The sequence below is a fragment of the Prionailurus bengalensis genome, chromosome B2 (assembly GCF_016509475.1).
Source record: "Prionailurus bengalensis isolate Pbe53 chromosome B2, Fcat_Pben_1.1_paternal_pri, whole genome shotgun sequence".
NCBI classification, from domain to species: Eukaryota; Metazoa; Chordata; class Mammalia; order Carnivora; family Felidae; genus Prionailurus; species Prionailurus bengalensis.
The window spans coordinates 46,714,653-46,786,741 of record NC_057349.1 but is presented as its reverse complement, the minus strand read 5'-3'; the positions used below and the strand labels follow the sequence as shown (position 1 = coordinate 46,786,741).

At 38.9% G+C, this 72,089-nt stretch overlaps 2 protein-coding genes across 2 annotated transcripts; both read right to left on the bottom strand.

Moving 5' to 3' along the window:
- Positions 1-36,930: 36,930 nt before the first annotated feature.
- Positions 36,931-38,643, bottom strand: CB2H6orf141 (chromosome B2 C6orf141 homolog). Its single transcript, XM_043591629.1, has one exon. The coding sequence runs from the start codon at positions 38,584-38,586 to the stop codon at positions 37,987-37,989; it is 600 nt and encodes a 199-aa protein (XP_043447564.1). The 5' UTR covers positions 38,587-38,643; the 3' UTR covers positions 36,931-37,986.
- A 16,850-nt stretch (positions 38,644-55,493) lies between these two features.
- On the bottom strand, positions 55,494-69,917 carry GLYATL3 (glycine-N-acyltransferase like 3). The gene is made up of 5 exons (XM_043591628.1): positions 69,820-69,917; positions 65,550-65,657; positions 64,687-64,813; positions 60,143-60,269; positions 55,494-55,920 (listed from the first exon to the last, which is right to left on the bottom strand). The coding sequence occupies exons 1-5, from the start codon at positions 69,895-69,897 to the stop codon at positions 55,494-55,496; spliced, it is 867 nt and encodes a 288-aa protein (XP_043447563.1). The 5' UTR covers positions 69,898-69,917.
- Positions 69,918-72,089: the final 2,172 nt, after the last annotated feature.

The window sequence follows — 72,089 nt, the reverse complement described above, 5'->3', positions numbered from 1 at the left end:
TGTCTATCTATCTATCTATCCATCCATCCATCTATATCAACCAGGAATATAGCTAGTGGATCAGTGATAGACTAAAGTGTGAAGAGAGCTAGAATGGTAGCATACACAGAGTGTCATAAATAAGAGAGAGGAACCTAAATAAAATTCAAGGAAAACTTGCCAGAAAAAAAATGCATTAAAAAAGCATACAATTAGGCAAAGAGTGATTTAAGACTCAACTCTATTGAAATAAAGCCAAAACTCTTTCCCCTGGAGAGTACTTTGTTTATGAAATGAAAGATTAGAAGTCTGCTCAATCAATTCTTCTTCTTTTTGAAGATAGAAGTTATTTGTGTGTGGGGGGGTGGTGTTTACATGTATGTGAGTTGGTGGGATAGGTCAGCTGGAGAGAGTAGCAAATGAGGGGAGTTCACAAACTCACGAACTGTCAGATCTCTCTAACCTGTACCTTATTTCCTAAATCACCCACCTCTATCTTGTCTACTCCTAAACCTATGTTCTGTCCATTTGGGGGTCACAGAATCCAGTCTTTTCTAAATAATAACCTTAGCTCTTATCGTGGTCTTATTTCAATGTGTATTCACCAGAAATCTCTCAGAATAATATCTACCCCAGTGTTGTCCAACCAAAATGAGAGCAGCTATGGGAGCCTCCAACCAGTACATCTTGTCCTTGTTAACCAGACATTGACACTTCCTGTAGGAGACCTCATTTGACAATAAGTACTGATCTTCCAGGCCCACTTTTGGACAAAGTCCTTTTTGGGGGAGTGCCCATGGGTAATCCAGGTCTTGAATTTAATTCGTACTTAGTCTTTCACTATTTCAGTATCTTTGGAAAAGTATTTTAGTTTTCTGCATCTCTTTACTCACCTACTAAAAGATATAATACCAACTCTGTGGAGTTATTTTGAGGATGACATTTTGAGGTGACATTTTGACACTTAGGGGCACTTAAGAAAAATTAGAAGAAAGTTAAATCTTCTTAATATTCTTTAAAATTGTTAAGGAATTTACATTAACAGGGGCTTTTCCATAAATTATCCAATTTTGCTTTTGCAATGGCCCTCTGGGTTAGGTATTATCACTGAGGAAGCTGAAATTTTGGCCAAGGGAGCTGAGGTTCAAACATAGATCTTGTAACTTCAAATACTGATTTTTTACAAACAACTCCAAATGCTTCCTCTGAAAATTAAGTCATAAAAGCACAGAGAAATGAATGTTTCATGGTGGAATTTCAAGCATTAGTAAAAAGATTGTGGGAGAGATTTTGGCACCACATCGCCAGCAGCTTACCCCAGCATTGAGTGAATTCCATCAGACGTAGGGAAGAGAGTCTTAGACATGAGCATTCTGCCACAGCTGCCTGAATCATGAAGACTGTGGGAATATTTTAACCTCCAGCATCTAGAATTTGTATATAATCCTCCTAAGAACCCATTTATAGCAATAAAAAAAATCAGAATTTATTATCCTTCAAATTTTGTCCATTTCCTGATTTCCATATATGCATTAGATTAAATGATGTATGATGTGGAAGACACTTTTCTGGTCACGAGGGAAATCAGTACTTACCTTGAAAAGGAGCCATTCTTGCATTCTCTTTTCTACACATGGTATAATTTCGAGAACCAGAGCAATATTGGTCAGTAAAAATAAATAAAACCCAAACAAATGCCTGATCTGTTCCCCTGGTCAAGTTTACATATCTCTGCTCCAAAGCATTGAACTAGGCTGAGACTTGCATCTTGCTTAATCGATTTTTTATGAAAACCCATTGAGTGCCTGCAGGTCATAATCTCACTGTTCGTGAGTTTGAGCCCCGAGTTGGACCAGAGCTGACAGAGTGGAGCCTGCTTGGGATTCTTTCTCTCCATCTCTCTCTGCTTCTTCCCTGTGCTCGCGCTCTCTCTCTCTCTCTCTCTCTCTCTCTCAAAATAAAAAAATAAAGAAAGAAAAAATAATGTAAATTACACACACACACACACACACACACACACACACACACGGGAGCACCTGGCATGATATCCAGCACTCAGGCAGTTAGTTCTGGAGACAAAAGTTTCAAGTCCCATCTTATTTCTGTCTTTCAGTAATTAAAGCTCCCATCTACTCCAAAGAGTTTGTTTGGATATGAAAGTCAATACGTTTTAAAAAAAAAATTTATTCTTGGGGCACCTGGGTTGCTCAGTTGGTTAAGTATCTCACTTTAGCTCAGGTCATGATCTCACAGCTGGTGGGTCCGAGCTCCATGTTGGGCTCTTTGCTGACAATTCAGAGCCTGGAGCCTGCTTAGGATTCTGTGTCTCTGCCTTGCTCTGCCTTGCTCTGCCCCTCCCTGGTGCTCTCTCTCTCTCAAAAATAAATAAACATTTAAAAAATTAAAAATTAAAAAAAAAGATTTATTCTAAAAAGCCTAGCTGATATTTTTGTCAATTTTTCATCAACATAACTCTGAATGTCCGCTTTCTGCACATTTTATTTTATTATCCTCCTGAAATGAAATCTATTAAAGTAGGACCAAATGTCCTCAGAAAATATTTGGATATTTTGCTCTCTACCTCCTTGAAATAAAGAGACTTCTGTAAGTTTTTGAAATATTTTTATTTTGAAACAATCTGAAGCTTTCAGAAAAAGAAGTACAGTACAAAAAACTGTCTTTTCTGGAACCATCTAAATTTCTGACTTCGTTGTCCCTGTATAGTTCCTATAAACAAATATTCTCTAAACCAAACCACAACCATCAAAACTAGGGAAATAGCTTTGCTAAATTATGACCATTGTCAGCTTGAGCTCCTGTACCAAAATACACCAGGCAGCTTAAACAACAGAAGTTTATTTTCTCACAGTTCTGGAAGCAGGAAAGTCCAAGATCGAAGTGTCAGCCTATCTGGTTCCTGGTGAACATTCTCTTCCTGTATTATAGATGTCTGCCTTCTCTCTGTGTCCTCACATGGCTTTTCCTAGGTGTGGGGAGAGAGAGAGAGAGAGAGAGAGAGAGAGAGAGAGAGAGAGATCCCTTTCTCTTCTTTTAGGGTCACCATTCCTATCAGATTAGGACCCTGACTTTTGACCTCATGTAACCTTAACCATCTGCTAAAAGCCCTATCTCCAAATACAGTCACATTGGGGGTTAGGGCTTCAACATATAAATTTGGTGTCAGGGTTCGGGGGATACACATAGCAACTATCAAATCCTGAACCCTCCCCATTCAAGTTTCACCAAATGTCCTAATGATATCCTTTGTAGCAAAAGAATGCAGCTCAGAATCACATTTTGCATTTACTTGTTATTTCTGTCTAATCCCTCTATCTGTAAGAGTTCCTCAGTCTGACTTTCATGACCTTGCCGCTTTTGAAAATTATAGGCCATTTTTTTTTTGTAGAATGCCCCCAATTCGGGTCTGCCTGAGGTTTCCTAATGGCTAGATTCAAGTTATACAACTTTTACAGCAGTATCACAAAAGTGAACTTACATACACTCATTTCATCCCATCAGGTAGAACTTGTTTTTGAGCTTGCTCTATTGCCAATGATCATTTGATCACTGATGAAGGTGGTACCTCTTTCTCCATTTTAAAGTTTCTTGTTCTTACTTCTGTCATTAATATTGTTTTGTAGGAAAACAATGTGATATGCCCCATTCCTCCTCAGTCTTTTAATTTTTATTTATTTATGTCAATAGAGACTCATGAATTCTTATTTTATTCAACTGTTTACATTATAGTTATTACTTGTTGTAATGGTAAAATTGTCCCAGATTTGGCAGGTGGAAGACTACTCAGGCTGGTTCCTATGTCCTTCTGATGTGGTGCTTATCTTGTACTTGTCTGGTTCCAGCTTTTCAACCAGTCTTTTCTCCAAATCCTGGTTCCTTTTAGTGGTACAGAGAGTCCCCAGCTTATGATGGTTTGACTTATGATTTTTCAATTTTATTTTATTTATTAAAAAAATTTTTTTACATTTATTTATTTTTGATAGGCAGAGAGAGACAGATCACAAGTCGGGGAGGGGCATAGAGAGAAGGAGACACAGAATCCGAAGCAGGCTTCGGGCTCTGAGCTGATAGCACAGAGCCCGACATGGGGTTCAAACTCACAAACCGCGAGATCACGACCTGAGCCGAAGCCAGGCGCTCAACCAACTGAGCCACCCAGGCGCCCCTGATTTTTCAATTTTAAATGGTGTGAAAACAATACACAGTCAGTAGAAACCATACTTTGACTTTGGAAATATGATCTTTCTGGAGCTAGTGATACACAGTCTGATCACCTCTCCGCATGCTGGGTAGCTACAGCACAGCTCCCAGTCAGGTGTGGGATCCTGACGGTGAACAACCAGTTATAACCACTCTCCAATTCTGTCCCCATGCAACTATTCTGTTTTTCACTTTCGATACAGAATTCCACAAGTTACAATGAGATATCGAACATTCTATTATAAAATAGGTTTTGTGTTAGATGATTGTGCCCAACAATAAGGCTACTGTATTTTGAGGACATTTTTGTTTGTTTTGGACAGAGAAAAAGCGCAAGGGAGAAAGGGACAGAGAGAAGAGAGAGAGAGACGTGGGGCTCACCTGGGCCTTGTGTTTTTACCTGAAGTGGGGCTGGAGCTCACCAGAAGCAGGGCTCATGCCCACCCGAAGTGGGGCTTATGCTCACCTTGATGTGGGACTCGAACTCACCAATTGTGAGATCACAACCTGAGCCAAAGTCAGATGCTTAACAACTGAGCCACCCAGGTGCTCTTGAGCACATTTAAGGCAGGTTAGGCTAAACTGTGATGTTCAGTAGGTTAAGTGTATTAAGTGCCTTTTTTACCCACAATATTTTCAATTTACAGTGGGTTTATTGGAATGTGATCCCAGTGTAACTGAGGAAGATTTGTAGATTCTGAGATCTGAGAACTAAGTGTGCTCTTTGGTATTGGGGTGTTGCCTCTCCAATGTTCTCTCAGTGGTTGGAGATAGAGAATATCTATGTAAGCGTGTGTATGAATGTGTGCATTTGCACTATAAATGTTTCAATATGTATCTGTATCTATATGCAATAAGTTCTGCTTTAACATTTGTTTCATAATGTGATTTTGTTCCAGTACAACTGAAATATTAAGGAACAATTTGAGCATAGCATAAATTTTGTTTGTTTAGACATGATTTCCTTTGCAGGAAATACAAAATGAACACAGAAAACGGCACCCAGTTGAACCAACTGGGTTGTCCATAAAACACATGCATGTACACACAAACACACACACACAAACACACACACACACACACACACACACACACACACACACACCCCTAACATCTACCATCTGCTTCAACCTACTTCATGTGCTACAGGCCATACTGGTTGCATCTGGTGTTACAACTTTCTGTCTGATTTCAAATGATTCTCCTTTCACTGCTTCACAATAACTCAGAAGCTGTAATCTTTTCACACCCACTTCCACAAGCAAATTTCTGGTCCTTTTTAAGGACCACATATTCAGTATAGTGTTTCTGTATTTCTTAGCCATTTAACATGTGCAACTGTGCTATCATTTTTACTATGTTCCAGTCTCTTCTTTTTTTTGAGAGAGAGAGAGAGTGAGAACGAGAGAGAGAGAGAGAGCACAAGCATGGGAGGGGAAGAGAGAAAGGTGAGAAAGAATCCCAAGCAGGCTCCCACTGTCAGCCAGAGCCCAACATGGGGCTCTATCCCATGATCAGAAAGATCATGACCTGAGCCGAGATCAACAGTTGGACACTTAACCGACTGAGTCAACCAGGTGCCCCTCCAATCTATTTTTTTTAAATATATCACTGATGAAGTATTTGCTCCAACCTTATTGTCCCATAAACTCTGTCTTTTTGTTGTCTGATTTTGTATGACATGAAAATTTTTAGGTATATGCATGTCATACTATAGCAGGATTGACTCTATTCAAGACTGTAAATTCACACAAACATCTCCCATTCCAATCCAACACTCCAGTTTATTCTAACTTTCTTGTCTTCTATTTTGGGAGCCCCTTTCTCTATCAGTGACAAACCTCGTGCCTCTTATCCTTAATATGGGTATTTAATTAATCAGGCCCCAGTATGTAACCAATCTCCCCTCACTAACATTGCCTCACTAACTGTGCAGATGGCCTTATACCCACACTTCATCATCAGGGTTCTCCTTGCATAGATGCCAACTCACCCTTCGTTAGGTTATGACAACCCGCCCTAGACCACTTGTCCATGTGGACAAAATCACTCTCTTCACTTTTCTTGGCTCTTATTCTTCCCCATGAGCAGCCCTCTTACATGGACACCTTTCTTATGTTGTACAGGCTCTCCAGCAATATGTGTTTGTCTGAACTGTTGAGTCACTCTCACAACCAGGTCTGGACATCTACCTTGTTCAGTCCCACCTATAGCTATAGAACTGAATTGTCCATTAAAAGAAGAAATGGAAAGGGGAAGAGGAAGAAAAAGAGTTGAGATTTTTGTCAAAATAAAAAAAAAATAGTGACCTATCACCCTGCAATAATGTCTTCTGGACTTGCATTATGGAATTAGCGCTATTCCATTTTATTAAAGCCTTTTAATCTTACAGAAGGATCCAGGTATTATATCTGTATCAAGCCAGGACAAATTACTGTCATTCTTCTCCCAAAGTTCTAAAATGGAGCAAAATGGAGGAGGAAGTGATTGCAAAATATCACTGTATAATCTGCTGCTTCAATACGTGGTGGATGTTTAGTTTGCTATGCATTAAGGACATTTTATTTTATCCTTGATTCCAAATGTGAAGTGACTTTTTAGTTCAGAGTGAGTTTTACATGCCCATGATGATGACATGGAACACAGTCTTACAGAGAAAATGTAGAAAATGTTCCAGTTGTAGGGCCAAATGTTGTCTGTAGAGAAAATGCCCAGACCACACAGCAGTGAGCTGTACTATGGTGCTATTGCTTCCAACCTCCACCAAGAAAACGTGTAACCAGCACTCAGTCAATAACAGGGAAGTAAAAATATATATAAATGAATTGATGGAAAGCTCTCCACTTATTCTTTGAATAAATTCATGGAGAAAATTAAAAATATCAGGGCAAGGTATCTTAAAACAACATACAATTATGTGTAAGATGAGACACTTAGGAGCGAGCCACAGAAGTATCTCTAGGATCTGATCTAAGAAGAATCTAGTCCAGCTCAAAACTATTCTGTTAGAAGCACTTTTTAATAATTATAATCACTTCTTTATTAAGCAACAAATGAGAATTTACATCGGATCTCACAATACACCCTTTTGAGTTTATTGGCCATAAGTATGTAAATTATAAATGTTTTACATTATGATTTGTAGATTCAGTCATTCTCAGCAAGTCTTTTAGATATCTTCAAAATGTCCTGAGTAGATCCTTTTCAGATATCATTATATCACACATAATGTTCAGCTAAAACTGCATGTCTCTGGAGTGGGCAAAATCAGGTGCAATGGCCTTCTCATTGTTCTTAATCAATATACAGAAGTTCTCTTTATTGACATTTATTGTACTCAACTCATGGAATTAAGCAAGCTGTCTAGTCTATTACGGTAATCATATTATTCAAATAATTATATGTTACCAGCTTACTTTATAATTGTTTGAATGATCCAATTTTAGCAATTTACCAATATGAAGCCTTTCTAAAACAACCCAGTTCAACATTCACTCATGTTTAAGTGTACTTAAAGTGAGTGGTAATTTCTATGTTGAATTTATTAAAAGGTACAAAGTTTGAGAGTCCTCAAGAATACCCTCAGATTCAATAATTTGTTAAAAAGACTCACAGAATTTCAGAAAAAGCACTTATGCTCACAGTTGCTGTTTATTACAGCAAAAGGATACAGATTGCAATCAGGCTAGAAAAGAATCATATAGAACAGGTCCAGAAAAATTCCAGACATAAGCTTCCAGTTGCCCTCTCCCAGTGGAGACAACTGAACAGAATGGCAATATGAAGTTCTGCCAACCAGGAAGATATCCAAGCCTTCGTCTCCAGAGTTTTTATTTGGGCTTAGTCACATAGACATGATTGGCCACCCATATGGCTGACCTTATTCTCTACCTTTCCAGAGACTGAGCTGTTACCACATGGCCCAAGGCCACACTGTTAGTTAGCATAGACTGCTTAGGTGGCCCAAAGTCCCTAGGTAAACAAATCAAGCAGGACATTCCAAGAGCTTAGAGGTTACCTCCCAGAAGCTGAGAGCAAAGGCCAGATCTTCAGCAATTATATGTTATCAATTTACTTAATACTTCTTTGAATGATGCAATTTTAGTAATTTGTTTATAGGGAAGCTTTCTGAAATTCGTTGCTCATATTATGCACTTATTCATATAAATGTAATCAGTGACAGTGTTAATTTCTATGTTGGATATATTAGGAAGACTATAAAAACAAGTTGTTAAAACAACAACAGAACAAATTGCTTTTGCATTAGGCATAACTAAGACCATAGAGAGTGGCAAGCAAACAACACAAAAATCTAGAAAGACTCTTATTTAGATTCCTTGTCAAGTTCCTTTATGTTAAAGAGCCTGAAGCTGAACATCTTAGACTGTGAATTTTTTGGTTAGTTTATGCCAGGAAATAGATAGGAAGTTTTAATCTGCAGACCCCCCAAAAAGCTCTTGGCCTTACCACAAAAGGTTGGGAAATAAATGTATATGTGTGGATCTTTATTGACTAATTGCTTTTTCTGGTTTCAAAGTTTTTCGATAACATGCCAAACATTAGATAACAGGGATTTGATAGTGTGGAATTTAATCTGAGCCCTGTGCTCCTGTAAAAAGCAAATGTTAAAGGATCCTTACCCTTTTATGTTCCAGAAAACAAGAGCTTACTCAAAACAAAACAAAACAAAACAAAGCAAAAACTACCATCCTCGTAAGACTAGATAAGACTCACAAAGTCCCCTTGTTTACCTATGACAAAACCAGACACAGACCCTCCAAATTCTTTTTTTTTTTTTTGGCCTCATTAAATTATAACCTGAACTACTTACCCACTGATCAATCAGAACAAAATGCTTGTTAGCCAAACTTGGTTAAACTTCTCTTTTACCTGCAGGTTCCTGAACATTGGTCTGCCTCCAGCTTGAGCCAGCATGCCAACCCTCCTGAGAACAGGCTGGCCTCAGAATATTCTGTGAGCTACTATCCCACCATGCCCTCCTCTCATTCCACATGAAAATATTTTCTTTCTCTCCTTCCTTTATTTCTTTCAAACTTTCTTTCTTATTTTTCTTCCTTTTCCTCTTTTATTCATTAAGAGGAATCTCTTCTGAGTCACTTCCCAGTTGTCAGCAAAATGCTGCCTCTCCCTGACCCCATCTCACCCTTTCACACTCTGGGAGTCTCTGGGAGACTCTTCTTGAGGAAGCACCCTTAGGCCTAGCCCAACTCTGAGGCACTGAAACAATGTTTTTGGTATGCTTATGCCTTATCCATTCCCAAATCATTTAAAGTGGTAAATAATACTATTTAGATTGACAGATTTGATTAAAAACCTTAAGCTCTACTCAGACAGCCTATTTCTGAAAGTTTTTGTATTTTGGTTCACATTTTAAACTGAAAGAGTCATTTATTGACTGTAATTACAGGCAGTTTTGTGAAAATGTATCTGTTTTTAGGCTTCACCAGCATTTGTTTCCACCAAAAACATTTAAGCTGTTTATTGTACATCTTGAGATGTTTTCCCTAGACAGGGGAGGATATGATACTGTATTTTAATTTATTTTTTAATTTTTTTTTACATTTATTTATTTTCGAGAGACAGAGAGAGACAGAGCACAAGTGGGGGAGGGACAGAGAGAGAGGGAGACACAGAATCTGAAGCAGGCTCCGGTTCCGAGCTGTCAGCACAGAGCCCGATGTGGAGCTCGAACTCACTAACTGTGAGATCATGACCTAAGCCGAAGTCGGATGCTCAACCGACTGAGCTACCCAGGTGCCCCTGATACTGTACTTTATACTAATCCTTAGATGTAAGGATTTTATCAGAACTAAACAAATACATTCAAGGGCCCTAATTCATTAATCAGGTGGCCATCTTCATGAATAACTGGTTACATTTTTCTATATTTACAGATTGTTGGATAGCCCAAACTCCAATTTTAGTTGATCTCCAAGAAATAATCTTGGAGACATTTGATATTCTGGTGTCCAAAAAATGGTCCACAGAAGTGACTTCCTAAGTGAAATAGTAAGAGAATCATGCTTACAGTTTTGAATGTAGTGAGAGAGGTGGGTGTGTGAATTAATAATAGTACATTTTATAAAGAATCAACCATTTACATAATAACTTTTCATCTATGACTCACCAGAATGGAACAAATTTTGGGGGGTGAAATTGCTCTTATCTTTTAAGTAGGAATTCTGGTAATCTAATGCCCTTTGAATATAGAAAGCATGCCCAATCATTAACAAAGGTAGATAACTGGTCAATAAATCAGATTGTTTTCATATATTTATTTTAATTTTGATAAATCCTCTAGATGAATCAGAGAGTTTAAGTAGCTTGCCACAGAAGACAAAATTAAAAGCAGGATCTGAAATCAGATTTACATCTGCTTGGTGCCAAGGGCCATGCTTGTTTTTTCTCAGTATGCCGTATGTTATGCATCAAGGGCTGTATAATGTGTTCTGACCCTCCTTAGGCCCAGAAATTAAATACCATAGTATAATATTGGGGTACATGGTAAACTCTCAGTAATAATAATAATAAACAATGATATTTCAAGTTATCAAAAGTATCTTCCTTGAGGGATGACCCTCCATTCCCCATCAATTTAAAAGCATGGTAATAACCTATACACTCTTTCTCCTAAAATAAGGGCTTTGGAATCGGGAAAACTTGAATTCTCTCACTTACCAACTATGTGACCTTGGGCTAATCACTTAAATTCTTAAAGCTTCAGTTTCCTCATTTGTAATATTGGAATAATATTAACATCACTGGGATCTATTATTATATACTGTATTGCCTATCATTGTATCAAAATTTGAAAAAATCAGCTACAAGTTATTTTAATTCCAGACACACCCACTTTGATCTGATTGGACTGTCTCTCTTTGTCTCTCCCTCTACTCTTTGTTTTAGAAAAAGAGCCTATTTGACAGTAAAACTGTTAAGTGTGGATGCCATTGAAAAAATGGCTCTGAAACTAATGGTCACTTTCCATGCCCTTTGTTTTGTGCCTGTAGCTGCCCCTTTTAGACTATTCAAAAGTTCAAGACTTGGTTCAAGAAAGTTTTCATTACTGCCTGCCCAGACAGGACTATTTGGAATTGTGTTCCAGGCATCCAAAGCCACACCAAGCAGAGGAGTCAAGTAACTGTGTACAAAACACTTAGTATCATGGCATTAAGCCATCTGGCATAAAGAGTATTGTGAAGCAGCAGCCGTAAGTCCTGATTGCAGCTCTGTTAGGAAAAAGCTGCATGACCCTGACTCAATCTGAACCCTCTGGGTCTCAATTTACTTATTTACAAAATGACAGAATTTGGTACATATAGTCGCTCAGTTCCCCAAATTCTAAGTTACTAGGAATGACTCTCCAAAAATAAAATGTTCAGAAGATTTTTCAATCATTTATTTGCTTATTTATTTATTTATTTATTTTTATTTAAGTTTATTTATTTTGAGAAAGAGAACCTGCATGTGAGCAGGGGAGGGGCAGAGAGAGAGAGAGAGAGAGAGAGAGAGAGAATCCCAAGCAGGCTCCATCCTGTCAGCACTGAGCCCAACACAGGACTCCATCCCAGAAACCATGAGATCATGACCTGAGCCAAAACCAAGAGTCAGACATTTAACTGACTGAGCCACCAGTTGCCCTATTCACAAATTTAAATTTTTTTAGTTCCAGGCACTGTTCTAAACATTGTCGATTCCACCGTAGGGGAGGGGGATAAAAATAGAGTCCTCACTTTCAAGAAATTTAAATTCCTTGAAGACAATGAATGATAAACTAAAAAGTAAATATAGAATACGATGGCAACTTGTAGGACACTTGAGGAAATATTGTTATCAAGAAGGCAATATATAAAAAATTGTTCAGTTTAATCTATTAAACTAGTTCCTTACTCACAGTCATTCCAACACAAAAAGGAAAGAGAAATATTTCTTTCTTGAGCAAATCCACTAGAATGGGCTATATCCCAGATGCATGGTTAAAAGTCAATAGCACATGAGGCACCTGGGTGGCTCAGACAGTTGAGCATCCAACTCTTGATTTTGGCTCAGATCATGATGCTCAGATCATTTGGCTCAGGTCATGAGATTGAGCCCTGCATTGGGCTGTGTGTTAAGTGTGGAGCCTGCTTAAGATTCTCTCTCCCCCTCTCTCTAGCTCCCTCTGCCTCTCTCACATGCTCACATGCTCTCTCTCTTTAAAATTAAAAAAAAAAAAAATGAAAGTGAGAAAAAATGAGGAATGCCAGCCAGGCAGTGAATTTTAAGTGTATGTTAGGAGCTGTATATCTGTTCATTTTTAACTCAGCACAATTGAACAATTTATGTATTTCTCTTGGTTTAAAAAGATTAAACTAAGGCCCGAAGAGGTGAGTCACTTACTCGGATCTGTACACAGCATTCAAGTTAAAAACCAATTCTCTTTTCATGGCACTGAGACTCCAGTGAAACTTTTTTAGGAGAGTGAAAGAATAAGAACTTAGCATTGTATAAGCACTTTGAAATTCTTGGCATGACACTTATTTGAACAACCACACAGAGATAATGGGGTAACTTAGCAAACAATACAATTCTTTTTCTTGTGAAAGTGTAGATTTCACACTGAGGATTAAACATGTTGTATTTCCCTGAAATTTCAAGAATAATCATTGGTTTACATGAGGAGAAAATCCCTCTCCCAGGCTTTATTGGATAAAACGGATTGACCCGAGAAGTGAAAAGAGAGAAGCGGGAAGGGGCTCAAGTAAAGCAAGCACACCATGTAGGACTAAATTCATTTTAATTATAAAATAGATGGTTGACTATAAGACAGGGCAAATATTATAAGCAATGCCTTCATGTTTTTGATCTGCATTGGAAGTTGCTGATTCTGCCTGGTTGCAATCACAAAGATTTCTATGATTTTGATAATTACCGCTACTTAAAGATAATGAGTCAGTTTGACTCTTCGGTCATACTTCCAATTCTGAGTGTGATTCTTATTTTTATTTTAAATATGAAAATCTTCATGACTAAAGCTTCCAAGCAACATTTTCCTCCAGGACCTGGACCTTTGCCATTTATTGGAAATCTATATATTCTCAATCTGAAGAGGCCATATCAAACCATGCTGGAGGTGAAAAATAAATGTTCATTTCATACCTATTTATAATTTTCTACATCATTCTTACCCTGATAGGTTTATTAGCATGCACATATTTATAACTGGCTCATATATGTGTAATGGAGTAATTAGGATTCAAAGTTAGTCAAGCTACTTTAAATTTAATTTTTAGTTTGTTTTAAATTTGGATATATAAAAATATCCAATATCCAAATATCCAATAGAATAATATTTCTATTATTTCTAATAGTATTTTATCCTGAAATATTTATGATCTGTGTCCTTTATTGCAACCACTTTGACCTACATTTTTCATACTCTATATACATATTCCATATCCTACATATTTCATTATAAAGGAACTGAATCATGATCATAGTCTTACTCTACAAAATTTTAATTTTTATTCAAAACAGAGTGTACAAAAGACACAATCAAGAGTATGGTCTCAACAGTTGAGACCCAGAACTATCTGTCATTAGCTGTGTGGATTTATATAAGAATTTAGTCTCTATTTCTTTGTCTGTAAAATTACAGAGCTAGACCAAGTATTGGATCATATTTCTCTAATTTCCACTTCAAAGATTTTACAGTTCTTGATTGTGGAATAAGATAGATAGGTAGATAGATAGACAGATAGATAGATAGATGATAATAGATAGTAGAAAGGGAGGATGAAGGGATGGAGGGAGGGAGAAAAGAGAGAAGGTAGGAAGAAAGGAAGGAAGGAAGGAGATATAATATTCGTAGTTTTCATTAGTCCATAAATTCCAATTTTTAAGTTCTAAAGGGCAGATGATTGAAATTGAGTTTTGCTATATTATGTAAATTCTAAGTTTGAAAACCAAACTGGGAGATATAATGAAGAGAAAATCATTGCTTTGCCTCCATGTGCAACATCATCATCATCATCATCATCATCATCATATCATCTTTTATTTGTATTGTACTTTGTATTTTACAAAGGACTGCAAGGATATCACTTATTCCTTATAACCACCCTCAGAGGAAAGTAGGGATGATATTTTTATCTCAATTTTACAGATATGTGACTCAGAGCAACTGACATATTATTAACTAAAACAATAGGACTTACTTCTCTGATCTTTTGATGTTATTTTATGGCCCTTTCTCTGATACTCAAAGGTCACATGACAGGTTAATTTCCCAGAAGAATGAGATCTTCTTTCTTTTCTTTTTTTCATGTTTATTTACTTTTGAGAGAGGGACAGAGAGAAAGGGAGACACAGAATCCGAAGCAGGCTCCAGGCTCTGTGCTGCCAGCACAGAGCCCAACGCAGGGCTCAACCCACCAACCATGAGATCATGACCTGAGCTGAAGTTGGATGCTTAACCAACTGAGCCACCCAGGCATCCCAAGATCTTCTTTAAATAAATCCTTCATCTAATTCCATATCCCCAACTCCATTTGTTTCTTAACATTCCTATTTTTGCTTATGTATTAACCAACCTCGTCCCTTTACTATTTATACCTTCATTTTTTCACACTTTGACCTCTGTACTATTGTTCTGTGTTAATTTCATCTATGAAATGTCTTTTCCACACTTCTCCCTAGCCTATGTCTACATTTTTTTCTTAAAATTTACCTTTCTAATTTTTGTTCTTTGCTTGAAACATACCATATCCACTTTATCCACTTTATATATAGTGGTTCACACCTGAGGAACTCTGTCCTCCCAGCCTCAAATTCCTATTTTAATTTTTATTTTCCTATAATAATAATTTTAACTATATCATCTTCCTAAATTATTGAACCCTTCTGAAATTCCTGTTACAATCCTAATGTTATTTTTTAAATCCAGGTGGTTTTTTTTTTTTTGTAGACATCATCTGTCACCAAACAACATTATTACAATATTATAGACTATATCCCCTATGCTGTACTTTTCATCTCTGTGATTTATTTATGACTAGAAGTTTGTATCTCTTAATCCCCTTTATCTATTTCATCCATCCCCCAGCTACTTCCCTTCTGGTAATACAAGTTTGTTCTCTATATTTAAGAGTCTGTTTCTTGGTTTGCCTCTCTCTCTCTCTCTCTCTCTCTTTCTCTCTCTCTCTCTCTCTTTCTCCCCTTTACTCATTTGTTTTGTTTCTTAAATTCCAGATATAAATGAAATCATGTGGTATTTGTTTTTCTTTAATTTATTTCACTTAACATAATAACATCTAGGTCCTTCCATGTTATTGCAAATGGCAAGATCTCATTCTTTTTTATGGCTGAGTAATATTCCATTGTATAGATATACCACATCTTCCTTATCCTTTGTCTATTGATGGACACTTGGGTTGCTGCCATTTCTTGGCCATTGTAAATAATGCTGCAATAAACATAGGGGTGCATATACCTTTAAATTAGTGTTTCATTTTCTCTGGGTAAATACCCAAATCATAATATATTTCTATTTTTAATTTTTTGAGGAACTGACTTACTGTTTTCCATAGTGACTGCAGCAGTTTACATTCCCACAAACAGTGCACAAAAGTTGCAATTCTAATGTTATTTTCCAAAGTCAAGTTTCTTTAAAAAGCTAGTATTAGAAGCCCTCATCTCATTCTTTGCTTAAACCTTCTTTGGGTTAAGACCACAAGTTCTGTAGCCAACAATCCTGAATGTATATCCTCGAGCATGGGGCCTGCTTGAGATTCTCTGTCTTCCTCTCTCTGCCACTCCCTGCTCTCAAAAATAGATAATCATTTTCTTAAAAAGAATGTAAACAGGGGCGCCTGGGTGGCGCAGTCGGTTGAGCGTCCGACTTCAGCCAGGTCACGATCTCGCGGTCCGTGAGTTCGAGCCCCGTGTCAGGCTCTGGGCTGATGGCTCGGAGCCTGGAGCCTGTTTCCGATTCCGTGTCTCCCTCTCTCTCTGCCCCTCCCCGGTTCATGCTCTGTCTCTCTCTGTCCCAAAAATAAAATAAAAATGTTGAAAAAAAAAATTAAAAAAAAAAAGAATGTAAACAATAACACTAGTGTTATAAATATACTGAACCATATTTTCACCTAGATAAAGTTGTTGTATCTTGCTCACATGTGCCTTGGCTAAATGCCTTGATGAAATCCAAATATTGTACTTGTATGTCATTCCACTAATTTAATAACCCTTTAGGAGTGCTTGAGTGGCTCAGTCAGTTAAGCGTCCAACTTTCGCTCAGGTTGTAATATCACCATTCGTACATTCCAGCCCTGCATCGGGCTCTATGCTGAAAGCTCAGACTGGAGCCTGCTTCAGATTATGTGTTTCCCTCTCTCTCTTCCCCTCCCCCACTCACTTTCTGTCTCTCTTTCTCTCAAAAATAAACATTTAAAACATTTTTAAAATAACCCTTTAAATCATTAGATTAAATTTTTTAATGGTACTTTAATAACTCTAAAAATGGGAATGGTTTCATCTTTAATTATTTTTAGTAGACTAATATTGGCATCTAGTAAATACTACTAAGCTATTTTAATGTTACAACAACTTTTTGAAAAGGCATTTCTCACACTATTGTTCTCCAAAATCTTGTTCTTTGAGACATTAGTAGATGTTCTATGCAAAAAAAGCAGTGTCAGTGAAGTGAATTTGAGAAATGCTCATATTACAGGCCTCTCTTTTGGTTCATGGTGTGCCTATTAGGATATCAAAGCCTCTGAGAAAAACACCAAAAACCTGTTTAATTTTATTTAATTCAGTTTTCACACTTACTAATCCTTGGAACATTTTTTTCTTGGAATTCCCACTAACATCTCTTAAAATCAACATTGAGTAACAACAGTTCATTCAAGATCCCTGATCTTCAGCTTCCAGGGTCTACCTTCTTTTATTCCTTCTAGAAATTTGGGACACTTTTTGTCTCTGGCTTGTGTCAATCTTTTAATCAAATTCTGGACATTTTTAAAGGTCCATTCAAGTGTCACTTCTTCTTAGAAGGCATGATCACCAATAATTTTGTTCCTCTATAAAATCTTTTCTTGACAGTTTGTCGCAATCAGCCCAGAACTGGTTTAATACTGTGTATGTGTTTTCCTACTCTGATTAATGAATTCCCTTGTAGGCAAAACAGTAATGAATGCTTCTGTTGTTAATGGCATTGTGTCAGTGTTGCTTGGAAAATGGTTTGATTAACAAGGAACTCAATTCCTGAGACTTAACCTTGATTGATGAAAATGTGAAGCTCTTTGGAGGTCCTAGGATTGTGGTAACCATATCTTCCCTCTTCAACTTCATGTCTTCTTAGATACACTAGATTGTTCAAGAGACCATGAAACAGTATTTGTTAGAGAATTGCCATTTCAAAAATGTACACTTTATAGAACATTCTGAGTACAGAGATGTCACAAGCCTGCTTGGTTAACACATTTGATAATTCTCCAATCACACATTACTGTGTCAAATATCTTACTTATAATGCACAGATTGTGAATCACACCAATAAATAGTTCAGTATATGACTTCAATACATTTTTACAATTTTGGCCATTCATGTTTTACCTATACCACTACTTATACATGGACTATGGGATAAGCCATGAATGAATAAGGAACACTCAGTAGAATTCACTTACAAGAGTGAATTTAAACAAAGGGGAACTATCAAGTACTAAACAAAGTACTAACTAAAACTTTAATATTTACTCTGAGCCATGTAAGTTCACAATAATGCTACAATCCAATTTGTTATACTTGTGAGAGATGAAGTTGCTGTCTTCTAGAATGTAAGGAAAAGAGCCTTGTCAAATAGTTCCCATTTCCAATAGCACAACTGACAACTGTTAATATTATTTCACTTTGTAATAATTTAGGTTCTGTTACTATAAGTACGTATTTACTCTAAGTACTGATTCAGGGGAACACTGGATCAGGCAACTATATGTATTTTAGGGATGCCTTTTATCTTCAGTATTTATTAGGTCATTTGGGTGGTTAGGGGCCCTATAGAGAATTTGATGAAATATATGATAGAGCTTCTCTCAAGCACATGAATATACTGACAAACCCACCAAATTTAGCAAACAGTGAAGTCCTCCCTAAAGTTTTTAAGGATTACGGAATATTAGAATTACATGGTACTGCTCTATGGGACAGTAAGCCTATTATAAATTACAAAAACAATTATTCTGATCCTGCAAAAAAACAGTGGTAAAGTGAGTGTGCTATGCTCTATGGGACAGTAAGCCTATTATAAATTACAAAAACAATTATTCTGATCCTGCAAAAAAACAGTGGTAAAGTGAGTGTGCTATGCACAACTAGAATAGTTTGACCTGGAATCACCTAGGAGTTTGCAAGAAAACCTTTGGATTTATAGCTCTGACCATAAAGCCCATATTGTTTTCATGTCTCATCTAACCTCTAAGTAGATGTATGACCACCAGCATTATATACAAAATACTCTGGGTACACAAACTTACTATAAACCATACCAATATTCATCATAAGTTACTTAATTCCAATGAGGAATTTGCATTGTCCAATTCAGTCTGCCAGTTAGTTGAGATAAACTTGAAGTCTAAATGAGGTGCTATTTCTATAATGCTTTCAGAAATGATGGGGCCTTCCCATTATTGCAAGTATTATATATGTATATTTATCTTACTTTGTTGTTTTTTATTCTTTCAGCTTTTCAGTGTGTTTCCACTTTTGGGGTTTCTCCTGAAAAGTCATAAGACAGTACTCAGGAACTGAGATGAATTATTTGCTTTTATAATGATTATAAAAGTGTTATTTCCTAGATTGTCAGCATAAATTTGACAAAAATGACCCAAGAAGTTTCACTGATGGCTCTTTGGTCAGACAGCAGGAGATCATGGTGTTTTGCTCAGGGGTTACCTAGGCCTATTGTGTATTATTTGGTTTAATTAATAGCATCTGGAGGAAAAATATTTCTTTCCAAGAAGAAGGATAGCTGGACTCAATTAAGTTAATCATGGTAGATTTGTACACTCCAAGACATGCTATTTAGTACATTCTGCATTCTCAAATATTTTCCACTGCTTTTTGCATCACTCTCTGAAAAAAAAAGGACATATACAAGATCCCAAATGTTAGCTTTTAGAATTAGTATAGTATTCCTTTTATTGCAATCTTGAAAATGTGTTTCAGTTGATTAACACAAGAAACAGTATTTAATGCAGTTTTTTTAAAAAAAGAAAGTGTTGGGCATATTCTAATCACTCAAGTAAAAACTAATTTCCAAGTGGCAAACAGCCTCTCCCATTGTTAGAACTATTTATCATTATTAAATTGGGGACATCGGGGACAGGCTTTATTCAAACACTCTGCACAGCACCCTCATAATAAAAAAATTCCACTGTATCGAGGAAAGAATGCAATTCAATGCATTCCTTTTTTAAGTTCATGTTAGGTTATTCACTATGATCATCCAGTATAAAATTATTTCATCACTAATGATTCCTTTTGCCTTTCAGGAGAAAAGACACATCCATTGCCCATTTCAGTGATGAAAATTTGGCGGCACTTGTTAGTAATCCATTTGTGGCTAGTACAGAGACCACGGCCTCCACGCTGCACTGGGAGCTTCTGCTCATGATGCGATATACTGAGGTCCAGAGTAAGTCTCCTAAGATTCAGAGCATTGCCTGAAGGAAGGACTCAGAAATCTCTTGGACTGGAAAAGGCAGAATTCTATGGCCACACTGGATACCTTTAATTTATGTCCTTGAGGACAGTGTATACCTTTAGTTTCTTTTTGAAGTAAGAAATTAGATTTCACTTCCTAAGCTTCCTGAGACGGTCTGCAGGTGTCACTCCAGGCCGGTCCCCAGAGGAACCTCGGGAATAGAGCCCTCGAGTGGAAGCAGTGCAGAGAAAAGATGAGTCAGGTAGAACTCGAAGAGCACCTGGGTTTGATTTTCACAAGGAAAGAAACGTGAGAAGATGGTTCCAATATCCCCTCCCACGCCAGACTCAAATCACTCTGCGTTTTATCCAGAAAAGGTCTGTGATGAGATCACCAAGCTTGTGGGGTCAGCCTGGCCTCAAATTACACATCGAACTCAAATGCCATACACAGAGGTGATTGTTCAGAAGTGCAGAGATTTGCTAATACCCTGTCCACAAGCTTACCTCATGCAACCACCACAAATGTTCTATTTAAAAATTACTACAGTCCCGAGGTAAGGGTTTAAGAAGGGGAAATGAGGGGAGAGGGAAAGGATGTCAAATGCTCAAAATCACAGAAGCACTGAAATGAACTGTCAAAGACAATCTTGGCCTACCTTTCTTCCTTCCCACCCTCCTTTCCCTTTTTCCTCTCTCCCTCCCTCCCTCCCGTCCAACAAAAGGTAACTGAGTGTGTCAGTGTGTAAGTACACAGAATAGGGGGTAATTACTCTGTGCAACTTTATAAGGTATAGTTATTTTTATGTGGTAACTGAAGAAATCGGGGATCAGAAGGCTTAAGCGAGGTGTGTGGGTAAAAAGGGCCAGATCCCAGGAAAGGCGTGCCTCCACTTAGAGCACTGTTTTCACCTCACAGGGCCCCTCCAGCGTCACTTCCCCCCTCACACAGAAACACCCCCCAGACCCTCTGCTTCCCAATCTTACTACTTCCAGATGCATTCTTGTGCTTTCCACTGGCAACCTGAAGAAGTACGCACAGATCTTTGCTAAAAGTACACTGAAGGCAGGGATTGGCATAGGGTCATGGTATGCCCATGGCACTAATTCTTTTCCTTAAAACTAAATCTGCTTGCTGCTTCTGGGCCCATCCCTGCATGAATCCACGGGGGCCACAATGGCTGACATGAGAAAACAAATATAACCAACGTCAAAAAGGAGAAAAAGAGACCACCAAGGAAGCTATAATAATGGCAGGATTTCAGGGTGTCTAACACTCCTACCCATACTACTGGCTGTTAGTCCCTTGGTTTCACTGAGCCCCAGTGGAAATAATTTAGCATAGTTGTTACGAGGAGGAAAAAAATCCACAATGTCCAGGTACATGTAACTATAAATAAAAAACAAAGCAAGAATGTTTTAAAACAAAACACTTTATTTTTAAAAAGTTTTTTAATGTTTATTTATTTTTGAGAGAGAGGGAGAGCATGATCAGGAGAGGTGGAGAGGGAGAAGAAGAGGGAGAGGGAGAGGGAGAGGGAGAGGGAGAGGGAGAGGGAGAGGGAGAGGGAGAGGGAGAGGGAGAGGGAGAGAGACAGAGAGAGAGAGAATCCAAAGCGGGCTCTGAGCTGACAGCAGAGAGCCCGATGTGGGGCTGGAACTCACAAACTGTGAGATTATGACCTGAGCCAAAGTAGGATGCTTAACCAACTGAGCCACCCAGGCGCCCCCAAATAAAACACTTTAAAGCAGTTGTTTGCTTTTTGTGACTCAAAAACTATACAGATTCATGTGATAAAACAGCTAACCACAATGATAGTATTCCAAAACTTTCTTAAAGAGGAGGCTATGATTAAGGTGAAGCAGTAAACATTGTCCTTAATTTAGGGACAGGCTTTTCCCCTTATTCCTGTTTTATTTTTAGTTTTCAGAATACCCTTTCCTGTATCACAATTAAACTTCCTTTCTTTGATGGCCCTATGTTGTTTCATAGCCTGTGGCAAGATGTGGAGGGGGGTAGCTGACTTTTAAGAGTTTGTTTTGAGGGGCCTGTTAAGTTTGTTCACTATCACAGTCCCTCGGGGTAATAGAGCAAAACTTCACTGAGCCTCAAACCTGCCAGGAACTGCACCCAGTTTTAAGGCTCACAGTCACCACATGAGGACTATTTAACTCCCTTCCTATAAATTTAGAAACTGGGACATATCAAAAGTTAAATAACATGCCGTTATCACATAGCAAACACAGGACTACATAAGAATTTGTTTCCAGTTCTGAGTCCAAGACTCGTGTCTTGGAGGTACAGAACAAAAACTTGGTTGAGTCAATGAATGTTCCACGCTCCATCTTAAACTCCGCCCACTGCCCCTCCACTTTCCCTCCTCTCCTATCCTTCTAGAACACACTGTTTCTGAAAAATTGCCAGCTGAGACCTTCACGCATCTTTAAAGAGCCACCATTTTAGGAAGGTATTTAATCTCTGTCATTAATAACCCTTCTCTTTCTAGGGCACTGAGGTCATCACTTTGCTGACCTCTGTACTTTGTGATCAAACACAGTGGGAAAAACCCAACACATTTAATCCTGAGCATTTCCTCAGTTCTACTGGAAAGTTTATCAAGAAAGAAGCTTTCATGCACTTCTCAGTGGGTAAGGTCTCCTACTTTGAAACAGGTGGTTTAAAAAAATGTGGAGAGATTTTGCCTTGTCTGAGGATTGTGCTTAGGTTTTGCATTTTTTTTCCATGTGGCACTAAACATAAGAAAAACGGGAAAGTGGAAAGAGACTTTCCTCCCCAGGCTTTAAATTGGCTGTTAAGACATTAGGCATTGGAATAGTATTTTCTTAAGGAATCCTTGAAGATTCCATGAGGCTGAGGCTAGCATAGAGCCTTGGGAATCTCATGAGAAAGTGTAGCAAGGTGACAATGTGCAACTCACTTCACTCCAACCAGAAAAGCTTTGCTTCAGTATGTGTAAATACCTATGTCTCTCTTAGGATTTCTTGAGTAGGAGAGGGAGGGAGGGGGCTTAGGAAAGGGAAGAGAGAAGAGCTTTCCACAAGAGTACATTTTGGAATACAAGGAACTAAATGACTTTACTCTATATTTGTCTGGATCCCTAAGAACCTGAAATGAATTCTTCATTCCTGGACAAGAATCTTAGAAAAACTATAAACCATAAGCAGTTTGTCACCGTGTGCCTTTCTACTTAAACAACAGCTTAGCATTCACTCCAGATACCCATTCAGTGATAGGTAAACAGCAGTCACCCAAAGGATAGACTTTCCTTACCTACTGATGACTCAGGGATACAGAGAGAGATAGAGTACAATGCATGCTCCAATTTTTTACACACACACACACACACACACACACACACACACACACACAGGATGATATACAAGAAAATGTAGTAATGACTCCTGACTTAAATAAAAACATAATATCACATTTGGAAACAGAGTAAACAGAAATGAAAAATAATCTACGTGTTATTCACAGTGTTGTGAGCTCAATTTTTCTTAACGCTTCCCTGCATTATATTTTGGGGGGAAACAAAAGCCATGGAAACAAACAATAATCTCTGGAGGGTTCTTCAGCTACGTACTTCTAATTCTGAACCCTCATTTTATAAGTGGAGAGATGGAGCAATTAGTTTCTCAAACATAAAGGTTTTTTTCCTAGTCTCCTTTATCAGACCTTGGATTTACTGATGTTTATGTTTAGAGAGAAGAAACTGATGTTCAAGTTTAAACAGAAGTTTTACTCCCCTTAAAACCCCCTTTTCTCCATAAACAACAATTACTTTTACACTGACCAACACTGTCTCCAGGTCCTCTGTGGTTTCTCACACACCTGGACCTGGAAGCTTCTTTGGACTATGAGACAAACAGTAATAGTCCAGAATTTGGCAGAGAGGCCCATCTTCAAACAATTTTGCCTCAGGAATTCTAAACATCTCCAGATATACTGTGTGTGTGTGTGTGTGTGTGTGTGTGTGTGTGTGTGTGTGTTTTCCTGCTTTAGGACAATCTAGTATGGATACTCTTTTTTTATCCTAGACAAACAAATGGAAATATCTGTAGAGTATAATAATCACAAAACTATCACAATAAGAAAACATATCATAAAACCAGTTTTGAGTGCTAAGTACTCATGTTCCTTTAAGTTGTGGTGAAGTCACTCTTCCCCAGTTCTTTTCTTATCACTTCTTCCTTACTTTATTGAGATAGAGATGTTGCTCTCTGGAGGCCTCATTTGATCTTTGATCACCATCACTCTTAACTAATTTTGCATACAGCATTTCTTTTTAAGATAAACAAGATCATTTGCTATGTTTTCATCGATCTATCCTTAAAAGCAAACGAAAATGATCCACACTTTGTCTTGTTGGGCAGCTAGACTCTTAACCTTGAAACTGAATAAGCCTAAATATAGGGTAGATAATTCACACCCTAAGTTGCATTGCATACCCATTTAGATGACACAACTCAATCATACTTTTCATTGTGGGCAGGTGCAAAAATCTGATCCCAAAAGCTAGATTAGGTGTTCCTTCCATGGGCTCCCTCAACACCCTATCATAGCTTGTGACACTGTATTAGATTTACCTGTTTCCTTGTTAGGCTCACCTACTGGGCAGGAAGCCTCTTGGGAACAATAGTCTCACAGCCAAGTTTAATTAAATACCTGTATCTTGTTGACATTGCACATGCATTGGTGGATTGAACTGTTAGCTTTTATTCAATAAACATTTTTAGACAGAAGTAGTGTGTATGGCCTTTCACCCCTAAAAATCCTGCCTTGCTACTAGGCACAGTGAAAAAAATACCCCCCACCACCCCATTTGTGGAGTTAATCTGTTTCCTGGAAGTCCTATATAAACCAAAGTACTACTTTACCCTGTGTTGTAAATTATCTACATTTAAATATTTCTCTGAACTTCGAAGTCTTTTGTGACTCAGTATACTTATGAGTTATTTTCCAAATTAAATAAATAAACAACAACAAAAGAAATCTACCTGGCATGTGCGTGGCTCAGTAGGTTAAGCGTCGGATCAGCTCAGGTCATGATCTCACGGTTCATGAGTTCGAGCCCCACGCCGGGCTCTGTGCTGACAGCTCAGAGCCTGGAGCCTGCTTCAGATTCTGTGTCTCCCTCTCTCTCTGTCCCTTCCCCTGCTTATACTCTGTCTCTCTCTCTCAAAAATAAATAAATATTTTTTTTAAAAAAGAGAAATCTAGCTGGACTGTCTACAACATTTTACTGGCAGGAAAGCAAAGCATCAGGCTTAGGATTTATAGACTCTGGAAGCAGGAACGAAAAGACTTGGTTGGGCCTTCTGAAGGACTAGAAGCAAAAACTTGTAATAATGCTACATCTCAATCAAATATGTCATCTTTGTTCTATAATATAACCACAAACTCATTAAATTTGAGCCAGAAAAAAAGGCACCATTCTCAACACAATACATCTTAAGAAATATATATAAATATTAAGTCTCCTGGTTTTTTTTTCTTTAATAAAAAACTTACCCAGAAGACTTCCTTCTTCAATTTTAACTGACTCCACTTTTCAGATAACTTGACATTTTCCCAAATAAGTCATGTTCCAAAAGCAACCAAGTCTCTGTTCTTAAAATGCTTCAGCATGACCTACTGTCTACTTATCCTTTGGCCTCAGGCCTTATATTCCCTAACTCATGCTCTATGTTCTGGTCAGAGTCAAAGTTTTTTCAGCCCTGAAATATATCAAAACCCCTTCCACATCTCACCCCATCTTTTCCTGGCTGACTTCTTCTCACCCTTTGCATAGGAGCTGAGATACAAAGCTCTCACACAAAGGAGTCGTCCTCCCTGGCCTTTCAAATCACATTGGGTACCTTTATTATCTGTTCTCATGACACACTTGGCTTTACCTGCTGTAGCATTTTTCACATTGAAATGTTAATGTTTATTTAGCTGCCCGTCTCCCTCTTGGGAGCTCATAAGGTAGGTAGCATATGTAGTTAATTTTGTATTTCCAGGGCTTAGGCAGAGTCCATGAGGCTCAGAAGAGGTTAAGCAACTAATTCACACATTCTAAAGTAGAAGAAATCACACATGGACAGCTTTTGTCTTTGTCCAGATTATTTCAGATTTTTGTGCTCATATATCTTATAACCTTCCACCATGTCCATCTCTCCAGGTGTCCGGATGTGCGTTGGTGAGTCACTGGCCAAGATGGAGCTTTTCCTGTTCTTCACCAGCCTCATGCAGAAGTTCGCCGTCCATCCATCCCCTAAGGTCTCCCATCTAGACCTGGACCTAACCCCGGACATTGGCTTTACCACTCAACTCATGCCTCACAAGATATATGTTCTGCTCTGAGCCTAGGCTCTTCAATACAAGACGCAGCCCTAGTTCTTGATGTACCAGCTTCCCTTTTCTGCATTTTGCCAGCCATGATATTCTGCCAAGCACTTCAGCTTTATTTAAATCATCAGCCACATTATCACAGAAGGTTCTGAGTTCCTGTGCTAATCAATGTAGTGGAAACCACCTTACTGCCATTCTCTAAGACAGAACATTGGCACCTAGAACCTTCACTTCCTGCTCTAAGGTCTTTCAAGTCAAATCTGTCCTTTTCTTCCAGGGCATAGGACACATCTAAGTATCACCAATCAACCGTTTTAATTGGTTTGCATAGGAAAACAACATAATGCTTTGTTCTAGAATGCCCAAGAACACCTTCAAAATTGCAAGGAAGGAAATTAAACTTAAATTTTTTTTTTTTAATATTTATTTATTTTTGAGAGAGACAGAGCATGAGCAGTGCACGGGCAGAGAGAGAGGGAGACACAGAATCTGAAACAGGCTCTAGGCTCTGAGCTGTCAGGCACAGAGCCTGACGCAGGGCTTGAATTCACAAGCTGTGAGATCATGGCCTGAGCCGAAGTCAGACATTTAACCAACTGAGCCACCCAGGGGCCCTAAGAAAATTCAACTTTTGAGTGAGGAGCACACTAACCATAAGACATTGGCTTCATTCTGTGAATAACCAAAAAGGGAGGATTAACAGCAGATAATTGCTTATGAGTACTGCCAGTTTGCTGAGCTCAGAAAGCGAATTCTCCTGCTCTGACATAACTGGAACTTGCAGACCCCACTCCCCTGTGTTCAGTGCTCTGAAGTCCCAGTGAAGGCACATGCAAGCAACACGGCTGCAGAATAACAAAATCATCGTCAGTTCCCGAGACACAAAAAGCATCTTCAGTTTTTATGAAGTCAAATGTATGTCCCCATCATCAACATAAATGGTTCTCCCCTGCTCTTACCTGATCCCTGTCAGAGCAAAACTGGCACTGGATAAAGTTATGCCATGAAGCAAGACTTTAAGGCTACTGCAATAGAGAAAAGATGCCAGAACTTAGTCTGAACTCAACTCTGCTGAAACAAGGCGGGGAAGAGTTTTGAAGTGTCCTGGTGAGCTAGTAGAAGAGCACAGGTGAGGGGCGCCTGGGTGGCGCAGTCAGTTAAGCGTCCGACTTCAGCCAGGTCATGATCTCGCGGTCCGTGAGTTCGAGCCCCGCGTCAGGCTCTGGGCTGATGGCTCAGAGCCTGGAGCCTGTTTCCGATTGTGTCTCCCTCTCTCTCTGCCCCTCCCCCGTTCATGCTCTGTCTCTCTCTGTCCCAAAAATAAATAAACGTTGAAAAAAAAAATTAAAAAAAAAAAAAAAAAGAAGAGCACAGGTGATGTTTAGTGTGGAGGCTGATCAACGGCATGTGTCCCCTACTCTGATTTACTTTATAACTTGCACATTTTTTCTCTAGGATTAGGCCATGAGTGTTTGCTAACTAACAGCATCCGTTGAAGCCAGGCTTCTACCCTCCCAGGGGGACTGGAGACAGGGGTGCTGTCTTCCTTGATAACTGCATTTCAAAGAGATGGGTTCCAGGTCCTTGAGAAAGACATCCTTGGGTTGTAAATGTGGCAGGAGGCTCTTTTTTTTTTTTTTTTTTTTTAATAATTACAACTCAAAGAGAGCAGAGAAAGAATTGATAAGTGAAAGTTTTCTAAAGTAAATGCCCTAAGAAAATGGAAGGCAGGACCTAAAGTCAGGAAAAAGCTGGTCTAAAGCTTAGTCAAACTGAGAGGAATGTTACGTCCTTCTTGGTCATCCCCCAAGCAGCACTGTACACAGAGTCCTTTTAGAAAGAGTCAGATGGGGAATATTCAGGTTCCCCGACTTTGTTGAACTAAATAAAGCCATCAATGCCAAAAGAAATAGGACCTGTTAATTTTAACTTATTGTTTGAACACATTCAAGAAGTAGCAGCATTTTCTGAGTTACACTTAGTACCTAACTGGTGTGCAATAATAGATGTTAAATCTCCATCCAAAGTCAAAATTAATTTGTGGACTGCTTTCACTCATAGAGGGAAAAGACACAATTTTGATTAGAGATCAGGAAATATGAGCTTTAATTCCAACCCTTTAGTCCCCCATGTTTGTGACTTTATGACCACATGTTGGCAGTGGCATACTTAGTGAATCTGGCACCAAAAAGAAGTTAATTTTTAAAACCAGCATGAGTTGGGAGAACTGGACAGCAACATGCAGAAGAATGAAACTAGACCACTTTCTTACACCATTCACAAAAATAAACTAAAAAATGGATAAAGGACCTGAATGTGAGACAGGAAACCATCAAAACCCTAGAGGAGAAAGCAGGAGAAAACCTCTCTGACATCAGCTGCAGAAATTTCTTACTTGACACTTCTCCAAAGGCAAGGGAATTAAAAGCAAAAACAAACTATTAGGACCTCATCAAGATAAAAAGCTTCTGCACTGCAAAGGAAACAATCAACAAAACTAAAAGGCAACCAACAGGATGGGAAAAGATATCTGCAAATGACAAATCAGACAAAGGGCTAGTATCCAAAATCTATAAAGAACTCACCAAACTCCACATCTGAAAAACAAATAATCCAGTGAAGAAATGGGCAGAAGACATGAATAGACTTTTCTCTAAAGAAGACCTCCAGATGGCCAACAGGCACATGAAAAGATGCTCACCGTCACTCCTCATCAGGGAAATACAAATCAAAATTACCCTGAGATATCACCTCATGCCAGTCAGAGTGGCCAAAATGAACAAATCAGGAGACTATAGATGCTGGAGAGGATGTGGAGAAATGGGAACCCTCTTGCACTGTTGGTGGGAATGCAAACTGGTGCAGCCACTCTTGAAACAGTGTGGAGGTTCCTCAAAAAATTAAAAATAGACCTACCCTATGACCCAGCAATAGCACCGCAGGGAATTGAACCAAGGGATATAGGAGTGCTGACGCATAGGGGCACTTGTACCCCAATGTTTACAGCAGCACTTTCAACAATAGCCAAATTATGGAAAGAGCCTAAATGTCTATCAACTGATAGATGGATGAAGAAGTTGTGGTTTATGTATACAATGGAATACTACTTGGCAATGCGAAATAATGAAATATGGCCTTTTGTAGCAACGAGGATGGAACTGGAGAGTGTGATGCTAAGTGAAATAAGTCATACAGAGAAAGACACCATATGTTTTTACTCATATGTGGATCCTGAGAAACTTAACAGAAGACCATGGGGGAGGGGAAAGGGAAAAAAAAAAGTTACCCAGAAGGAAGGAGGCAAACCATAATAGACTCTTAAAAACTGAGAATAAACTGGGGCGCCTGGGTGGCTCAGTCGGTTGCGTGACTGACTTCGGCTCAGGTCATGATCTCACAGTTTGTGGGTTCAAGCTCTGCGTTGGGCTCTGTGCTGACAGCTAGGAGCCTGGAGCCTGCTTCAGATTCTGTGTCTCCCTCTCTCTCTGCCCCTTCCCCACTCATGCTCTGTCTCTCTCTGTCTCAGAAATAAACATTAAAAAATTTTAAAAAAAAACCTGAAAATAAACTGAGGGTTGATGAGGGGTGGGAGGGAGGGGAAAGTGGGTGATGGGCATTGAGGAGGGCACCTTGTTGGGATGAGCACTGGGTATTGTATGGAAACCAATTTGACAATAAATTTCATATTAAAAAAATAAACAAATAAAAAAGTTAAAAAAAAAACAGCATGAGAAAAGAATGTTCAGCAATAGTCATAAAGTAAAACAAAGAACTTTGATCCTTTGGTTAGTCTAATATTTTGTGTAAATAATTGTCAAGTAACTAATAAGTAAACTTTAATAAAATTGAAGTATCTGCAAAAGAAACAGAACTACTAAATTACACCACTCATGCAATGTTTTATTTTCTTGATTCCTTCTTTAGTTTTAAAATAATGAATAAAAAATAAATTTAATGTTAAATACATTATCCGAGTCCAGTAAAATAGTTTGTGTATGAACTAAATTTGCAGTTATCAAACAAAAACTATTATATTTTACTGTTTTCTTATTTTAAATTTTACACATAATATCACATGAAGTGTCAGAACTGAAGTAACTCACGTTCATTTTCTTAATCACTATAATTGCTCTGTCAATGTTTATACTGAATCTTGAGATGCAGGAATATATAAGAGTTGGAGACAAAACGTGCACTCCTAGTGAGTTGAAAGTATTCAGAACCCTTAGGAATTTACTCTCAAAATGAATACATGTAGTTGATTCCACATGCATGTGTGAGAGAGATATTAGGGGGGACAACACTGAAGAGTTCTTTAAATGATCTTCCTCACAGAAAAAAGAAAACTTTTAATGTGTTCATTTCAAGCTTACACTTGTATTATTCAAATTCAAGCAGTAATCAGGAATTTTTTAGAAGTTAGATCAACAATAGAATTTTTTTAGAGAGGGGTATTCTATCACTAAACACTTGGTGACGATAAAAAGCAGATAAACTTTTAGTTCAGGTTTATCCCTGTTTTAACAGTTCTAAAGATGACACACAGCTTTTGTTTTGCTCCTCAGGCCAAGTCCTTGGCATGTCATTAATTACACGTCACAGAATCTCCTTTCTTCCACTCAAACATGTTTTTAAGTTCACTTATTTATTTTGAGAGTGAGAGAGAGAGCAGGGGAGGGCAGAGAGAGGATCCCACCAGGCTCCACACTGTCAGCAGAGCCCAATGTGGGGCTCAAACTCACAAATTGTGATATCATGACCTGAGCTGATATCAAGATTTGTACGTTTAACCAACTGAGCCATCCAGGTGCCCCCTTCCATTCCAACATTTTGATTATAGAATTATTTCACTTGTACATTTGCACATTTTCCCACTCAGTTATGTTGGGATGGAAAGACTGCATAACCTAGTGTAATACTGTATGCTAATTATACTACAATTAAAAAAAAAGAAAGAAAGAAAGAAAAGAAGGACTGCAGAGCCTGAACCATATAACCTCAGGGATCTGCATTAATACTGAGGCTGGCTTGGAAAGTCCACAGGTACTCTCATGGCTTCTCTGAGACACGGAGACCAGCTGTCAGAGAACCAATCTTTACAGAAATTGTGTACAGAAGCCCTTGCTGAGAGCTGTCTTGGTTTCGTAAAAAGTATCTGGTGTCCATTATACTCCCCCACCCTTCTCCCAAGTAAGCTGAATTTGGGAATTCAATTATATCCACTTTTCCAAAAAGCTAGTAAACTTTCGAAACAACTTCAAAGTCGTAAGATTTTTTTTTTTTTGAAGTTGGACGTGTGCCTAAGGATAATAGAGTGGGTATAGAATCAGCTTTAAGATTCAGGGTTTTGGGCCTCGGGCAGGTTGTCTAACAAACCAGGCTTAAGATCAGGTTTATGCACCCAGCAATCTCAGTGACCACTGGGAAATCCACATGCCCAGGTAGACTTTACACAGCCCTTACCTCAGTAAGGAGGCACTAATCCATTATACAGCATTTTGGGTCCCAACAGTCAGGGCTGAACTATGCCAAAGCATATTTCACCCCCATAAAGAAACTACTTGCAATGCTGTACTCTGGATGTTTCTAAGAAATAAATATAATGTGATTATCTCCAAAAAAGAATTCTGTGACTGGACCTTCCAGAATTCTGTGACTAGGTCTTCTGGTGTCTAATTCTGTCTTCAAGATTGTCCTAAAATTAATGAGAGACTGAATATAAAAGTGGACAATGACCAGGCCATGTATGATAATATATGAAAAAAGACTGAAAAGCATCTTAGTAAAAGCCACTGGTTTGGTTTTGATATGATTTCTTGTGTTGTATGTGTTCTCTCCTGTTATAAAAGACTGAAGCCTGGGTTAGGATAAAAAGTGAACTAAACGGTAATAATAACACAGATAATAGTGATATCATTATAATAGCTAATATTAAGCATTATTGTTGTTCCAAGTATTTTTAACTTACTCCTGGGGAAAAAAAACAAACCTTATGATGTTGATATTATTTATCTGGTTGTAGAACTATGACCACAATTTGTAAAGCAAATAGCTTGGGAACCACAGCCTCAGCAGCAATCAGCCCAGAAAGATCAGAACTTGGTCAGTGACTGCCAGCTTCCCTTTTTTTTTTTTTTTTTTTTTTTTTGGTACCCTTCTAGCGCAGGATACACCAGAGAAAGCCCCAAGCCAAACATACAAGAAGTCTCTCTAAAAATAATTTTTTAATGTTTACTTATTTATTTTGAAAGAGAGAGAGAATAAGCAGGGGAGGAGTAGAGAGAGAAGAGAAAAAATTCCAAGGGGCTCCAGGCTCAGAGTGGGGGCCAGACTCAGAGCTCATTCTCACAACTGTGAATCACAACCTGAGCAGATATCGAGGGTCAGTGGCCAACTGAGCCATCCAGGCGTCCCAAAGAAGTTTTTTTAGATAGCCCACCTCCAGCTTCTCTATGTTAATAGTTTCCAGTCAGAGCATATATGAAGCCTTCCTTTTTTCACTACTGTCAAAGAAAAATTGTACCAGACAGAATGGAACAGGCAAGGAAGAATTTATTTAACACTTATAAATAACTTTAAGAATTTATTGCAATAGGAGAGAGAAGATGAACTGAATTAAACTCAACTCCTTTGAAATAAAAGGTGAGAGAGTTTTTAAGCACTGGGGTAGGTTAGTGGAAAAGTACTGGGGGGGCACTGAGAGGAGGGTGGTCAATTCAGTTAGGCCCTCTTGTTTGCTAATTGATACTTATTAAGGTAGGCTCTTACCTTCTCCCAGACACTGGAAGTTAGGAGCCCTATCTTTTTTTTTATTACATTTCCAAGAGATGGCTCCCAGATCCTTGAGAAAGATGTTCCCCAGATGTAAAAACAGACACGAAGTTGAGATTTTACATGCCAAAGAGGCAAAGAAAGAATTGACAATTTCAAGTTTTCTAAAGAAAATGCTCCAAGGAAAGGGAGGTCAAAAGCTTACACTCAGAAAGCAAGCTGTCTGGTTTAGTCAAGCTGGGGGTAACATTAAGGTCATCGTGGTTACTGTAAAGCATTCCCACTGCCCTGCCTGCCTTTGCTTCCCTGCCCAGTGCCAAGTGAGGCGGGCTAATTCCTTTCCTACACCGAACTCTAAATAAAGAACCTCTGCCTGTCCAGTTTTGCAAAGGCTGCAGTCTCCCCAAAAGTATTCATTCTATCGTAACACTTTGAAATCTGAGTTTGAATTTAAAGTTAATTCCAAGCCTCAAAGCAAGCAAGTCTAATGTTTTGTTCGTCACTATTGGCAGAACAGTGCCTAAGAACGGATTATAACTTCTTACTCTTTCCAAAGTAAACAGTACTGTGTCAGCTCTTATCTTCATCTGGAGAAGTTACTAAGATTTGCCCTCCTTAATTAAAGAGCAAAGTACCCACTAGAGTTCTAAACAAATCAGGGTGTTCAAGAGTCAAGGCCTTTGTTTTCTTATCTGAATCACTGATTTGTGGATTCAAATTCAGGCTCCACCTTCCTCCCCAACCCCTTGCAATTCATTAACAGGAGACCTGACTCAGCCTGTAGAAGTGTTGAAATTGTGTTTTCCTTAATGACTTCCTGCCCTTCCTCCCTTAAGGGGTTTTTTAAGTACTGTCTCACATTCTTAGGTAATAAAAGAACCGCATTTCTGAACTCTAATAATCAATGTTTCATTATGAAAACCTCTAGACTAATGACTCTTTAAAAAAAACCACAGATTTTTAGAGATCTCCTTGCCAATTCACGAATCAATATATACCTCACTCTTTTGCAATCTCTAAATGCCTCTGTAATTCTACAAAGTGTTATCTCCATGGCATTGTTAACAATTGTTAATGGGGAATAGAGAAAATGAAAACGTTTTGGTTTTTGTGACAAAGTAGGACACAGAACTACATACAGCATATACATCAGTACTTCTCAAACTTTAATGTGAGCCACCCAGTGGTCTTGTGGGAATACAAATTGTGATTAAATATCTAGACTGGGGCCCGAGATTCTCCAAGTCTAAAAAAAAATATTCTTAGAGATGCCCATGCTTCTGGTTCACCCCGAATAGCATCACTATGTCTTAGTTTATGTAATTGACAATACTCAGATTTTATAATTGCCTATGCCAAGAAAAGTATAGGTCTATAGGTATGGATATACACATAAAAAATAAAGTAAATAAGACTGGAAATGTATCAGATATGAACAGATTCGGGGTCATGGGTGAATTTTTGTTTCCTTTTACTCCAGTTTTCTTTTTCCTTGCAAGCTATTTCCTCAAACTTTTCTGCAATGAATATAACTTCTTTTAACAGGAAGATTTGTCTTTCTTTCTCCTTTTTATAAGCAAAAAGGCACATAAAGTATTGGTGATAAGCAACAAGAATAAGAACAGCAAGTCAAATGTAATGCATCTCAAAGTTGGTGAAGGATGTAGACAAAGGTTTTAAGAGAGGACAACACTTGCCTAATGGGGACAAAGGTTTTAAGACAGGCCAACACTTGCCTGATGGAACTTATGTGATATTTGCCTTATGGTCACTTGAGTGGCCACGGGGCTTCTGGAAGTCCTTGCTATGATTCATCCACCTGAGACAATTATAGATGATCATATTTTCCAGCAAGGTGGTGGTAAGACCAAACAGTCAACACCCAGCCATTCGCAGAGATTTCTTAGTATTGAGAATGCTCAAATTTCACTTTGGATTCACTCCCAGGACACTGTGAATGGGAAAAGACTCCTCAGTCTCCTCACTCAAAAGGGTTCTGTTTGGATATTGAAAACCTGTGCAGCTAATTCAACAGTGCTTCAACTTACTACTTCGTATCAGGGAGACCTCGGTTTAATCAGGAAATCTGTAAGCGCATTGTAGGCCGTCAACAAGAAGGCTGGCAAGTGCTTTAAAAATAACCTTTATTTTAGGGGCAGCTGGGTGGCTCAGTTGGTTAAGCGGCTGACTTTGGCTCAGGTCATGATCTCACAGTTCACAAGTTCAAGTTCCGCACTGGGATCTGTGATGACAGCTCAGAGCCTGCAGCCTGCTTCCGGTCTGTCTCCCTCACTCACTGCCCCTCCCCTGCTCACACTCTGCCTCTGTTTCTAAAAAAAATAAAAATAATTTTTACTTGAGATAAATTAACCTAAACATACTTGGACTAAAAGAGTTAAGCTGACTTGAATAAATACATTTGTGTCAGAAAGGAGGTAAGATGAAAATGGGTATCTATTCTGCTTCTCTGGGACAACAGGGCATCAGATTTAAAACTCTAAGGGGAAACTAACCTGACACCTAAAGAAAGCATTCAAAACTCCTACCAAGGGGAACTAAGCACACTTGAAACCTCTTCAAAGACTCTGTCAAGCATGATGCACCTTAGGCCTTTGAATCAAGATGTGGAGGTCATTTCTAAGAAATTTAAGGTTGTACCTGAGATAAGTTTAAGCAAAAACCAGAGATAAGTTTTTTCTTTCCAGAATGCCTAAGAGTCAATAAAAATCACTGGTTTGGATCACAGGATTCCTGGTGTTGTATGCCTTCAGCTGTTTTTCTTATTAAATAAAAGAATGCTTGGGATGAAAGTGAACTAAACAATCACAACACTAATAATAACAGCTAACTCAGCATTTTTACTGTACCAAGCATTATTCTAAGGTTTCTTCATTTAACTTAATCCCAGGAAAAAACACTTTATTATGAGGTTGATGCTATTTATTATTCGTACTTAATAAATAAGGACACAGAGGCACATAGAGATTAAGCACTTGTCCAAAGTCACAGTAAGAAATGGGACAGTTTTGAACCCAAAAGCTGAACTTCAGAGTTTGCCTCCATACAGAAGGCAACAAAATGACATTTTGGTCAATGTTGAGGAGGCTTTCCTTGCTGACTATAAATTCAATGTTCAGTCATCTGGGGCATATAATGACTCACAACCAAATTCATTAAATTAATTTTCAGTCCTGAAAACTGTCTACCAAAGAAATTTAACCTCACATAGGGGCCAGACAAGTTTGTTGGAGTAAAGGATAATTCACTTTACAGGGCTTATATTACCCTTTCTATCTACCAAGCAGCTTTGAACCGAGATGAGGTCAGGTGCTGAATTCTTCTCTCCAGTGTGGGTCTCATGGTCCTAACAACTGCCAGTGGTGATCCTCCAGGCAAAAGACCTTGTAGGACTCTGGGGCATCAAAGTGATTCTAGCACCTTCCATAAACATGAGTCAGAAAACCCAGGATGCTCTGTCATGTTTTGACTCCCTACAAGTAAGTCCCTCTGAAGGCCATTCTCAAACCTTTAGAAGGGAGATTGTATTCTTACCTACTTAGTAAGCGGACGCAATTACTAGCTGTGTGACCTACCCAAGCCACGTGGTCTCTATACCTAGGTTAGGTCATCTGTAAAACAGGGATGTATCTTACCTATCTTGTCTGCCAGGAGGCAAGAGGATCAGATGATATCTGAGGACATTTCAAGCTCTAAATTGAAAATAAAGGGCAAAGAGGGAGGAATGAGGTAGGGGGCACTGTTCAACAGTTGACTCCTCAAAAGCCAGGAGTCCCATTTGTTTTGTTCATTCTTGAAGTAACCAAAGACTCCTTCAGCACAGCTGAAGTCCAGCAGTACATCTTTGCTTCTCACTGATCTCACCAGGCCACACTACTAAAGAGTTCATGACAACAGTATTTAATAAAAAAAGAGGAACAAATAAAATGAGTTATTTCAATAGCACCAGAAAAAATTTCTTTCTTTTCCAACACATCAAGAGAGACGTATTTTCAATCCAGTCTTGCATACAAATGTTATTAATAAGGAGCTAAGGACATGAGTAAGATACACAAATCATGTAAAGCAAACTATACATTATCTATCTTGAGATCCGATTTATCTACCGTATTTAAAACTTTAAAATAAATAACAACCAGATAAAAGTATTTTTACTAGACTAAATACTTTGGAGTATAAAGCCCATTTAAATGGCATCTCACCTTCAAAGCTGGGTCTTCTGTTCTCCCTCTTCTTTTCCTAGTTTTGTTTTTTTTCCCTAACACTTGATGAAATAAAAAAGAAAAATGTGCACATCAGAAGTAAAAACAAAATATTTTGTTTACTTGCTACTTTAATTTTCCCATTTCTTTTTACTTTCTTTTTCAGCTTTAAAAGAAGCCGCTCTCCTCATCTACTCCCATCCCCTTTAGAGAGCAGACCTCAAACTGCACTTCTGATTTTAGTTATTAGATCACGGAGGCAGCAAAGAGATCAATTGAGATGTATTACAAAATGAGACTTAACAAAAGCATTTTCTTATTTCAAAAGGCTCACATTTTACCAATCTGAAAATACCTTTCCTGCCCCTCTTCTCAATGACTTAGGTCCCCAGCCCGTCACAGTATTTAATACACAAAGGAGGTATTATGTTGCTCACTGTTCTTCATTCTGTATGGAGTGACATCCGCCTCCCAGAAGCGCTGCCTCAGTCTTTTAAAAAGTCCTCCCGTTGGATAACTACCGGCTGGCGTTCCCAGGAGAGAATTTTTCTTTTAAGGATTATTGCTCAACCACCTGCTCGCAACATTCCTCAGGCTCTCCTTTCCTGTTTCATATCCACGGGCAATCAAGTCCTCGGGGACCGCGAAGTGACCTCTCCGTAGCGTGGACGCGGGGTGCCTCCCCCCAAGGGGAGAGAGCCCGGGGTTCTCGGGGGGCCTGGAGCCCCACAGCCGGCTTCATTCCCTGTTGGTGCGAAACGTGATCGCGGTCATGGAGTGCTCCTCCGTGCGCCTGGTCATGCGGCCCTGCGTCCAGGCGGTCCACAGGACTTCCTCTGTTACCTGATAGTCCACGATCCGCACGAGCACGGACTTGGGCGGGGCTGCGGGGTCCTGCGGCGGGGCTCCGAACGGAGCGTCTACACGGCTGCCAGAAATTCCCTTTTTTCCCGCAAAGAGGGAAGGGCAGTTGGGTTCCCGGTCGTCTCCGGCCGCCTGGAAGAAGTCCTCCTCACCGGCCGCTTCTTCCCGCGCAGGGTCCCCTGGAGTCCCCAACCATCTTTCTGGGTGCAGAAGAAAGAGCACTTTCTCTCTGACCCAGGGCTCACAGTCCAGGTTCTCCGCCACCGGGCGGTTCTCGGGAGCGCCGCCCCGGCTTCCGCTCGCCCCCGCAGTCGCCGCGGGACTCCGGGAGCCAGGAGCCAGGGTAGCCCCGCGCCCCACGTCTCGCGGAAAGGACCCGGCGCGCCCCAGGCTGCGGGGAGCGTCCGCGAGATTCTCAGGCCCGCGGGGCCCCGGAGCCCCGGGGCCCCCCAGCCCGGTGGGAGGCTCATTCATCCGTCGGCCCTTTCAGCGGTTCACGCGGCAAACTCCCGCTGAGCTGGGGAAAGCGCGGGCAGCGCGGGCGCTGGGTGTGGTCCCAGGGCCGCCCGCCTCGCCCCGCCCCCGCCCACGGCCAGCTGGGTGCAGACCCCGCCTCCTGCCGCTCGGCGCGTCCACCTGGGGCCGCCTAGCTTGACCTCCCCGCAGGCGCTTCTCTTTCTTCTTCTTACCCTCGGCCCTAGCCGTGCTGCTTTTTTCGTACTTCTCTACCCCTTCTTACATCCCAGTTGTATTCTGGTTCCCACCTTCTGCTTTTCTACAGGGCAGAGGCGCAAAAGACACCCTCGCACAGCGCCCCCCCTGAAGTGCCCGCGACGGGGTGCCCTCTTCTTTCCAACGACACGCCTCCAGGTGAAGGAATAGGGAAGGTTGTTTTGGTTTTGCTTTAATTATCTGAGTTAACCAAATGCTGTGAAAACGGTTTCGTGTCCACTCCAAATCCATCCCCATCATGCTGCCAACATTATTGAATGTGGATCTAGGGATCAGGCTAGAAAAGTTGAAGCCTTTGAGAACGCCGCTTCTGGTGAGGTTGTTCTTTTGGGATGCCAGGATCTGCAGGACAATGGTCGCTTCTATCTTCATTTTGGCTATAATCGATGCTTATCCTGCGAAGGGGGTTAGTGCTTTGCATGGAACAAAAACAAAACAAAAACATCACTAAATGAACGTCTTCAGGATTTAAAATTTGGTGTTTGCGTCATTTTTGTATTTTTTATTTTTGTAGAACAAAAATCAAGTGTCTTTTTTTTTAAGTTTATTTGTTTTGAGAGAGAGAGAGAGTATAAATGGGGAGGGGTAGAGAGAGCAAGACAGGGAATCTGCATTGTCTGTGCAGAGCAGGATACAGGCTCGAACTCACAAACCGTGAGATCATGACCTGAGCTGAAATCAAGAGCCTGAGGTTTAGCCAACCAAGCCACCCAGGCTCTCCTCATCATTTTTTAAATCTATACCTTCACTCCTCCACTCCCTTTCTCTTTTACCCCAGCGGTTAAAAAACAGTATGTGTCTGAAGTTCTGAAGGAAAAAAAAAAAGTGTGTATTTCTGGGTAGACTTTTGGAATCTTCTCATTGGCCACCTGCTGACACCCTCATCCTTGACTAGGGTTAATGGGGGAAACTAGCTGATGGAGAAAGGGGAGGTCAGTTTGTGATTGCCAGTCCATCCTTAGTAACAGGTGCTTGTTTTATTAGAAAGTGTTTGCTGTTTTCCTGTCTACTTAAGTAAAAATGACTGGGATGGTGGAAATTTCTACCCATATCTGAAGGACCAAGTGGTGTGCTTAAAGAGATATTTTGGAAAGAGAGGACCTTCTGCTGTTTATGAAGTCGTTCATATGTATATGAGTGTTGGAGGAGTGAGAAAACCTGGGTCAGATCTGGCTGAAAAGATGCCTGACCTTGGACTGGTTACTGCTAAATGACAAAGTTTTTAAATGTTTTAGACAAGAATTGTTCTAAGCACTCTATATATTTAAATTCATTTATTCTTCACGATAGACTAAGCAAGTAGTACTATAACTCTAGTCTCCTTGAGAACTTTGAAGAACAAGGTTAAATTTTTGTCCAAGGTCAAGCACCAATAAACAGTGGAGCCAGGATTCTAGCATGTTTTAATGCTTCCTCCTATTTCCAGTTACTCCTGTTTTAAACCTCCAACTTCATGTTCTTTTCTGTTCATTTACTTAACCACTAATTACTGAGTGTGTGGGAAATGTCAGCCAATATTCTAGGTGATGGGGACATCTGGGGGAACAAGCCAAATTGCTTGTCCTCTTGAAGCTTTCATTCTTCAAACCCTATGTCCAAAAGTAGGATATAATACCTTAACTTTAATGTACATGAAAATCTCCTGATGATTAATGTCTTACCCTACTCTCAGCAATTCTGTTCTTATAGAGTTGGATAGCACTCAGAATATGGATTTTGAGCAAGCCCACCAGTAAATCTGATGCTAGTAGTCCATGGACAGCATTAGGAGAAACATTACCAAAAATTGATATAGATAAGCTCTAGGCCTTTTTTGCTGCTTTCAAGTGGCAATAACACTGAATTTCCCTTCCCTGCAGGAAATTGAGAGAATTTCAATGAAAGTGTCTGTATTCTTTTTTTCTTTTTCTTTGTAGTTTATTTTTATTTGTTTTGAAAGAGAGAGAGAGAGAGAGAGAGAGAGAGCAAGAACTTGGGGTGGGGGGGGGGACAGAGAGAGAGAGGGAGAGGGAGAGTATCCCAAGCAGGCTCTGCACTGCCAGTTCAGATTCCTCCCCGCCCCGTTGATGTAGGATGTAGGTAGGGCTCCATCTCACGTCCTTGAGATCATAACCTGAGCCAAAATCAAGAGTCAGAAGTTCAATAGATTGAGCCAACCAGGTGTCCCGGTGTCGGTATTCTGAGGGAAGTGTAATGGAAACCACAAATTTTATGACTTTTTATTTTATTTTATTTTATTTTTTGCCTTTGGAGATTGGGTGAGGGATTAGAATGGGAATGTGAAAGGGAGAAAACTTAATTGCTGAGAACTGAGGCAGATTCACCCAACATGTGGCACCTGAATTTCTAGATGTCAAGAAATATGTATTAATGCATAAAAGAATATTCACAGGAAATGCAGAATAAATTAAACTTCAAGGAGATAAAGTCTAAAAAGAATATAAAACAGAGAAATAGGTAGTGTGCCTCCAGAGTAGTGGTGTCTGCTCTGTTTTAATATCTCATAGTGCCTAAAAGACTGATAAGGGGTGCTAAAGTGAACCCATTTACTTCCTCTCTGAAGTGCCTACAACACTTGCAAATATACAGCCATGGAGGGGTAGTAAAACAATTTATACCCTGGGGTCTGAAAAGTGGTGGCATACTCTATACCGTGGTAAGGTCAAAAGAAGCCTGTCATTACTAACCCAATCTCCCAGGCACCAGCCCCTCTCATTTTGCCTGTTAGATTCAGAAGTTATTTTCAATACTAATGATATAGTATCACTCTCAGTTATTGTACTACTTCTGCTGTTAGGAGGTTTACCCTCCACTTGCAGGCTTAACCCCTAATGTGTCTGTCTCAAGAAATAGGGTCTTTAGGATGTAATTAAGGTTAAGTGAAGTCATAAGGGTGGGGTCTAATAGGACTTAAGAAGAAAGATCTGCCCACCTCCCCACCTTCCCTGTGAGGACACAGCAAGACAGTGGCCATCAGCAAGTCAGGAAGAGAGCTCTGGCCAGAACCTGACGGTGCTGGCACTCCAGTCTTGGACTTTCAGCCTCCAGGACTGTGAGAAAATACATTTCTATAGTTAAGCCACTCAGTCTATGGTATTTTGTTAAGGTAATATAAATTGACTAGTATATCTACTTCAAATGATTTAAGGAAAATAGGCTTTATTGTAAGGATACCGTTGTGTTTTTTTTATATGAAATTTATTGTCAAACTGGTTTCCATACAACACCTAGTACTCATCCCAACAGGTGCCCTCCTCAATACACACACCCACCCTCTCCTCCCTACCACCCCCATCAACCCTTAGTTTGTTCTCAGTTTTTAAGAGTCTTTTATGTTTTGGCTCCCTCCCTCTCTAACCTTTTTTTTTTTTTCCTTCCCCTCCCCCATGGTTTTCTGTTAAGTTTCTCAGGATCCATATAAGAGTGAAAACATATGGTATCTGTCTTTCTCTGTATGACTTATTTCACTTAGCATAACACTCTCCAGTTCCATCCAGGTTGCTGCAAAGGGCCATATTTCATTCTTTCTCATTGCCACGTAGCACTCCATTGTGTATATAAACCACAATTTCTTTATCCATTCATCAGTTGATGGACATTTAGGCTCTTTCCATAATTTGGTTATTGTTGGAAGTGCGGCTATAAACATTGGGGTACATGTGCCACTATGCATCAGCACCCCTGTAGCCTTTGGGTAAATTCCTAGCAGTGCTATTGCTGGGTCATAGGGTAGTTCTATTTTTAATTTTTTGAGGAACCTCTACACTATTTCCAGAGTGGCTGTACCAGTTTGCATTCCCACCAACAGTGCAAGAGGGTTCCCGTTTTTCCACATCCTTGCCAGCAAGGGATACTGTTGTTAAGAAGAGCTCACAGATTTGTTGGGAAAGCGGGAATACCAGACTTTAAAATGGGTAGGGATCCAAGCTGTTGTGGAGGGATAGGAAGTTGGTACTGTAGGAACAGTTTCCATTACTGGGTTGAATGTACAGCTCTGTCACTTGGCCTTGTGGCATTCACTCAGGAGTCAAAATCTCACTCAGAAGTAGCCAACTAGGTGAGTTTATGCAAAGTACTTACCCCTTGACAATACAGGACAGTAAAAGGAAGGATATAATCAAAGAAGCCTTTGGGCACCACCTCACCTTCTACAATGGAAAAGCAAACAGCTGGTCTTACCACCTACCCAAACTGCGCAGTTGGGAGAGGTAACACTCCAATAGAGACGTCAGTGTGTTCTTAAGAAGAGGTAAAAGAGTGCCTGGGTGGCTCAGTCGGTTAAGTGTCTGACTTTGGCTCAGGTCACGATCTCATAGGTCTGTGAGTTTGAGCCCTGCGTCAGGCTCTGTGCTGACGGTGTGGAGTCTGCTTCAGATTCTCTCTCTCTCTCTCTCTCTCTCTCTCTCTCTCTCTCTGCCCCACACTCCCTCCCTTTCTCTCTCTCAAATATAAATAAGTAAACATTGTTTAAAAAGAAGGGGTAAAAAAATTGCACTAATGTGTACCATACTATTATGAACAAAATTTGGATATGAGAGTGACAAATAGGGCGCTCTGGATAAGGGAACATTATGAGCAATGGTGCAATGGTATATACGGAGGCATATGTAGAGAATAGTTTTATTCTTGGCAGTTTTCTTCTCACAAGTCTAAAATACTCTCTGTGACTTTATTCTCATGGCTTCAACTGCAGCCTGGCTGCTAATGATTCTCAAACTTATATCTTTTTTATAGACCATGACCCACTTCCAAACTTGTGGTAGAGTGAATTATTGTCTCAAATTATTTACTTCCTCTTCCTGAAAGAGGATTGTTATTTCCTGGCTTGTTTACCTTATGACTTGCAGTGCTTCCTCTATGGGGGTATACTTCCCTACCCCACTGATGTTGGCTTTGGCCATGTGACTTTTTTCAGCTTATAGGATGTAAACTCCTGTGACATCAGATGCGTCTGAGCAAAAACTTGAAGAGTCACTGTAAGGTTGGCTCTAGGCATGCCCCAGATGAGGGCTGCTGTCTCCACCATCGTCAGAGAATGAAGACAACAAATAGGACAGAGCTGCAGCTAATACATATTCTCAGTAAGAAGCAAACTTTTGTTGTTAAAAAAAAAAACTGCAAATGTGGGGTTTCTTACCACAGTGTAATCTGGTGAAATATATTTCTCTTCAGTTTTCTATTGGACTCATCTTCTGAATGTTCCATGATTCCAAAGTACCTAAAATTAGACTCCTCATGTATTCTCTTAAATCTGCCCACTTTTTCTGTGTTCCTTGTTTCAAAGATCAGTAAGACTGGCAATTCTGTTATCTTCCTTTTCGCTCAGAAGCTAACCCTGCCTCACATATCTAATATTAAACCAAGTTTTGCAGAATCCACGTTTTTTTTCCTTTCTGACTCTTCCTCTCCAATTCCCCAAGCTACAAAAATAAAGTCAGACTCTTATGCATGGCATAAAAGAGCTTCATAATCCTACCTATCACTGTACACAGTTGAGTGAATTAAAAAAGAAGGAACAAACATGCTGCTTAAATGAACACAAAGCACAGGTTTGAGAACAATGTGAGGTTGGTTATTCTAATTAAGTAAAATCCAGCCTGGATCTTGAAAACTATCAGCCTTTTAAAAGAGACTTCTATCATATTTTGTTTGAAAACTGAGATTCTCATGACCCAGAGAACTTAGACTATGCAGACATCACCACTGGACTGAGTCAGCAGACTTTGGTGGGTCATGTTATCTTTGTCGAGTCTCCCAGTGTCTCCAATCCTATGTTCTCATCTGAAGATATGAATAATGTCTGTCTCACTTGTTTCCCACGGCTGTTGTGGAGATCAAATGAAAGGATTCCTCTGATAACATTTTGAAAATTATGAAGCCTGAAAAATATATTTTTAAAAATTTAATTCCAGCATAGTTAACATACAATGTTGTATTAGCTTCAGGTGTACAATATAGTGATTCAACAATGCTGCACATTACTCAGTGCACATCAAGATAAGTGAACTCTTTAATCCTCATCACCTATTTCCAGTGTCCCCTCCCCCCCCTCTGGTAACCATCAGTTTGTTCTCTATAGTTAAGAGTCTGTTTTTTGGTTTATCTTTTTTTTTCTTTGTTTGTTGTGTTTCTTAAATTCTGCATATGAGTGAAATCATATGGTATTTGTCTTTCCCTGACTTATTTCACTATGCATTATACTCTCTAGATCCATCCATGTTGTTGCAAATGAGATTTCATTCTTTTTATGGCTGAGTGATATTCCACCATCTATACATACAACATCTTCTTCATCCATTCATCTATGGATGGACACTTGAGCTGCTTCCGTAGCGTGGCTATTATAAATGATGTGACAATAAACACAGGGGTGCATGTATATTTTTAAATTAGTGTTTTCATATTCTTTGGGTAAATACCCAGTAGTGGAATTACTGAATCATATGTTAATTCTATTTTTAATTTTTTGAGGAATCTCTATACTGTCTTTCACAGTGGCTGCACCAGTTTGCATTCCCACCAACAGTGCATGAGGGTTCCTTTTTCTCCACATCCTTGCCAACACCTGTTACCTCTTGTGTTGTTGATTTTAGCCATTCAGACAGGTATGAGGTGATATCTGATTGTGGTTTTGATTTGAATTTCCCTGATGATGATTGATATTAAGCATCTTTTCATGTGCCTTTTGGCCATCTGCATGTCTTCTTTGGAGAAATGTCTGTTCGTGTCTCCTTCCCATTTTGCAGTTGGGTTATTTGTTTTTTTCTGGTACTGAGTTCTATAATTTCTTTATATATTTTGGATACTGAACCTTTATCAGGACATGTCATTTGCAAATACCTCCCCCCATTCAGCAGGTTGTCCTTTAGTTTTGTTGATTGTTTCCTATGCTGTGCAGAAGCCTTTTTATTTTGATATAGTCCCAATAGTTTATTTTTACTTTTGATTCCCTTGCCTCAAGAGACATATCTAGAAAAATGTTGCTATGACCAATGTCAGAGAAATTATTGCCTGTGTTCTCTTCTAGGATTTTATCGTTTCAGATCTCATGTTTAGGCCTGCAAAATATTCTTTTTTTTTTTTTATTTTTTTTTAACGTTTATTTATTTTTGAGGCAGAGAGAGACAGAGCATGAACAGGGGAGGGGCAGAGAGAGAGGGAGACACAGAATCTGAAACAGGCTCCAGGCTCTGAGCTGTCAGCACAGAGCCTGACGCGGGGCTCGAACTCACGGAGCGTGAGATCATGACCTGAGCCGAAGTTGGACGCTTAACCGACCAAGCCACCCAGGCGCCCCTAGGCCTGCAAAATATTCTTAAATTAGTTTTTTAAAGTTCAGTTTTGTTCTTTAGTACTGGGTACCTAAAGCAAAGTTTTTAATGAGGTCCTCAGAGAAAGATGCAAAAGTCAAGGGCTAGAGGTAGGAAATGAGAACCAGGCTCATCGTCCTGGGATAGAGGAGCAAATGTTGGTAGTGATGAATTAGTGGGGGGAAAGAGGAAGAGTGGGAAGGTGGCAATTCTGTGGATATCAAACAGCTTAGCCCAGTGGTCTGAGGCAAATTTTTAAAAGAAATCTTTGTCTTAAATTTTGAGTGACCAATATTTGTGTTCCTGGGAGAAGAAAAAAGAGCCTTAAGTTTACCTAATTTGTAGCTTAGAGACTAACTCGCTATATATATGTGTGTGTATATATACATATATATATATATGTATATATACACATATATATATGTGTGTGTGTGTGTGTGTATATATATAAATATATATATTTTAATTTTATATTGTATATATATACTTAAATGAAATATTTATGCATGTTCCTTTTTCACTCCATAGAGAGCTGGTGACCCCTAAATGCTATTGGCCAGGTACTTTGAGATTTGAAGTTAAAAGACAAAGCATGCTAGGTTTGCCAGTTATCTGCAGGGGCTGACTCATGTAGCTCTGAGTAGTAGCTGCTTAGAAGAGATATAAATATTGCAATTCACTGTCAGCTGCCTGCATCATCCACAGTTTTAAAGTATATTCATCATCATTCTGTCCTGTCAGAGATCAAGATATAAGACTGAGCCCTCTCATTGAGTATGAGTAAACAACTTATTAAACAGGAAATTGAATCATTAGTGGTTGAGTCAGCATCTGATGATGATAATAAAGAACTCATGTTCTTTACCTTATATCCATCTTGAGCATAAACAAATTTGACCTGTTCAGCAGCAACACGTGGTGTTACTCCAGAGATAATTTAATCTTTGACTCAACAGGGGTGAATTAATGTTTATGAATTATTTCAAATAAAATAATCACTTTGATTAGTAAAGGTTATGATCTTAACACCTAATCTTGATTAGGTTATAATAAAAACTTTTAAGGGGGCAAGGCAATTTTTCTTCCCATTATGTGTAAGTCATGTATGTGCTATCTGGTTAGGGATATAACAGCTGTGGAAATCCTCAATATTGTGCATCCAGAAAGCCTGCATTCCCCATTTATATAACTGTTATAATGGTGCTACATTATATCAACAAAGCAATAAGTGGGTAGAAAACACTGAGTCTCTTGCTTAAGCAAGTTTGCAAACAAGTTGACCTGGAATGTTCATGAACTCAAAGAAACTGTTAGTAATAATCTCTCTTTTTCTTAAACATACTTCATAATTCACCTCTCAAGGGCAAGGATTGGCTTGGGCAAAATGGTATATGTAGTAGGTTGAGTTGGTCATTGGTAATCCCAACACCTCCCTCCACTCGCTGCTTTTCCTCAGCTCTTATATTAAGGACAATCTTACGTTTTTATTTTCAATGCCATGAATTCATTAAGAAAGGTATGGAATTTCATCCTCCTTCAGTTTAATACTCCTGATAGCATCCTTTCCTCTGACCTTGCTTTGTGGCTCTTTTACCTTTTCTGTGCCCTTTCTCCTCCTTTGTTTGTTTGTTGTCTTTTATGCAAGTAAATTCCTTCCTTTCTAATGTGATAAAGTGCAGAATCAAAGAGTTTGAATGCTGGAGTTAACACCCTGGATTTAGTTCCTACCGCTGCTGTGTGTAGCAGAGGGACTTTAGGCAGCATACTTACCCTTTCTTTGCCTTCCTTTACCTACCTGAAAAGTGGGGTAAGATTAGCACCAATCCCATAGAGTTGTTGGGATTGAGTTAGCATGCAAAGTCCCTAGAATAGTGACTACCACATAGTAAATGCCATGTCCTCTAGAATGAATGCAGGTTGGATTTTCCTTTATTTTGTTCACCGCAATGTAACTATCACTGCTATCTCCCCAATACCTAGAACAGTGCCTGACACCATTGTTGAATGAACCAGTTTTTTCTATCACATTACTTCCACATATTTTGCCTCTCAGGATCCCATCATCTACTGCTGACCTAAATTGTCACCTATCCCTGGGTTTAAGGATTTTGAGTAGAGTAAAACATGGCAAATTTGAAATTATAATTAGTAGTCATGGAATTACCAATGAGAAGACTGTCAATGTAATACTCTGTATGAAAATATTATATTTAAATTTGTGGTGACTTGTGTTTCCCATTTGTGCAGTTTGAGCTGCCTATAAATCTGCCACTTATTACCAGTAGCTTTGATACTATAACAAAAATAGTTGAAAGAATAGTATAATAAACAGCTGCCATACCCTTCACCTGGATTCACTGACAACATTTTATCATATTTGATCTCTTTCTTTCTGAGCTAGATTTTTTTTTTTTTTAATCCCAGGTTGCTACATTGTTTAAAAGGCAAAAGTACGCAAATGGGATATATTCAAAAAAGTCTTATCCTCATCCCTGTCTCCATTGTTTTTAGGTCATTTAAGAAAAGTTAGTTTCTGATTATTTTTCCTGTGTTTCTGTTTACAAAATAAGTAGAGATCTATGTTGACATATACTACTTTTCTCATTCTCCTGCATGTATAGTGTAAATTTTAAATAGTTTCTCCTAGTTTGGCATTTCTATTTTGACTATTTATCAAACTTAATTTATTTTTCTTTTATTACCTCTGATTTTGGAGTTTCTGAGTTTTGGAAGGTTTTTCTCATGTCCAGGTCATAAAGAAACTAAACCATGTTTTCTTTTCTTTTTTTAAATTTTATTTATTTACTTTAATGTTTGTTTATTTATTTTGAGAGAGAGGAAGAGACAGAGAGAGAGAGAGAGAGAGAGAGAGTAGGAGTGTCTGCCTGCGAGCAAGGGAGGGGCAGAGAGAGAGAGGGAGAGAGAGAATCCCAAGCAGTCTCTGTACTGTCAGCATGGAACCCAACTCGGGGTTCGATCCCACAAACCGCAAGATGATGTCCAGAGTTGGACACTGAACTGACTGAGCCATACAAGAGCCCCACCATTGAAAATGGCTTAGGATATGGCCATATTTACAGTTTTGAAAGAGCACTCTACTCTGGAAAGAGCACTTTCCTTTTTAAAAGTTTATTTATTTATTTCAGATCAGTTTGGAGTTTATTTTGGTATAAGGTGTGAGGTATGAATCCAGTTGTATTTTACTTTTATTCAAATTGCTATCCAGTTGTCTCCTTAAATGAATTGCCATTTATTTAAAATTTCATCTTTACTTCAGTGATTTGAAATGTAATTTTTGACATTATTTTAAACTTTCCTAGGTACTTGTTATTTCTGGAACTTTTTTTTTCTATCTCATTATTCTGCATAATCACTTACCATTACTATACTATAAATTATATAATCTTCATAGTATGTTTTATAATGGTGGGGTTAATCTCTCATTTTACCTTATATTTTCAGAATTTGTATTGCTATTCTTATGTATTTATTTTCCACATAAGCCCTATAATAAACTTTTCTAGCCCCAAGAAACTGCTGAAAGCAAATGGAGCAAAATGCAGCAAAAATTCTAATGAAACAACTAGCAACAATTCAAGTGTTGGCTCTTTGTGCAATAATCTGGAACTAAAACCTGACATCTAGTGTTCACTGAAATAACTTCATGGTACTAACCAAACATCTGATAGTCTTATACTATAAGCAATGCTTTTTAAAACCTAGAACAGGGGCGCCTGGGTGGCTCAGTCGGTTAAGCGTCTGACTTTGGCTCAGGTCACGATCTCGTGGTATGTGGGTTCGAGCCCCGCGACGGGCTCTGTGCTGACTGCTCAGAGCCTGGAGCCTGTTTCAGATTCTGTGTCTCCCTCTCTCTCTGACCCTCCCCCATTCACGCTCTGTCTCTCTCTGTCTCAAAAATAAATAAACGTTAAAAAAAAAATTAAAATAAATAAATAAATAAATAAAACCTAGAACATATTTTGCCTTGGAAAAATGTAGATGTTAGTGAAAGAGAAAGCTTAACGTAAACTAGAAAGAGGAATACTGAGACATTATTCTCTCTTTATAATTTTTTAATATCACAAGGGCAGGAATAAGAGAAGTGGAAAGGGGCACCTGGGTGGCTTAGTTGGTTACGTGTCCAACTCTTGATCTTGGCTCAAGTCCTATCTCACGGTTCCTGGGATGCAGCCCCTGTATCGGGCTCTGTGCTGGCAGCACGGAGCCTGCTTGGGATTCTCTCTCTGTCCCCCTCTCTCTGCCCCTCCTCTGCTTGTGCTCTCTCTCTCTCTCTTTCTCTCAAAATAAATTAAAAAAAAATTTTTTTTAAAGAGGAAGTGAAAAAAAATGCACTTAAGAAAAAAAAATTCTCTTGAGAAGTGAACAAAATAGAAACAAGTCTGATAACATACATGATTCCAGCACTGCTGAAGTAAGAGGGGGTGAAGAAAAGAGGAGAGACTGAGAGTGGTTACTTTCCCTCTTTACTTTCATTTTTCGGTGTAGTAAGAGCCACAATGAGAAAAGCAAGAGGGTATAAGTGATTGTTTTTTTTTTTAAGTTTTTTATTTATTTTGAGAGAGAGAGAGCGGGGAGGGGCAGAGAGAGAGAGAGAGAGAGAGAGAGGGAGAGGGAGAGAGAATCCCAAGCAGTCTCCACGCTGTCAGTGCAGAACCCCATGTGGGATGCGAACTCACGAACGGTAAGATCATGACCTGAGCCTAAACAAAGAATCAGATGCTTAACCAACTGAGTCACCCAGGCACCGCCAGTGATTGGGTTTTATAGTTGGAGCAAAGGTTTCTAAGAGAGATTGAGAAACATGGGCTATTACAAACTTGGGAAAATGGAACTATGCTGTTAATTCTAGCTGCACTAAGAGAACAGTGTCCCCACTGAAATAATTTTAATGCAAACATGCCAGCCTGAAAGGAAGAAATCATTTCTACAGTTGGTGCTACATTCTTCCATCGTACGTTCAGTTTTATTTTTCTCCCTGTCCCTAGTGTGTACTGAGGGTAGAGAACAGATACAAAACTTCAGGTTTTGTCACAGACAACTTAAGGACATTTAATTCATAGTTACTTCATATTCTTTCTCAAAAGTCAAATCACCCAACAAAAACTAGTGATTAAAAATGCAAAACGAAGAGAATCAAAACTTGTAATATTAAATGAGATTCTGCTTTAGAGGATGTATAAGTGTCACCCCAAATTGTACTTCCTTATGTTGTTCCGAAAATTTGAGCAGATTAAATTCTCAATCGTCCTTCTGTATTTTCCCCTAGTTGTTCTTAGGCAGGGTGAATATTCATTCTTGCAAAACTACACAGACCCTTGCAAAACAGGACAAGTACCTGTCTCAGGAGAGCTGAGCATGTTACCCATATTGACTCCTTTCACCATGTGTAACCATGGGCACACCATGAAGTACTTGCTACCATTCACCAGACTCCTCTTTTCCCAGTAAAAGCCTTTATGCTGCTTTCAGAACTATTTTCCTATGATTTCGTCTCTTCACAGTTGAATTTTAAATAGATGATACAGACTTTTCTGTGATTGCTTTGCATTGCTTTGCATTTGGTGTTATCATGTACATCTTTTCCATATCAAGCAGTTTTCTGGTGTTCTGTAGAGTTTCACTGAATGGCTGCCCTGTATTTAATCAGTGAGTTACTTAAAATATTTAGTTTACTTTTTAATCTTAATGAACAATGTATAATGAAATCCTTTTATTAAATCTTTGTAGACTTGCTGTTATACCAGTAAGATACATTATTATTATTTTTTTAATGTGGACTCATTTTTGAGAAAGAGAGAGAGGGAGAGGGAGAGGGAGAGGGAGTGAGCAAGGGAGGGAAAGAGAGAGAGAAGGACAGAAAAACCGAAGCCAGCTCTGTGCTGACAGTAGAGAGCCAGATACGGGGCTCAAACTCATGAACCGTGAGATCATGACCTGAGCCGAAGTTGGACTTTTAACCAACTGAGCCACCCCGGTCCCCCAGTAAGATATTTTTAGAAGTGGAATTCTTGGGTGAAGGGAATATGTGTCCCCCTGCCCCCCGAATTGCAGGTCTGTTTTCTGTTAGTAGGTGTTTCAGATGGCAGTGTAACATACATACAGAAGAGTACATAAATTATAATTCTAGAGCTCAGTGAGCTTCCCAGAGTGAACATACTTTCATGACCTACCTGGGTCAAGAATCAGCACATTACCAGAAATAGAAGCCACTTCCATCCTCTTCTTGCTGCCATCCTGAAGGGTAACTGCTTCCTAATTTCTAAGGCTATAGATTTATTTTGCCTGGTTTTGAACTTGATACAAACAGAATCATACCGCATGTCTTCTTGTTTCTGGCTTCTTTTTTGTACATGTATTTAAAATATTTGATAGGGCAATGTAAACTTTTCATTCCTTACATATTCTTGTCCTCTCAGCATAATTTGACACCATTGACCATCCCTGTTTTGATATTTTTCTCCTTTCTGTTTGGTGACAGTCACCTCCTGGCTTTCCTCCTGCCTTTGCTACTCTCTTTCCCATTCCAGAACCTTCCCCTTCACTCAACCTTAAATTGTTGATGTCCTCAAGGCCCCTTCCTAGGCATGCTCAGCCAAATACATGGCTTCGGTTACCATCTATGTTTCTACCACTCGTAAATTTAAACCTCTGTTACAGACAATTTCCCTGAGACACAACTTGAACCTATCACTTAGTAGGTTTTAAAACTCAACATCCCCAAACTGAACAAACAATCCCTTCTGCTCCCAGTTGCTTCATATCTGGTGCTGTTTCAGTATTTCTTCCCTCAGTGAAAAACACCACCAGCCACGGGTTTCACAACATAGACACCTACCATAGACACCGTAGACACCAAGGAGGCATTCTTGACTTGTCTGTCTCAGTATATCCTGTGGCCATGAAATCCTGACACCTTTTCCTCCTAAATACCTGTGGTAATGGTTCGCTTCTCACCAACATCATTACCTGCATTCAAAGCCAAACTAAACTTGGATCACCTCTTGCCTAGACTATTGCAATACCCTCCCGATTGATTTACAAACAGATGAATAGTCTGCTTAAAACTCTTCAACACTTTGTATGTCATACTGAAGTTTCTTAAGTCAGCATTAAGGACCCAGTCCCTTCCTACTTCTTGAGTCTCTCTCTTCTTGCCGTTCTCTCCTTACTCCAGATATTTCTCCACACATTCCTTAAAAGAGCTAGAAACAGGGTTGAAAGTTGAACTATTATATCCAACATGGTTATCTGGAAAATAAAATTAAAAAATATATATATAAACTTGCAGTGAAAATTGATGGAAAAAAATCTCTTTCAAAATACGGAGCCCATTTTGGGGCGGGGGTGGTGGTGAAAAATTCAGAAAGCAATTAGATAAAAGAGTAATCGCCCCCAAAGAGTTTCAAGCTGTTTGGGGCCAATTAGCATAATGAGTAACAGTACAGGCTTCAGAATATGACAAAATCTGGATCTGATCATGATGTGGCCACTTAAAACCTACATAACATTTGCTGAGTCCTAACACCTCTGAGCCAGAATTCTCAAAATAATTCCTATCCTTCACAAAGATTAAGTTATATATATCTACATTTGGCACAACTATCAGTACACCATTAAATTTTAAATAAACTGTAGGCAATTATTATTAAGAATAAAGTAAGGCTATAATATTATTGCCATATACCAGATAGGAATAACCCTTGTTTAATCAATGCTGAACATAATAAGCATCCCTGGGGCAGAACCTAGACCATATTCCCCCAAGGGCTTTATGGACTCTGATTCCTTGGTGCACTTCCCTTGGGACCAAGAATAAGTTTCCAGGTAACCAGTCACTCAGGATGGCTGAGTAAAAATAAGCATATATTTACTCCCAAGGAGTCTTGTTTTTTTATTAAAATGATTCTTTCAGTTTGTTTACTTCTCTCAGAATAAACACTTAAAATTGAATCTCCCTTTATCTTTGTAGTTGGGATTCTATGACCTCTGTTGGGATAAGAAAATAATATTTTCTGTATGGCTAAATCAACTTTATACAGACTAGGCAAATCCAACTATTGTGTTTCTGCCTGCTTTTATTGCAAATGGGAGAACACAGCTTGTGATGCTTACCTCTTCCTTTGCAGTCCTTGAAAGATTTATGTATATATATATGTATACATATATATATATACACATTCATACATACACACATACACACACAAGTAATTGGAAACCAAATTAAAAAAAATAATGATAAAAGACTAATAAAAGTATTTATTTAAGCATTTAAATTTCCTTTACGAAAAAGATACATGATTTAGTGAAAAAAAAATAGATTGAAATCAAAATAAGAGCATTCTGGTTTGACATCTAACACTAATTATATTATCTTGAAGATGTAATTTATTTTCCCCATCCTTAAATTTTTCATATTCAATGCAAGTTTATCATCTTATCAAAATTCTGAGTTTATACATATGCATATATAAATATGAAAGGAATGTATATATAGATGTATCTGTGAAAATGTTTATATGCGCATCTGCGTTCACACCCACAGACATCCTCTGTTTCTAGTATTTAAAATGCCCACCTCTTCATTCCTCAATCCAAGACAACTGAGCAGTGGGAACTTTTTAGAAACGCAAATTCTCAGGCCCTACCCCAGAGGTACTGAATCAGGGGTTGTGGGGGAGACACTCCAGCATCTGTGTCGCAACCTGCCTTCCAGGTGATTCTGAAGTGCACTACAATGTGAGAACCACTGCATTCGAACATTCCCAGGGAAGAACCATAGGCTGGAGTTGTAAGCAGAAATGGAGAACCAGTAATTAAAGGGGGAAATGCAGGATATTCTACAGACAACTTGGGTGAGAAGTGGTAGGAACGGTTTAGGGAGACACAGCAGAGGCAGGCACAGGCGAGTGTTCTTTATGGTAGTAGGGAATTGGTATGGCTGTAAAAATACACTGCAGAAGCCGGAGGGGCAAGAATAAAGCTGTAGCCACATGCTCACATGTTAAATCACTGTTCTCATGCAGTCATTTCTGCAATTGTGCTAAGAATTGCTGGATTTAGAACCTTTTTCCTGCAGTGGATCCCAGAGGAAGATAATGATCCTGTTCTCAGCCATAGCTGTCTCTGACCCCTAGTTATTTACTGTAGAAACCTGAGATAGGAAGATTTAAGGCTTCTCAGGCTGATCCTGTGTATCTTTTCCAGAATGTTTTCAATAACCCAAGATTCTTCTGATTCCAGGTTGAATTTCCCCCTCATTGGCAGCTTGGGAGTATCTGTGTTCAGGGAAAGGAAGAAAACGCCTGGAGTTTCAATGGGCTACAGGTAAATTTGACCAGAGAAAGTTGCAGGGGTGAGAATAAGCCTATGAAAACGACAAGGCAAGAACTCAGCATGGACACTCTTCAGGAGGCTTATGGATGCCATGTTGTCATCCAGGACATTACCCAGAGAGGGGAACCCCTGGCTTTGTAACTTCCTGGCCAGTGTGAAGGCCACCAGCTGGCAATAACCTTTTCTGCGATGCTCTGGCAAGGTATAGCCATGGCACATGGTGGAAAACTGATCTGTGAGAGACCAAGAGACTGGGTTTCCCTTGTCATCACGGACACATACACTGGGGAAGCAAGAGATGAGGTTCATGATGTACCGGAGACACTGTTCATTGCCACCCCGCGACCAAGTCCTGTTGAGAAGATCAGCATCAGCAACACTCAGGCAAGTCAGTTGTGGGGAAGAACCCATTCTAGAAGAAAACAACATGAGAAGGAACGTGAACTTGGGATCATATGAATACAAACAGCTGCTTCACTTTCTCCACTGATTCAAACTGGGAAACCATTCCAGAGATCGTCCTTAACAAATACCAAAATATTTTCAATGCATTAGAATCTGTCACTTCCCACTTATGAACATCATTTAGCGTTTCATTTCTGATAGGGCAAAATACTCATATCAAATTTAAGTCTTTCCTTTCAAATTTATGCCTATTTCTTATTGTCTTCAGTGTAGATAAGGGCAAGTATTTCATTTTTCTGTAAAACAATTCTGACTTGTTCTTAATTTTTCTTTAATGTTTATTTATTTATTTTGAGAAAGAGACAGATAGAGTGAGAGTAGGGACAGGTGGAGAGAGAGAGGGAAACACAGAATCAGAATCAGGCTCCAGGCCCTGAGCTATCAGCATAGAGCTTGACATGGGACTTGAATCCACGAACCGTAAGATCATGACCTGAGCTAAAGTTGGATGCCTGACCAACTGAGCCACCCAGGCACCCCAGCCAACTTGTTCTTATAAAGTCCTAAGTCTGTTGACACCCTTCTGAAACCTGAACAACTCCAGATTCTTGAGCCCCAATCTTTTTCTTGGTTAAAAAAATAAAGTAGTAGTATAAAACTTACATCTTTCTGCATACATGGCCAGAAGAGAAATACAAATTGCTGAACATTCTAGGAATATATAGATGCTCAAGAAATGCTAGTTTTTCTTACCTTCCCCTGAAAGGTCTGGAAAAATGTGTAAAAGTTCATGGTATTGAGATAAAAAGATAGGAATTGGTACAATTACTAAGGACTGAGATGGGATTACTTAGTTAAGCCTATGGGGCTGGTTTTGCCTCAGAATTTGTTTTCATTCTTGAAGTTATCAATGTCATAAGACCATCCTGTATGTTCATTAAGAGACTGCTAATGCCAAAGTACAAGTTTGTGTTTTCTTTTCATTAGTGGCTCTGCAGTGTTAGCTCACATTTTAGGCATACTACGGGCTCTGGAACTGGGCCAACTCTCTAACCACTAAGCTTGGGTAAAAAATAAATAAATACAAGCAATAACTGGCTTAATAGAATTCTTAATTTAATTTTTGAAGATGCACTTTATTTTTTTTTTTTAAGTTTATTTATTTTGTGAGAGAGAGCAAGGCAGGGGCAGAGAGAGAGAGAGAGAGAAAAAAAAAAAATCCCAAGCAGGCACCACACTGTTAGCACAGAGCTTGAACTCAGGGCTCGATCCCATGAATCGTGAGATCATGACCTGAGCCGAAATCAAGAGTTGGTAGCTCAACCAACTGAGCCAGCCAGATGCCCGGAAAAACAAAGGCTGAGAAGCCTAAGGCAGAGATGTCACTGTAAATAAAAACATTGCTAAGACCAGTGTTTTAGGAATAGTTGTCTTAGTAGTTACATATATGACCTTGTATCTGAAGGGCAGGGTATCCAAATTAAGAGTATATGAAGTTTGATAATGACTTAGGCGCTAAAGACAGTATCTTCCTAATGCAGAAGGGAGCAATTGATTTAAATTTAAATTTAATTAAATTTAATTTAATTTTAGAGACAGCGAGCATGAGCCCGTGAGCATCTGTGCACGAACACCAGGTGAAGGTGGTGAGGGAAGGGTAGAGGGAGACGGAGAGAGAGAATCTTAAGCAGGCTTCATGCCCAGCATAGCACAGAGCCAGATGTGGGGTTTGACCTTACAACTGTGAGATCATAACCTTAGCTAAAATCAAGAGTTGGACACTTAACCGACTGGGCCACCCAACTGCCTCAGAAGGAAAGCGATTTAAATCAAAATCCGATTTTAAAAGGCCTGACTGGGGATGGAAAAAATTTTTAAATAACACTTCAGGGATATGACAGTAAACAGACTGGGAAACTCTAAAACTCTAAAGGAAAAATAGCCTTGTTTCTTCAGTAAAAAGTAATGTAAGAAATAAAAAAAGATGAACGGGGAACCCATATATCAAAAAAAAAAAAAAACTAAAGAGAGATTAATCAATTGCAATATATGAGCTTTATTTAGGTGCTTATTCAAAACAAACTGCTAAAAGTATTATGATAGTTTGGGAAATGTAACTACTGACTGGTTTAAGGAAATACTGACAAAATTTTAAGATATTGTAGAGCAAAGGGCTGGTGCAGCAGACCTAAGGCTCTATCTTTAGAAAAGCCTGCTTGTGGGGCGCCTGGGTGGCTCAGTCAGCTGAGGGTCTGACTCTTCATTTTGGTTCAGGTCATGATCTCATGGTTTGTGAGATTGAGCCCCATGTTGGGTTCAAGACTGACAGTGCAGAGCCTGCTGGGGATTCCCTCTCTCTCTCTCTCTCTCTCTCTGTCCCTGTCCCGTTCATGTTCTCTCAGTCTCTCTCTCAAAATTAATAAATAAACATTAAAAAAAAAAAGAAGAAGAAGAAAAAGAAAAGCCTGCTTGCCAGGTTGGCCCTTGGCTGGTATCTGGCAATTTGGATTTCTGCCGGTGTCCTGCCATTCCCAGACCTGATAGGAGTTGAAACTCACTGTGCCTGTTTGTAACAGTCAGTGTGATTTATGATGAAAACCTGCCTTCCTTCTGGAAGTCTAAAAAATTGGTATGTGCTAGACAGAGGGTGCCTCCAATAAAAATCCTGTATATGTTGTGACAACTTATTGCTGAGGAAATCAAGTGTGTTTTGTGTGACTCCATTGGGGAGGATTCTGGAAAGCTTGTCCCTGGTTTCCTTTGGACTTTGCCAATGCACCTTTTTCTTTGTTGATTTTGCTTTGGAGTGTATGTATGCTGAGTCCTATGGGTCCTTCTAGCCAATTAGTGAGCCTGTGGGTGGTCCTGGGGACCCCTGACACAGAAGTGATATTAGTATAGTGTGTGTGTGTGTGTTTAAAAATAATCCTTATCTTTTGGAGACATATATTAAAATACTTAAGAATTAATGGGCAAATCTCTGAGATATAATCTCTTCAGAATAACTAGCAGATGGGGTATGGATGAAACAAGATTAGCCATATATTTTCTTTTTAAATTTTTTTTCAACGTTTATTTATTTTTGGGACAGAGAGAGACAGAGCATGAACGGGGGAGGGGCAGAGAGAGAGGGAGACACAGAATCCGAAACAGGCTCCAGGCTCCGAGCCATCAGCCCAGAGCCTGACGCGGGGCTCGAACTCCCGGACCGCGAGATCGTGACCTGGCTGAAGTCGGACGCTTAACCGACTGCGCCACCCAGGCGCCCCTAGATTAGCCATATATTGATGGGAGGTTCATTATAGTAGTCTGTCAGCCTTTGTATGTGCTTGGAAATTTTCATAACTGAAAAAAGTAAAATAAAAGTAAAGTCCAGTTGCTTTATGTGATTTAAAGTGCTCATTCTTCTTTAGGTTTTGTCTTGTTTTGCTCAAAAATTCCCTCATTATACTCCATAGAAGAAAAAGTAACATTCACTGAGGTGGATACTTTTCAATATATCATGTTTCATTTCTTTACATAGTACATGTAAGGAAGATATTATAGGTTAATTTTTCAAAAAGAAGAAATTGATTGAGGCTCAGAAAGATGAAGCAGAAAGGAAAGTAACTAGCAAATGGCACAACAAGGGCTTCCCAGTGAGAAAGACAGAATATAGATACAAAGTAACAAATCTTTTGAAGCCTGAATTCTGGAGACAGAATCAGGAATTATTTCCTGGCTCTGCAATTTACTCCTGTGTGTTACTTAAACTCTGTTCAAAAAGGGAATTCCACAGTTAAAGGAATCTAGACATAATATACATAAAACATTTAGTGCCTGGCATATAAGAGCTCCACACAAGTCAGTTATTTACCCTCATCCTTGAAACATGAAAAAAAAAAAACAATAAGCACTTTTGGCTCAGACAACAGAAGCTAGTTAGAATTATCTGCAGGAGGAGCATACAGGAATAATTTTTCTGTGGATACAGGACTCCTGAGTCTGTTTATCACTAGGCACAAAGACTGCGGTTTGATTTTGCAAAACATTATGAGCAGTCAAGCACAGCAGAAACAATTAAACACACACAGATCCACAGGTGCATACACACAGAGACAAATCTAGACCCCGTGGCTCTAATCCAAGGTACCCAAATGTTCCTTAAAAATACCATGTATTCTAGGTACTACTATTTGTACTCCTATATAGTAAGTCCCATCCCACATGTAGAAACTTAGTTTACATACAGGGAACTGGTGTTCGGCAGAGTTGGAGGAGGAGAAAATCGAATGGCCTTGAAGGAGGTTAGCTTTACATCTAACTGCTTTGAGTTGGCAACAGCTTTGGAAACATCATATAATTCACTCTGCAGCCCTGTACATGGTAAGAAATAATGAAAAATGTGGGTATTTTATTTGAAAACACAAAAAGGAAATTTGTTGCAGTATTTTTATACTAATTATCATCAACACCACCAGTTTGCCACCTTGCATTATCCTAACCACTATATACTTACATATGAATTATTACAGTTACTCCTTGCCTGATTTTCAAACATTGTGTGGGATTTTCAAATCCCCATCATATTGTTCATCACGATCATGGTCTCCCATTAATATTTCTGATGAGAATATCCCTTAGGAATTTGGAATTGCTTGTGGGATTTTCTTGATTTTTCTGACTTTCCAGACTGATCTTACACTCTTTAAGGTAAGAGAAATTTTATAACTATGAAATTCTACAATCTAATATACAGCTAGAAGTATAAAAGAGCTCAAATTGATTTGGCATGACATTCTGACTTAAAGACTCTTCCAGCCTCTTGTCCTAGATTCCTGTTACAGAAATATCAAGGTATAGGGGCGCCTGGGTAGTTCAGTCAGTTGAGTGTCTGACTTTTGATTTCAACTCAGGTCATGATCTCACAGTTGGGGAGAGGGAGGCACATGTTGGGCTTTGCACTGACAGTGTGGAGCCTGCTTGGGATTCCCCCCCTCCCTTTCTCTCTGCTCCTCCCCCACTCATGCTAGCTCTCTTTCTCTCTCTCTCAAAATAAATAAATAAACTTAAAAAAATATATCCTCAATAACAAATCCCCTCCCCCAAAAGGAGTATCAAGGTATAAACTATATTCCTAAGGTATAAACGTAGGAGTATCAAGGTATAAACTTACTTGTATCCTACACATTTATCACAGCTATACTATATTATCTATAAATCTTTATTCAGTACTTGTCATATGTAAAGCCCTATGCTGGGCACTGTGTCACAGTGAGACAAGAATGGTACTGTCTCTGTTCATCAATGATGAAGCTCATTGCATGGAATGTTAGCTTCTATTTACTGAGAACTGACTTGCTCTCCTTTTCCAAAATCCTATTGGCTCTCTCCTTTCCAGTCTGGGTCTTCATTAGTTGGATCCCCTCTAAATTGACTTTCCCACTTCCATCCATATCTAATGGCTTTTTCCCTCCTTCCAGTAAGTCACTTCTTGAAGAATACATAAATGCAGGAATGGAAAGCCATATTGAACACAGTCTGGTATCAGAGCCTTGGCTTCTCCCTCAGGGAGTTAAGTCTAAGAAAAGATAAGCAGGTCTTCAAGTTAATGCTATTAAAAATTATAGATGCTGTGGCTAGAATCCCATAGAATAGCCCCGAATTACATCTAAGTAATTCAAAAGACTATGAGGAAAAAAACCAGCTGTGCTAACCAAGGGTATGGTAGTTCAAACAGAATTTCTTTTTCCTAAATTAGACTGAACTAATTCTTTATGAAATTTAGACTAACATTTCTTTGAAAAACCTTTGTAAATTATAAGATGCAACAGAGAAAACTATATAACAAACGCTTAGCTTAATGATTATTTTAAGTACTACTAATGCCACAAAGAAATTTACTTACCCCCTTCTATTTAATACTCTCCCAATCACAATTCCCTCACTCTCCTCTAATAATAACCATTATCATTTTTATGACAATCACATCCTTTTAAGTTTTACTATGCAAATGTGAGTCCTTAAACACTCTTAGATTTTGTCCACTTTTTGTCTGGTAAATAATTTACAGATTTTCTTTCAATGTCTAGCTCCCCTACACCCACCTTTAAAAATTCTTTCAATTTATTTGTAAAGAATCCAGTTTGCTGGGTAGAATTTCCATAGTTTGGATTCTGCTGATTATCCTTCCATGGTATTGTTGACCATATCCTTCTGTCCATTGTATAGACTACCATTTTAACAAATGATTTTCTCCTTTCCCACAGAAGGAACTTTCACTAATCGTCCTGCCTTCATCCATCCTACCTCCTTTGAAAGGCAGGAGTTGTTCATTGGATAAGACAGAACTCAGGCCATTTAACCACAGTTGATTGGAGTATAGTAACAGTGGGCAGGCTTCTGAAACTTTTAGCTCATGTCAACAAGCTCTCTCATGTGCATGCAGCTAGTAGTGAACAAAAGGGCCTGGTCTGTCTGTCTGCTATATACTTCTTTATTCCTGGCCTTTGCAAGGCCAAGACAAGGAATGTGGCGCTTCCTAGTAGGTTAGTGGGTTAACCATCATTTAATATTGTTTATGGGTGGCTCTTAGATTAAAAATGACAATGGCATTCCTGGGCAGAGTGTGCTGTTGCTCTGAACACCCATCACTAAGGTAGCTATGCTGCCTAATGCTTAATCTATCCAGGCAGCCCAACAGTGGCTCTGTGGCATAAGATAAAAGATTGACCATTTCTATGGCAGTAGATAGGCTTCTGAAGTTGTTCATGATTTGGGGATGTTATGGAAGCAGCACTTTTTTAGATGCTCTGATTAAAAATAGATAAAGATACTGATGACTTCTCAGAAGCTATTCAATATTCTAAAGAGAGGGGCACCTGGGTGGCTCAGTTGGTTAAGTGTCTGACTTCAGCTCAGGTCATGATCTCACAGTTGATTCAAGCCCTGCATTGGGCTCTGTGCTGACAGCTCAGAACCTGGAGCCTGCTTCAGATTCTGTGTCTCCCTCTGTCTCTGCCCATCCCTTGCTCATGCTGTATCTCTCTCAAAAATAAATAAACATTAAAAAAAATCAATATTCTAAAGAGATTATAGTTCTTACCATAGAAACCTACAGCCAAGAGGCCACATCAGAAGCTAAAGGTGATGCCTGCACTGATTACATACTAAATGAGGGGCTTTTACCACTCCAGTTATTTTAGGTACTATTAACTTACATCTGTCCCCATCAAACTTCAGGAAAGATGGTTGTGTCAATTTAAATGACCATAACTGACTCATGATTAACAGCTCAGCCTTCTGGAAAAAAATACTGGCAAAAAAAAAAACAAAAAAAAACCATACATCCTTCTGGATGTTCTCTTCGTAATGGTGGGTTCAGGTGATTTGAGGGTAGTAGGCCTATAGCACCATAATGTATACAGTTACTGCCATGATTTTTCACACCAAGGAAGAGATACTCATTTTCACATTAAAGTAATAATGATGAGAAAATTCTCCTAGGTTGGCTAAGTGAGTGGTAGAACCATGTCTCACTTCTAACCAGCATAATTGGGGTAAGTCTGTAAAGCTGGGAGACAGTTTAGAACTTCCACTATAAGGTCATTTTGAGCATTTCCAAATGGATTTCACAAAACGCCCCAAGTCTTTAGGTTATGAATATGCATTAGTCATTGCTTGTAGGTTGAAGGGAGTAGTTAAGATGGCAGAGTAGTAGGGAGGCCCTGGGCTTGCCTTGTCCCTCAAACACAGCTAGATCAACATCAAACCATTGTGGACACCTAGGAAATCATTGTTTGCAGGTAGATAGAAACTTTTCCTGTGAGAGGGCTTCAGCAATTTGTTGATGAAAAAAAATTACCAGACTTTAAATTTCTAACATGGGGGAACCTGCCTTCCTGTCACATGATCAAGAAACTCATTTTCAATGGAATAGTTAGAAATAGTAACTTTGTTGACTGTATCACCCACCAGTCAGTATGAAAAGTTGAAAAAATGATATACTGAAGCTGAAATTGTCCATCTACACTATTAGAAACTCTTTTTTAAAAATGTTTATTTATTTTTTAGAGAGAGAGTGAGCAGGGAAGGGACAGAGAGAGAATCCCAAGCAGGCTCCATGCTGTTAGCACAGAGCCCGACACAGGGCCTGAACTCATGAACGTTGAGGTGACGCCCTCAGCCAAAACCAAGATTTGGGTGCTTATCTGACTGAGTCACCCAGGTGCCCCCTTCACACTGTTGGAAACTCTGAATGTATTTTTGTCTTGGCTAAAAGTTCTTCCACTAGCATTGATAACCATGCAGTTGTCTCCTCAGAGCTCAAATATACTCTTATTTTAATCATGTCAGGATAACCTATGCAGATCAGTTAACTATCTCTTTCTAGAATCATTTGCTTCAGAAAGAAGAGAAGACCTACCTATTGGCTTATACTTAAGTTAGAGTCATTTAAAAAGATTGTGACAGGAAATGATTAAGGGTAATAAATAAAAATATGCTGATATTCATTGATATCCATATTACAGTAACATTGAGGGAAAAAAAAAGTCACCTAAAAGCAGCCTCATTTAAATGGCCTCCACATACCCCAATGCCAAGCCTCATTAGGAGTGAAAACATGAGTTTTGTTTTTTTTTTTTTACAAAACTGTAGTACATAAATTGTAACTATATAAAATGTATATATGTATATATATATGAATTTGTGTACTTAATATAGGTCATATCTATCTAACATACATGACAAAAATGAGAACAAAAAAGACTGCTTAGACTCACACCTATCTCACCTTGTATTTGAAAAACTTGATTCCAGTTGATAACATCATGTTCTTCCAACAGCCATCGGTAAGCCCTGATATCCTTGTAGAACACAGCATAGGCATTAGTATAATGGTCCAGGTTATCCATCTCAGCCTAGGATGGAAGACATAATCATAAAAACATAAATATATCCTCTAGGTAACCCAAATCCTAGATAGATTAGATACCATTAGCTGCAAATGTCTAGATAATTCCCATTACCAGAGTTAGCCATCTATAAACAATGGCTAGATGGGAATGTGGCTAATATACTGTAGAAAGGGAAGAAACAGAAATTTTGGAACTTTTGCTTGATAATTCTTCTGGTATTTGGGAAGTGTTAAGATATTTCACATTTTTCTGGGATATTGCTTATTTACAAAAATGAAATGCATATAATTTAATGGAGCCGCCTACAAGAATCAAATGGAACTCTCAGAACTTTCCTAGGTGGTCAGAGCAGCACACCTTTGATCATGTGAGCTTCTCTTTGGCTTTGAGGCAGAACAGGGCAGATGTCATCCTTTTCAACCTTCTTAGATATTTATCCACATGACCCAGAGTCATCGGTCATAAGGAATCATCTAACCAGTGGAAAAACTAGTATGCACAAGTATGTATGCTTCATGCTTCTAGAGATTATGAAACACTAAAGAAGCACTTAACACATTTAGAGTAGTGGTTTTCTATGTCTGATACTCCAAAGCCAGTAAAATTAGAAACTAATGGTGACATGTGTAGCGTGTTAAGCTAACATACATGGCTATGATAGTTATAATATCCCCTTTACCTAATCTTTTCTTTCTATTTGATGTCAACTCGTATATGTTTTGGCGTTTCAAACCTGTACCTCTTTCTGTCGCCGGGTGATAACAGCTTTGAAGTCTGGCCATGAATCCACTACCACTTCCTTTTGAAAGGGATTCCCACGATTTATGTTCATCACAGCTCCATAAACCTGAGCCAGAGAACCCAGAGAGAGAAGCCAATCACATTACTAACTATTCCAGTTACATGTTACAATTTTCACTTCTTCTGCTGTATAACTGAGGCCATGAGAAGGGAAATTATAAACATGTACACATACATATATATACAACACGCACAGATACAAACTTTTCTCTTGTTATTTCATCACTGTACATGAAAACTAATAGTCTGTGAAAGCCTATGAAAACACTCCCCAAACTTAGGTTTTTACCATACAGCAGTGAGAAGTACCAAAACAATGGGGAATCGATGGGTGCTTGGCCATAGGCCGTAATAAATACTTACAGAATGCATCAGAATCTGATGTATGGATTTAGGGATTATATATCTTTTAAAAGTTCCACAGATAATTTTGGTTCTCAGGTACTTTTGCTGCTTATTATACTCTCTGAAAATAACCTGTTAAATGCAATGACTCCTTCAACCCTGAATTACAATTAAACATCACTGAGGGTAACCCCCTCTCCAAATAAAAGACCCCTGCATTCAGATTTGATGGAGCAAGCCTCTATAAGTATTCCCGGAGGGTCATAACTATGTCTCATTCATTATTATATCCATGGAGTCTGATACAATGGATCAATTACTTGTTGACTAAACAGTACTGAATATTCGAATTCCCTTCTGCGGCCTTTCATATTTAGTCTCCACTAAGAATCAAAAATGCCTGCCCTACAAAACAACTTCCATATGTTATGTGTGTTTACAGAGAAGAGAAAGTTGTGGAGACTGAGGAGAGTGAGCTATAGGCTAGTGCTCCTAGCAGCATCTTCATAACAGATAAAAACTGGAAATAATTGGAGTGTCCACCAACAGTGGAAAAAATGAATAAATGTTGGCACATTTATACTTTGGATTACAAAAAAAGAAACTTAATGTTGAGCAAAAGAAGGTAGAAACCAAAAGATACTTACTTTGATCCAATTTACATTATATTCAAAAACAGACAAAACCAAATTATGGCTTTAGAAGTCAAGATAGCAGTTACTCTTGGGGAAAAGGGAAAGGCAGTGTTTGGAAAAGAGCTTTGCAGGGTAAGGAGAAGTCGTGCCTGAAGTAATGTTCTTTCTTGACTGGAGTGCAGGTTATATAGATATTTGTTCTATGGAAATTCATTGAGCTACATAATTATGTACACTTTCTAGTATGTGTTATACTTCAGTGAAAACCAATTTAAATTCTAAGGGCATTGGAACCTACATTTTACCTCTTTCCTCACATCTTTATTCAAATCACTCACCTCAATGACAACAACATTATTCAACTGTCTTCTGTCTTACCCAGCCTGGGACCTCACTCAAGTCTTCTCATAGACCATCTCTTTCCAAATTTAGTCTGGCTAATACTAATGTGCAACATGGATCACAGTGAAAATCTGAGAAGTAAAGCCACCTGGAAGGCTCATGCTTGTTTCATTAATCATTAAATTCTGGGGCTGCTGATCCTACATATATATAGGCATAAGCTTATTAAAATGTCTATTCCCATGAAGAAACCAAACATCTTTATTAAAAAACGGAACTTAGATGTGCTTGGAATGCTTAGAAGAATAGAAGGGAAAAAACCTTTCCAATATTCAGATTGTGAAAGAAAAAAGGCAACCAACATGACTTGTTTGTAAGAGATTTGCAACCAACTGCAAGATTTCGCATTGGTTGAAAACTAAGAAACAAACTCTTCTAACAGCTGTTTATTTAAAGGGTGAGTGTTGAGAGGAGAGGGAAGTAGCTAGGGGAAGTAAGGATGCTGGAGGAATGAACAGTTGGAGTTTGTGGAGAAAATTTGGAGGAATATTTAATCACTGAAATACTATGATGAAGTAGGTGGGGGGATGGGTAAAATAGGTGATGGCACCAGGCCAATAAGGATGGCATTTGTGATGAGCACCAGGTTTTGTATGGAAGTGTGGAATCACTAAATTGTACACCTGAAACTAATATTACACTGTATATTCACTAACTGGAATGTAAACAAAAGCTTAACAAAAAGAAAAAAAATGAGATTATAGAATACAGAGCCATGGCCTCCAAAAAATGGAGGAAGTGTGTACAATAAGACTATTTTTTATCTTTTTTATTCTCTAAAGGCCACAGTGTAACTGAAGGAGTATTCTGAAAGTATGGTCACAGAACCCAAGTCAGGCATTACATAACAATGAAATAATTGAAGTAAGATAAAGAGTGTCAAAGAAAAAGAGACTTTAGTGTATAGAAAACGAGTAATTGAGAGTGCCAAGCTAAGCAGCTATGAAAGAGAAGATTATACAAGGAAGATGTTGATTCGTGCCTACATGCTTCATTTCTTTAAGTCTTACTTCAAATGGTGTTATGAGAGGCAAACATTAAAAACAAACAAACAAACAAATAAACACCACACAGTTTAGGATCTGATAACTTGGATTTAAATCTGAACTCTAGCACTTAGATATAGGGAAGGCATTTAGTAACATCATCTGTAAAATCATAATGTAAACACCTGCCTATTCAGAGTATTAATATTCTAGAGGGATTAATAAGTTTTTATAAAGCTCAAATGAGATAGTGTGAAAGATATTTTGAAAATGGTTATATACCATTCAGACCAACTCAACTAATCCAAATTCAGAGGTCTTTAAAAAATAAGATTTGAAAAGGTGGGTATTAAGAAGCAATTATTTTATAATGCTGCCAGTGACCAACCAACAAGAGTTTATTGAGTAACTATTTTGGGCAGAGCCCCATGGCAAGCACTGTATGAACGAGGAGTCCAAAAAAAAAAAAAAAAAAAAAAGACAACATCTGCACTTGGGCATCTGGTAGCTAAGTCGCTGTGGGAGAAGCAGTAGATATGAAATCAAAGGAACTAAGAACCGAGATTTAACTTGATTCTTTACTTGCTTTAACCTTTTTTGGACTCCAACTTAATTCATTTTTAAAATGGATTAATAGACATCTTACAAAGCTGGTGGAAGGATAAAATAAATTGAAACTATCTGTATGCTAAAGTACTGTCAAAATATAATATTTATAATGTAGGGGCCCATTATTTGTCTTGATGATCATAACATCTTAGATGACCCTGTGAAGGTCACCAAAACCTTTTTAGTTCTCTCCAATGAAAGAGTTGGCCAAACATTTATTCACTTTTGTGTCTGCATTCAGAATGGGAAATTTTGAGTCAGATTGTCCATTTGGCACTCTTTTAGTCATAAGATTTCAAATTATCCCTCAGATTTTCTCTACCATGCACAGTTTAAGCATGATTGGTAGGGCAAGATGACTAAATTTAATCAACCCAGTATGGTGCTCCAGATCACTTTTGTTAAAAGTCTAGTGTAAATAAGGATTATCCAGCATGTGTGCTAAAAATACAGCTCCCTAGTCTCCATCCTTAGAAATCCTGATTCATTATATCTCTTCTGGGTTATTAGCATGCCATTCATATTTGCAGTTAAATGCTCTACCACTGAACAATAACCCCCGCCACTCACATTTGAAAACCACTATTGTAGGGCTATCTCCTTGGTCAAGAAACTCAGCCCTCACAGACGATTTCTTTGCATTCTGCATTTTTTTCTCCAAGTGCTTAAAATATTTTTAATCTCACATTTATTTGTAATCTTTGATTAATGTCATCTTCCACAGTAGCTCTGAGTTATCAGCAGGCCCTCATGGACTTTGAGAAGACTTCAACAGATAGAGGCTTAATGACCAATAAAGCCACTGAAAAGAAACTTCACAAATAAAGATCTTGAAGTAATCGGAAAAACTTTATAATGACCCCTGAACCTCAGCTTCATCGTGAACCTAGATTATGTTCTTATGAGCAATACCACTTAATCCATACCCTTCTGCCATTAAAACAAAAGTTCAGTTCAAAACTCGAGTTTGCTTTAGAAATAATCTAGTCCAGTACCCCCTAAATTTTCCTAGACATCATCTAAAGTGGCTGTCAAGAATATAATTACCTGGGCCGTATCTACAATACACGGGATCAGTCTCTGGCAGGAGGGGACTGGGAAACAGTATATTTAATAAGGGCTCTAAAAAAGTCTTGACATCAGAAAAATTTGGGAAACAGTTACAAGTCTGACATTATTTCACAGATAAATAAAATAAAGAAATAAAATCAAACTCTTAAATGTGTCATACCTTGAGTGACTCAGGAAAGTGACTCTTCAGCATTTTTTCCAGTATCAGTAATTTGGTAGAACAGTTTAGCACCGACATCTTCTCCAGGGCACTAGCAATTATTCCACACCTAATTAAAAACTTGAAAGTATAGTTTTAATTTTTGCTTATTAACATCTGAAGCTCCTGAGGAATATCCTTGAAATCCTCTTTCACCGGGTGTAGTTCGGAATGCTGTGGCTCCCTTTGAAGAGGGAAGGAAACGATGGCAGTGGAATGGGTTCCCACTCAGGGAACACGTGGGAATAGAGAATGTTAATGACCTAATCCTGGAAAGAGGTGAGTATCTACAGTGGGTTAAGTCTTGCTATTATACACATTCTGTGTACACTCAACTCTTCCTTTAAGACACCATAGCAGTTGTGATTTCACATTTGTTTGTGTTTTAATTAAGTCTGTCTCAAGTAGACTGTGAAGGAAGGCAGTGTAGGGGCACCTGGGTGGCTCAATTGGTTGAGAGTCCAACTTCGGCTCAGGTCATGGTCTCATGGGTCATGAGTTGGGAGCACAGAGCCTCCTGTGTCTCCCTCTCTCTCTCTTTCCCCCTTCCTAGCTTGCTCTGTCTCTATCAAAAATAAATACACATTAAAAAAAAAAAAAAGGAAGGAAGGGTTCATGTCTGCTTTGTGCTCCATTGTACCCCCATCACCTACAGGGCCTGGCATATAGTAAAGGGCATTCTAGGTAGTTGCTGAAAGAATGATAGGAAGCTCAGAGTAAGAGTCTTAGGGTTAAGTAGGGAAACTTCTTTTTACAGTGTGGGGCAAAGACCAGAGAAAGGCTTGAGTGGGTCAAGTGTCAGGTGGTTATGAGGAACAGCTTGCATAGAATCATCTAGATTGAAGATGAAGAAACACATGTGAGCAAAGGCTGAGGCTCATTTTATTATTATTATTTTTATTTTAGAAAATGTTTTAATGTTTATTTTTGAGAGAGGGAGAGAGAGTGACTGAGCAAGCACAAGTGGGGGAAGGGCAGAGAGAGAAGGAGACACAGAATCAGAAGCAGGCTCCAGGCTCTGAGCTGTCAGCACAGAGCCTGAGGTGGGGCTCGAACCCACCAACTGTGAGATAGAGACCTGAGCCGAAGTCAGACACTTAACCGACTGAACCACCCAGGTGGCCCAGTGAGGCTCATTTTAGTGAGATAAAATTAAGGAATGAAAAAAGGGTCTTAATATAATGTATGTAATCCAACCATTCATATACAATTATATTTTCTAGATTTGGGGGCTCCATATCACCTGATATTTGCGTGCAAGAAAACTTTTTTTTCCTCAACATCCCAATCAGGTCTTGACTGAATTAAAAAATATACATATTTTCTGTTTTTCTATATTCAATGTAGTAGAGTTTATCCACTTACTCTTAGCAGTCAGGCACTGGGATGGCAAAGATAATTCAGCTAGACAGGAGAACCTGGTGCTTCTGGGTTGTGGTGGACTGTTCCTGCACAACACATTTCCAGATAGAGAAAGCTACTACTTGATTTCCTTATGTGGCAGCTCTGTGTGACTATAAGATACTCAGAGTTTGATTATGATTTACTTAAAATCCACCATAAAACTCTACATATAGTTTATGTGAGTCTGAACTAGAATCATATTTCTTGTGATCAGACCCCGTGGGCTCCAGTTGGCTGAGTGGCACACCTGAGGTATTTGTATTCTCTGTGGGAGTCAGAAGAGATACTGAGGGCCAGTACCAGAAAATCAGGCTTCTGGACCATAGTCTAGTATCATAGCCTGGGCCAATATTAGAAGCTTTGCAGAAATAGAGTTTCCAGAGCTCAGGTTGAGCAAAAGAAGAAGTTGAGCCATCCTCTCTTCACCCTTGTATCTGCTTGACTTTTCATTCACTCATGCTATCTCTGAGTAAAATTTTAACTTCTTAATAGATCCTCAAGTTAAATATATCACTTTACTGTAATGCAATATTTTTTGAGAAAAGGTGAAATAACATATTTCATAGAGAAACTGATCATGTATCTCTCATTACATTTGATGTCTAGAGATGTTTTTGTGTCCTGATACATAGCAAAGTAGCTAGTGCAAAGAGTAGGAATTCCAAGTATTTGTTGATGATTTGCTGATTTATTGTCTGGTTTATTCCCCAAACCATCTAAAACCACTTACACACATAATTAAAATACATGAAGAAAAATTAACTTTAAATGAACATTCAGGCAAGGGGGAAATAGAGGTATAAAAGTAATATGGGGTCAAGAGTGAG

What these genes read in the sequence shown, in the direction of transcription:
- CB2H6orf141 (XM_043591629.1), bottom strand. Translation starts at nt 38,586, where the DNA reads ATGAATGAGCCTCCCACCGGGCTGGGGGGCCCCGGGGCTCCGGGGCCC.
- GLYATL3 (XM_043591628.1), bottom strand. Translation starts at nt 69,897, where the DNA reads ATGTCGGTGCTAAACTGTTCTACCAAATTACTGATACTGGAAAAAATG. An exon ending in ACTTTCCTGAGTCACTCAAG is followed by an intron (nt 65,658 to 69,819) that starts GTATGACACATT and finishes TCTCTGGCTCAG; the next exon opens with GTTTATGGAGCTGTGATGAA. An exon ending in TCACCCGGCGACAGAAAGAG is followed by an intron (nt 64,814 to 65,549) that starts GTACAGGTTTGA and finishes CTTCCATCCTAG; the next exon opens with GCTGAGATGGATAACCTGGA.